At 37.8% G+C, this 72089-nt stretch overlaps 4 protein-coding genes across 8 annotated transcripts in view; 1 reads left to right on the plus strand and 3 right to left on the minus strand.

The window, feature by feature from the left end:
- Positions 1 to 11047: 11047 nt before the first annotated feature.
- Positions 11048 to 18429, minus strand: LOC131961853 (carbonic anhydrase 1). Its single transcript, XM_059326764.1, has 7 exons — positions 18271 to 18429; positions 17840 to 18037; positions 15992 to 16110; positions 14997 to 15089; positions 14818 to 14880; positions 14573 to 14728; positions 11048 to 12633 (listed from the first exon to the last, which is right to left on the minus strand). Exons 1-7 carry the CDS (start codon positions 18302 to 18304, stop codon positions 12514 to 12516), a joined length of 783 nt encoding a protein of 260 aa, XP_059182747.1. The 5' UTR covers positions 18305 to 18429; the 3' UTR covers positions 11048 to 12513.
- A 1593-nt stretch (positions 18430 to 20022) lies between these two features.
- Positions 20023 to 21889, minus strand: rad51b (RAD51 paralog B). The gene has a single exon (XM_059326763.1). It carries the CDS (start codon positions 21813 to 21815, stop codon positions 20682 to 20684), a length of 1134 nt encoding a protein of 377 aa, XP_059182746.1. The 5' UTR covers positions 21816 to 21889; the 3' UTR covers positions 20023 to 20681.
- Positions 21890 to 21947: 58 nt separating this feature from the next.
- rbis (ribosomal biogenesis factor) lies at positions 21948 to 25599 on the plus strand. Its single transcript, XM_059326765.1, has 4 exons — positions 21948 to 22081; positions 24272 to 24387; positions 24501 to 24617; positions 24995 to 25599. The coding sequence occupies exons 2-4, from the start codon at positions 24277 to 24279 to the stop codon at positions 25061 to 25063; spliced, it is 297 nt and encodes a 98-aa protein (XP_059182748.1). The 5' UTR covers positions 21948 to 22081; positions 24272 to 24276; the 3' UTR covers positions 25064 to 25599.
- A 40269-nt stretch (positions 25600 to 65868) lies between these two features.
- LOC131961781 (RNA-binding Raly-like protein) overlaps positions 65869 to 72089 on the minus strand; it is a 125002-nt gene continuing 118781 nt past the window's right edge. For all 5 annotated transcript variants that reach the window (XM_059326672.1, XM_059326670.1, XM_059326671.1 and 2 more), the window contains 2 exons: positions 70863 to 70901; positions 65869 to 67991 (listed from right to left, as the gene is read on the minus strand). In XM_059326672.1, the coding sequence (XP_059182655.1) occupies positions 70869 to 70901 (33 nt within the window). In that variant the 3' untranslated portion in view covers positions 65869 to 67991; positions 70863 to 70868. The remainder of the gene's footprint in view (positions 67992 to 70862; positions 70902 to 72089) is intronic.

Genomic DNA, 72089 nt, shown 5'->3' on the forward strand with positions numbered 1-72089 from the left:
GGTCAATGAAAGGCAATGTGATAAAAGTGAGTTTTAAGAAAATATTTAAAAGATGACATTGAGTTTGCCTGCCTGAGATCTCCAGGCATGTTGTTCCAAATAAGTAAATGTACAAAAGTAGCAGCATCAAAATGTAATTCAAATATCAAAAGTAAAAGTACTTTTTGAATGCATGCAAAATAAACTGGAAACTCTTGTTCAGTGTTGTGTAAGGTCGGACTTCACAAGAGCGAGGTCAAAGTTCACTTCACACTGATTAAAATGACCTTTTCAAATTTAAAATGATGAATTTCACAGTCCTAAAACATGAACTAGTTCCCATCCACTTCTTCTTTTCTTCCATTCTGTCAGACTGACTGCCTGGAAATGTGATGGCTGACCTGGATTTGGAGTTTTCCACTTGCTGCAGCATTTTTTTCAAATTCAAATAAATATTCACTTCTTCCACTGCACTGTCACTATTTTAGTTGGCTTTCATTTTTATTCTCTTGGCTCTTTAATAATGGTTTATTTGTATTTGTGCTGTGTTTCTTCGTCACTTTTTTTTAACGATTTATGTAAAGCATTTTGAATTGCCTTGTTGCTGGATATGCTTTATAATTAAACTTGTGCTGCTTTTAATGCTGGTGTACCTGATCTGTTGCTTCCAAGCTTCCAGTTTCCTCAGAATAAATGTGAAAAAGAACAGGGTAGTCAGTATGAGCAGCAATAGCCACTGTCGCTGAAAATATACAAAAGCACAAAAGAAATAGATTCAGCACTCTGGGGAAATGTGTGCATGCTGTGCAAAGTAATAACTGGCATCTCAGAGTCAGAACTGCTGTAGGTTTACCACATGAAACACTGCTGCATGGAAAAGTGTGCCCACTTACACTGCTTTCAGACTAAGCTCACAAAATGCTGTTGGAAAAAAACTAGATGAAGTCATCAAATGAATAAGCATTTCATGGATTATGGGTTTAAAACAGACACAGAAGTGCAGAGTCATCATTATCCAGCCCGTCCACGACTGAAATGTTTAATTAACAGAACATGAGCAGATGCTGGAAGTAGCGTGCCGTGTCTGTGATGACCCACAGTTTAACGGTCTCAGATAGTTTAGTTCAGCAGCAGCATGACCCTGCAGTTAACAGGGATTATCCCATGATCTCATTAAAGGCAGAGCTACAGTATGTGGACTTGTCACACGTAATGCAGAATCAAACTGATGGTCTCATACAGAGCTGCAGGAGGACAGACGTGTCAGGTCTCTTTAAACTCTACAGAACTGTGTGTGATCAATAGTGTTAAATGTTTTTTTTGCAGCAGTTGATATCTAGTCATTTTCTATGGTTTTCTTTATAATGATTTTGGTTATAAGAAAACCATGGAAAATCACTCGATATCAGCTCTTAAATTAAACTCTTATGAACTATTTTTGTTGTTATGATTGTATTTGTCCAAAAAAATTTACCTTTAGTTGTGCCAGGCATTAAAATGAACAAGAAATTGAAGAAAAAGGGTGTTGTAATGATTTTTTCCATGACTGTAGATTCATAAAAAGCTACTTTGACTGAAGGAATCACTTAACATGCTGTATTTTGTGTGTTATTGGTTTCAGTTTTAAAGATATGTTCAAATACACATTTTTATGTTTACAAGCAAAAGACCAAACAAAAATGTATACATAACAGACAGAGGACTAAAAACAAACAGCCAAAAATAAACGGAAAAAGAAAAGATTGCTCAACGGTTCAAAATGAAAAGGTTCATTGATGCGGCGTGTCCAAAAACAATGATTATGACTTTTGGTCTGCAAATTACATATCAGGATATTTAAAGCTTGGATTCAGCAAAGTCCATCTGTTAGCAGAACCACAAAGTATGAACAGGACTTTCTCTGGTGCTGTGTCACATTTCTAAACTGTAAAAGGGAACTGGGGAGTTGTGGATTTTTTAATAAACATTTTGGGCCTGTTAATAAAGCTATAACTGTCTGTCTCTGTCCAGGGTGAACCCTGCCTCTCGCACAATGTCAGCTGGGATCAGCTCCAGCTCCTAGTTCCAATAAGTCGTTAAGGATAATAAAAGAATGAGTAATAAAGGTATAAAGTTTGCAATCTTGAGAGCTGAATGTGGAGATCAAATGAACAGATTTTGTCACCTGCCAAAAAAGATATTTCAGGGTTTTGGAAAAGAAAAATTCCTGTCATTAGATAAATCAGGACAGACACAAAACATGTGCTGAGTAGCAGGAAGTTGCCTATAAAATAGAGTTTACACAGGAATTGTACACTGTCGCCCGTAAAGTGATTTCATTGTTATTGTGATATAATGTAGAACACTTTATTTAAACTCATAAGGCACTGAGGTTTCCCTCATTTACAGTTATAACAAGTACATTTACAAACAGTACAGAAATACAAATTCAAAATACAGATAATAGACATTAAAAAAAGAAATAAGTAAAATGCTATTTAAAATGACAAAGCTAAAAACAGTTGCACACAGTTGCGGGAAAGTTTGCAATCAAGCTACAAAATTTAAATATGTTTGGAAGGGATTGATCAATAAAGTTTTGAGAATATATAAACTTTATCTGTCAAGAATAAATCCTATTGGTACAATCACTTCATGAAAAGAATATAGTAAAAAATAAATATTTTGAGTTTTAGTTTCATCCCTGATGCATACTGATGTTGTGTTTAAGATACTACTTTTAACAAAACACTGGACCTACTTGACATTTGATATTAAAGTGCAAGACGAGAAATAAATAGGCCACAATGGGAAGATTATTAATATCCAAGTGGACAAGATGACAAGAAATGTTTGTGTTTATTTGCTTTCCTCTCATGGGAAACTAAATAAAGTGCCTCCACTTGAATGAATATTTGCATTTTTCACTTTGTTTATTGACATATTTGCTGGTTGCCAGCATCCTCATGGATTAACATGCAAAAACATTGTTGTTGATGTTTGAAGCAAATATCCTGTTGTCCCAAAGTGTCCTGGATGGAAGCATATCCATAGAACTTCACATTTATAGCATGCATTTTGGCATTTTTTATGAATTTATATCATTTTAAAAAGAATACACACAATATAAATGCAAAAATCATTTCCTTTCAACTTTAGCTTGACTGAGTGAGTGATTGAATTACACAGTGATTCTGCCTGGGGAGGTTTCAGAGTCACAGGGTCACTGTTTGTTAATACTCCCATGTCTGGGAAATAAAGTACACACGAGCATGTGATTTATACAAAGGCTCAGTCTGATGTAATACATTTGTTTGAATTAAATCCCAGCCTCATATTGCCAGGTTAAAGGCCAGAATGTGTTGAAATAAATATTTCCAAATCAAACAATAAGGGGGGAGTATAATGAATCACACCTTTTGTCACCGAGGATTTCACATATGTCAGAGAAACACTCTTCTTGAGAAGTGGATGTTTGTAATGAAGACTGAGGGCAGGAAATTACAGAGGAAATTAGCTGTCGAAATGTTTACGTGAGGCCATTCCTGCTCACAGCTTGAAAAATACTTAGCGCTAAGTGGAGGACTTCCTGAACACTATATTTGAACTGATGACTTCTAGATTCTGCACATGGAGTTGTGCTACAGACGCAGATATGACATGAATATGATCTTATAAAGAATGTTTTCTAGCAGTGAATAGCAGGAAGCAGCGCGGGTTGATAGCTGAAGCCAGAACGCCCACTGCATTCAGGTGAAGAAACACAACTCCTGTTTATCCACCTAACAATCTTCTTTCCATCCTGTTTAAACCAACTTAACAATCCCCTGCATCTCTTTTTTCTGACAATTGTCCTGGTTTAAAGACTCACTGGGTGAAAAACACACTCCTACGAGAAGTGAATCACCGGACCACACAGGAGCAGAAACCTCCTGCACACCGAGAGCTCCTGCTGCAAAAAAACGCTCCATCATCTCCACAATGAGTGATTTTTCAAACACAGAGTTCCTCATCAGGCCTATTTAACACACAAAGACCTCCTTAAGCTGCCACAGATGTTCTGTCACATGATTGATCAACACCATGTGACCCAATCACACACACACACACACACACACACACACACACACACACACACACACACACACACACACACACACTCAAAACATACATCCCTACCAGACGTGACAAAAACTTGGACAATAAAATACCATCATAATGGTTAAACTCTTCTCGTTGGCTTTTAACACCACGTAGAGTGTTGATTTAATGTTGATTTTATGATTTTTTGTTTTTATTTGTATTTATGCATTGTATAATGCATTTTACATTTTATTTTATTTATTTTTATCCTATTTTTAATTTATTTTGTCTTATTGCATTTTACTGTTCTATTGATTACTACATCTCTTTGTTTTGTGTTATCTATTTATTGTTTGTGCAGCACTTTGTAAACCTTGTGTTTGCTAAAATTGTGCTATATAAATAAAGTGGATTGGATTGGATAAACTGGTAAGAACCCGCTGAACAACGTATGTCCCAGTAGCTGGACACATACGTCTATACACATCTATAAGTGAAAAAGTGCCTGCAAAAAGAGCCATAAATCTCCACTTTAGTGGCACTTACATTCACCAAACTTTCCACATTTATTGCTATCTATATTCTGAAGGTTTGCACAGAGATATCTGTTCATATATCATTCATTACTTAGCCTTATTCACACATTTTATTCATAAATACATGATAACAAAATGATTTTTTGGCTGTCAGTACAGACAGTATTTTTGGATTTATGGAGTGAAAAAAAGAGATATCCAAAAGTAATAACATTTGACTCTAATATGTCAACAAATGCATATTTTGCAATTTGCATATATTTAATAAGATAGTGTCTGATTTGCATATCTCAACATACATTTTTTTATTTATTTCTTGATGTAAGTAATCAACTGGACAACTTTCATGGTGATATCTGACAGTTATTTGTCTTTAAACGTGTGAATTTGTCCTAATTTGTGCTGCCTTAGAGTCACAAATTGATGATTAATTTTAAAGTTAATTATTGACCCTGGGAACAGCAGGTGAGAAACAGTCACCACACCAGATCCATTTAGGATCTGTCGTTCATGAGAAGATGAGAAGTCCTTAAGTTACTCAGAAGAATGGAAAATAAAAAACAATTCCATGACGTCTGAAACTGCAGAATAACTACTCAATGTAAACTGTGGTGAGACCCTAAAAACAATACTATTTATGCCTCAAATGTTTGTTTGACTTTCTGTAAATACACAGAAACATAATTCTGAAAGTGTTCATTACCCTGCCTGAATGAGATGAAGCAACACTGCATCTCTACAGTAGGCGGCTGCATCCTTCCCTCTGTGGAAACAGACACCACTGTCCTTGACTAGAGGTTATATTTCACCCTGTGTGTCAATCACAGAAGTGCAACGTCAGACCTGCTGCCTGCACACTGCAGAGGTGTGCATTTAAAACTCCCTCGCTGCCTCTTCTCTCAGATTATAGATGTGTGTGTAGCTCCTGTCTCCTTAATACATGTCACCCGCCTGACACGCTTCATTATGCAACAAGCAGCAGCACCCCCGGTCAGAAGCCTGGGGCAAGATCGGGACATGCTGATAGTGACTAGTTATGCGCTGACCATGAAGAATTAGCCCTGATTCGTTGAGGGCAAACAAATATGTATGTTCAATAAAATCCATTAAAACAACAATCATCATCTCACGTATAGCATATGGGGCTCAGCACAGTGTGACTAACATAAATCTATTATGACATTGAAGTGTCTGACCTTGGTGCAGACCACAACGAGGCCTTGCGTTCTCGTATTCGCCATCAGTTTATGAGAGCATGTTTTCAGGGAGACAAAACATGCAAGTAAGCGTGTCCACATCTGTGTTACATGACGGTGCCCAGCAGGATCTTTCCTCTCACCCAGCTGTCACAACAACAAGTGAGATGAAAAGGATGCGACACAAAGGCAGCACTGGTGACATAATAGGACTGTGGGAATAGGAACCTGTATTGAGATGGCGTCGAGGGATAAAGGTGATCAAAACCAGTCATTGTGAAACAATCAAACATGGAGGATGCTAAAAGGACATTTTTTGTGTTATTAACCCCTTTAGAGAAGTTAGTTTTTGTTGAAAATGTCATCCTAAACAATTGGCCCCCTCCCCTCAACATGATGATGAAGCCTAGTCAAGCTTTTTGAAGTTTTATGGGGTTTTATAAGAGCAAAACAGTGCATTTAAAGGTTTTGGAGGGTCAGCCAGTAAAACGTCCAAACTCCTGCCTGACCAAATCTGTTGTTTGCTGTCTGATGCTACTGTCCCATTTTATAGTATCAACTAACGAATTAAGACATAACTTATCAACAAAGTAATAACTTGCACATTTGATTAAACTACCTACAGTTTATTTCATGTGTACTTTACATTTTTTAATTGCATCTGCTAATATAAAGGGGGTGATTGAGATTTTTTGGCTTCATTTATGGGGATTTCTTTAAATACAGTTTCTGGAGGCAACACAAGAACAATATTTTGTGCCTGGGATGTTAAGCTTTAGCCAGAATATCATGTATGTAGGCCCAAGTATACTGTATATTTAAAAAACTTTTTACGAGATTCTAGTTTTAAACTAATTGGCCCCTTGCACTATTTAGTGTGACGTATATCCGACACGTTAGCTTCTAGTGATGACATTACAGTGGTTATTAATCATAAGTTAGTTACTTCAGATATCAGTTAGATTTTTACTAATACAGGAGGCTGCAAAAGAAGATGTACAGTAAGGATTATTCAGTTATTACCAGAATTATAATAGTGGTGCAAGGATGTTCAAACAGTTTGAACCTTGGGATTGCTTTTAACAATGAAAAGTGCTTTACAAATAAAATGTATTATTATTATTATTATTATTATTTGAGGGATTAATATGTTGATTGATTGGTTTGTATAAGCAATAAAAATGTTTTGTGTGCATGTTTTGTTTTTCAGCACTGTATACCTACTTTTGCAGCCCCCTGTACTGTTTAATATAATGTGTTTGTAGCATTCTTTTAAATTATTTTTCATAGTCACCTCTGTGTCTTAAAATACTGGGGTTAGCCACTCAGCTAGCCTAGCTGGCTACTAAAACAGAAAAAAGCACAGTCAATTTATGAGGAGTGTGTGTTTAGCTCCAAGTTGTTCAGCTCAGTCCCTCCTTGCTGTTTACCGATTAGTTTGTGAATTCTCCTCTGTGAGCTTTCACTTCTTTCCCCAGCTTTTCCTAAGCTGTGAAAATCAGGCTTACGTTGGTGCCATAGCTACTAAGTGACTAGCTAACGGTTATCTAAGACACTGATGTGATTATGACAATGATCAAACACACTCTGTTTAAAACGAACGATAGATACTATGATCAATAGGCCTAGGTACACAGCGACATGTGAAAAGCAAAGAAACCAACTTCAAGTGGATGTAACAGAAAGTTATCAGAGAGGGAACAGAAACATGTACAGACAAAACTAACTTTAAAGGAATGGTTTGGAATTTTGGACATAGGACCTCATTTCCAACTTAGCCGGTGTGATATAGGTCGGTGGAGATCGTTTTCAGCACATTTTATGCAGTCCTTATAGTTGCACAAGTCACTGTTGCTAGCGCACGTCAATAGTAACATCCAGCCTGTCACTAAAAACAGCTTTACCTGCTCCGCAGAACACCCGAGACAAATGCATTATAACGTCGGACTATCGATGTACATGTCTGTGTTGATAGAATAATTTTAGAAATTAAACCAACCTTGCATTTTTAATGTTAAAACATTTTGAGGGACTAGTTTCTCAGCAGCAGCGGAGCCTAGCTGCTTCTGATAACTTTTGAGACTTGAGACTGAGATCGAGACTGTGTTTACATGTACCGGTGACGTTATGTGTGTTATAATCTGGCAGATTGTAATTAGTTGGAGCTCGCATGCACGTGGAATGAATCCCTGGCATAGAGCATGTGTTTGCTAACGTTATGTACTGCAATTTGCATTGGCAACAGAGGAGGCTATGTGCCTGGCGTACAGATAACCATTCTGGATGCAGCTGTTGATCATTATTGTCTCCGCTATGACAGCACCTAAATAAACTTGCATGATTGTCAGCGAAACCGAAACCGTCTTCCACTGTAGCCTCACTAGCCTGGAGATAATATCACTCCGCCGCTGCCGTAGCCTAAGCAACAACAGGGAACAAAGTATAAGCTATTCCAATGCTATGCAAGGTTGGTTTAATTTCTAAAATTATTCTATCAACACAGACATGTACATCGATAGTCCGACGTTATAATGCATTTGTCTCGGGTGTTCTGCGGAGCAGGTAAAGCTGTTTTTAGTGACAGGCTGGATGTTACTATTGACGTGCGCTAGCTCAACACCAGTTTAGCAACAGTGACTTGTGCAACTATAAGGACTGCATAAAATGTGCTGAAAACGGTCTCCACCGACCTATATCACACTGGCTAAGTTGGAAATGAGGTCCTATGTCCAAAATTCCGAACTATTCCTTTAAGGGGATCAGGGTTTAGGCTGAATTACAGGAAACAACCCCAGAAAGCTGCCATAAAAGGCAAACATACATCTGACAGGCAGAAGTTCTTCATACAAGCCTGAAATAACAAAATGGAATTTGAGAATACAGACACTGGTTTAATCTCCTGTTGTCTCCTGCCATCACCACCAACAGCACAGCTGGCCTTTTGGTTCAACTGGTTATAAAACCACTCACAATCACATTCCAATCGGGTCTTTATCTAACTTTTTTTTATTATTATACAATTTGGTATTGATTCTGACTGGGTTCATCAGACAGTTATCTCATCAGTCGATAGCTCTTATTTTTTATTGATATTTTGCTGATCCCATTCTGCATTGGGATGACAGAGGGCACACAGGGGACTGGGGGAGAACTGGGGACAAATCCAGCTCTATTTAGAGCTCTGTGTGGTCAAGCCAAATCTACCGTACACAAGGGACATACACATTCCTCCACAGAGCCTCAAGACCAGCTGAAAAAACGAGGTAACACCAACCCTCAAGCAGAGGAGGTTGAGAAGCTTGGTTGATTAAAATCAGTCTCGTCTTCCTGCTGAAGGGAGGTGAGAAGTCAAGTGTTGCTTTCATTTCACAGGAGGTGAAATTCCACCGATGATTAAAATCTTGAGTACTCTGAGGTGTTAGCAGCCTCACACATGATGACAGCAGATCATCAACACAACATCTGATCGGTGCTGTCGTAATTCTTCACCGTCTTATTATACATGTAAAAATATAATGAGGAAAAAGGTACAACCTATTGTGTTTTTTTGGAGGATTTTTTACACTAAACCCTGCCTGAGTCTGCAGCAGAACATTATTTATTACTACTTATACACAGTTTAGGATAAGGTAGCAGCTCGGGTGCAATGCTGAAGGTGCAATATTTTTCTATTCTTTGCAAGTATTTTCGCAAGTACTTACAAAATCCAAGAACTGGAGCTACTGTTTCTAAAATAGCTGTACATATGCCACTGGTAGAAATTCAGACGTATATGCATCAAAGAGCTGTACTAAAGTAGAAATTTTAGATACTTTTACTATAGTATTTGCATGTAATATTTATATTTCTACTTGAATAAACACCTTTTTCCTGTATATTGAAAAAAACATGTTTTTTTTCATCCAAGACATTTTCAGCTTATAAAATATAATGCATTATATATACCAGAGGGTTTTTCCCTGAAAATTATGCACAGCGGTGTTGCTACATTTATTTACTTTTACATTTGTCTGTTAAATATGAAGTTAATGCCAGGAGAGGTAAATGACTGGAGCAGTACAATGACAAATTCAACTTTTAAACTTACATCTGAGGCTCTGTTCAGACCTGGCAACATGCATCTGTATCATCTGACAACAAGTGAGATGTGATCACTAAGACCACAATGGAAGTGCCTGTTAATACCAGGTGTGAATGTTTCCTCTAACAATCAAGTGTTTATTAGTGAGCATTGAGTTGCTGGTGAATTGTGCATTATGTTACCTTTGGACAGAGCCAGGCTCTGTTTCCACCCGTTTCCAGTCTTTATGCTAAGCTAGCTTCATATGACAGTGACCTTCTCATCAGACCCCTGCAAGAAAGTGAAAGGATCAATACTCCCCCACCACTGCATATTGCACGCTTGCAGCCACATACATTGATGTGGATATTTGCAAAGCTGCACAGGAAGCTTGATAGCATCGTGATGCATAATGATGCAATCAGCATGATCACCACCACATGCACATGCAGTAAGTACAACCTACATGATTTTTTTTTTTAAATGTTTGAAGGTCCATTTCTCTACCTTTGTGATAAGATAATGTCACCAGTCAGCATAGCCTGTATTTTAAGCACAAGTGGAGACAAACAATGGAGTGTAAACTGGGTGTTTACCAGCTGTCTCTATGATATATTTCTTCATTTTTATAATGATGTGGGTTAACATGGTGCAGATGGAAGTAAAATATTCAGATATAGATTACATAAAGGACTCATTATAGTGTGTAGACCGTATATTGATTATGTTTATTATAATTGCATGTACATATTATACAAGTATTTTAATATGTACAGCTTATCCTTGCATTTCCCCCCTCAAATTTTCCTATATGAAGTATGTAGTTCCTATATATGCAGTACTGTGCAAAAGTCTTTTAAAGGCAGAGGGTGGTCACACCAAATATTGATTTCATTTAGATTTTTCTTCTGTTTACTCACTTTGCATTTTGTTAATTTATAAAAAATAAACTATTAACATTTATATTCTTGAAAGCATTCTTATTTAACAGCATTTTTCACACCTGTCTACATTTTTTTTGTTGCATATATTGTGCTTCTGTATTTCGTGCCTATGCAAATTGCTTCTGAGGACAAATAGAGTTTTGAATTTTAATTCAGGGGAATTTACATAAACAGCTGACAGTCTGCCACAGGAGACTTTGAAGTCTGATTATTATACAACAACTGACATGGAAGCTTTGCTGAATAGCATAGAAAGAAAACACATTACACTTGTTAGTCATAAAATATATTTATTTAACTAGTAAAACGTCCACTTCCAAAATAGAATGACAACACATAGTCGTGGGATGACCCTAACAATGATTGGCATAAGGCTGTTATCTTTTTTTATTTCACATTAATAACAATCTTTCTGGAAATACGTCGCCTTTGTCAAACTTCTTAGTTTCAATGCATACTAAAAGCAAGAGGACTTCAGGAACTCTCTTGGTCTTTTGTGAATTCTTGTCCTATAGAGGGCCTGACACCAGGCTGACACTATAATCTGATCTGTTGGCAGGTTCTTTTCTTCCTTGGCTTCTTGGCAGGGTAATTTATTCCTTGGCTTTGTGCATTAGCCACTATGGCTTCGCCCACAAGGCGACTGTGCGTTTTAAGCTTTAGCACTCGAACAATTGGGGTTTCAAAAACAAAACATTTTTTTCTTCTTTTTTTTTTAACACATCACATTTAAACTTGAAAAGGAGTATCAATTCTCTCTATTGCTATATTATCAGGGCATCAAAAAAAGAGCTTTTGGTTACAAAACATAATTTAGGAATCACTTAAGACTTATTTTGCATAAGCGGTCAGACAAAAAATAAAGACATAATCCAAAATACTAATAAAAAACCAACATGGGATGACAAACACATTTGAAGATTAGGCTGCAAAAACAGAGAAATAAGCCATTGTCACGATGTTGAGTATGTAGCACTAGCAGCAGCCTGTCCTCATGTGCTTTGTTGCCTTACGCTGAATGCAAATCAATAAGCAGGTCAGTGCCTATAGGCATCATGTCTGCATGAGACTGTGCGTGCCATGTTGAGTGTGTGTGTGTGCCAGAGGGGGATTTTCTGAGTCAATCGGTTGTGATGGAGGCGGCTGCAGCGTTTCATTAAGCTGCTGTGATGCAGAGGCTGGCAGTCAGTCAGAGATTACAGACAGACTGGCAACGGGAGTGTGTGTGTCCTGTGTGTGCGTCTTTTATCTGCACCTTACCCCCTCACAGATGGTGATGTAGTTTCATCCTCCCCCCTGCCTACTGCGACTAGCTCGTGCTCTGTGCTGGCTGGATCGAGAGCACCATTTTGACTATAACTCATCTTCATTTTTTGACACAAAGAAGACCTACACACACTGGTGTAATGTCTCTAAAAAACATTGGCACCAGATTCTAAATCCTAGTAAACGTGCCTCCGTGGAGTGTTTGTCTTCAAGAATAAATGAAAAGAGGGCATGTTTGCTGGCTTATTACATACACAAAAAACAGAGATGCAAATCCTGCAAGCGCCGTCTCACAGTTAGACAGCCCAGCCTTGAATGTGATGAGCCCACAGGAATTTCATTTCTTTTAAAAATTGGACGGAGAGAGATATGTGTGTTTTGTGGCTCACTGCGAGAGAGGTAATTCTCACTAAGGAAGGGGGAAGGGAGAGGGCAACAGGGCAGAAAGGGCAAAAAGGGGGGAAGGGGTATTATTGGAAGGAAGCACGGACAGCACGACCCTTGAGTGGCTGGGGAGGGCGGTAGTTGTCCACCATGCAGCACTCGGCCTCACCCTCAGCAGAGAAGAGCAGGCCGCGGAATTTGGCCATCTGTGAAAAGGGAGAAGACGGTTAGTTATTGCTGCTGACCTTCTGTGACTGTCACTCAGCAAACACATCTCTACTCTCACTGTTGAGTCACTGACTTCAATTCACAGTCTTGTACCAACACTTGGATTGTTGATGCTAAATGATGGATTTCCTGATTCTAATCCAATAGACATTTTGTTCATGTACACCCCTGGCTCTGTAAATGTAAATGAACCCAACTCTACTAATCTGTTCATGCTCGTGCACACAGAGCACGAGAAAGGCCATGGAGAGAAAGGCAGTAGGAGCGAGAGTGACAGAAAATCTGGCACATGTTTTGAAGGAGCTGTGAGGGGAGCTGTGTATTTGTTTGGGTTTTGAGTTCAAATATAAATAATCATGCTCCAAAATCTGTGACTCCACCTTTAAAGGGATAGTTAGATATTTTGGGACATGGACTTATTTATTTGCCGAGAGTTAGTTGAGAAGTTTGATACCACACATGATGGTACACCAAATATGAAGCTACAGCTAGCAGCCGGTTAGCTTAGCTTAGCTTAGCTTAGCATAAAGACTGTAATAAAGGAAGAAACAGCTTGCGTTCAAAGGTAATAAAATCCACCAAGCAGCTCCTCTTATGCCCCACACATCTAATTTTTATTCAAGATCAAGATGTCAGGGGTGTTGCTATCCTATGAGTCTTTCTGACAGAACCTGTCAGCATGCTAAAAGTTAGCTGTCATGCCCAGGGGAAAGTCAGTTTAAAAAAAAAAAAACACTTCGGAAGGCTAAGTCCTGGCATCCGTAGCTAAAATAATTGCTCCTATGCCAACAGTGCATGCATAAGTGCATATATTTGTGCATGCATGAATGGGTCCCGGTTTCAAAAATATGGTCACCTTAATTTTAGTATAGTATGAACACAGTACAGTGTATAAAATACAAGCTATTTTCTTATCTTAATACTGAGCTATGCTAACTGGCGGGAGTGGTACTGATCTTCTCACTTTGCTCTTGAAAGGAAAACAAATAAGCGACCTTTCCAAAGAGAGTTTCTCTAAGTCAGGTAGGGCAAGAAAAACAAGCCAGCTGCCACAGTGTCACATGACTTGTTTACAGGATTTATCATTAACCCTGGCTAATGAATTAGTCCCTGTTAATCACACAGCTTCAGCCACTTGAGTGTAATGTACACACTGGGTAACTATTCACATCACTGGGACAAAATAATTGTGTATAACCGGATTAGAAACCGTTGACCATGAATGACTTCTCTGTCATTATCTATTTACCGGCCTTATATGGCACCAAGTCTAAAGGTTGTGTCAACACATCTCACATGTTTACCCTTGAGACACCTACTCGCTGCCATGAAATAAACATTTGAGCAGGCAGTGTTAATTTTCACATGGCTTAAAGACTCCAACCACAAGGACAAACCAGCCATGAAGGGGTGTTAGCTCAGATTAATTGGCGGTTACAAGTTAAATATCCATTTCAGTGGTAGGACTAGGGGTTATTTAAGGAGTAGATACTTAGCAAAGGCAGCATCTGATGTCTGCTATGTTTACTAAGTTATGGTTTAAATGACCCACTAACTGAGCTGTCTTTTCACAGACAGTGCAGGATGTGATGCATGTGTGGGATTCTCATTTCCTTTTGACTCCCCACATACTAACACATAAATACTGCGGTAATGCAGAAGCATCTGTGTGAACTCTTGTTTTCCCCTGTTCTCTTGGGGTCTTTCTTTTCCATTTTGAAATAGACAGCTGCATTGCCTTTTCTACCACCACAGTGGCTTCTTCTATTCATTTCAGCCGTGCAGCTACCCTGAACAATTAAGCCCTTGATTAAGATCGTAGTGTAAGAGAGGATTTGCAGACAGGGCTATTCTAGACTGCGGGCAGGCAGCCAGTGCTCCTGTCGCTGCTGAATGGATGCTGTGAGAGAGCCATACCTGCTCGCAGCTGACAGTGATTGACTCTTTGCAGACAATCCAGGTAACGCTCTCCAGCAGGGGGGGTGTGGTCAGGGAGCCGTCATATGTCCAGTAATCCAGGCAACCAGGGAGCAAGGTTGAAGGGTCAAAGTCAGCGAAAGTGGTCTGCTTGCCCTAAAAAAACCATAAAGAAAGTGTCAGTGAAATTTGTAATCATGAATCAGTAAATGTAAGAGAATGGTTGTTTTTTTTTAGAAACATACTTTGGTCTTGATGGCATTGAAGGCGTCAAGAAGCTTCTGCAGAGCTGCATTTTCACCACCAATCTGAAAAAAGGTAAAGCAAAAGGTTAAAATATGTGATTATCAGAAAATATGACTGTCCATTACAGTAAAAGTATGCAGTCGGTTACTGATACTGAACAATATGTTTTGCCACTGACCTTCAGGAATACTCCAACAACAGCGAGCCCATCAGGCTTGCTGGCAGCCTCACCAAAACTTGGGTATTTGGTGTTCCAGTGCACCAGATGGAGCTGAAAATAAATGAAAGAGATAAGTATAAGGCTAGGCCGTTAAATGTTAACTTATTTGAGACTGTAATCCACTCACAAAAACAATCCCCACAGGTTTGTGGTAGTAAAAGGGGAAGTGAGACAACATACTATAAAGAGTGACATAGTCTGCACAGGGAGGTGGTTGGGTTGGACGGACAGAACAAACCAACACATGACTTTAGGATCGCGGTTTGTGCCTCATATTAAGTTTTTTTAATTAATGTATTTAAATTAGCTTACTTAACATACTTATGTCACACATATAATGTTGGTTAATTTACGTACCTAACTTAAGTTACATAATAAACACATGTAGTTTAACCCAAATCATGACATTTCCCTAAATTAACTAAATGGTGGGTGTTACACAACGTTGACCGTGTGTTTAAAACTGTGACTGTTATGTTTACGTCCTATTCTTATGATCCAGTTTCAGTGGAAATAATTTCTGATCTGGTAACTGGACCTTTAGTGCAATTAACTAACATAAATAAACTTCTCTTTTTTTTAAATAAAAAGGTTGATATTAAACTGAAAGTTTTTTTAATGATATTGTATTTATTATATACTTTGGAAAATGTTTTTAATAAAAATGAAACAAAACATATTTAATTAGAAAAACAAACTTACTCTATCTAAACCAATAATGCAATTTAATCTCAAACAAAAAACAAAAGATAACAAGCAAAAAAAATAACCCTCCTCTTTGCCAGTTCACTAACTTTCACTCAAACATAAAAGGCAAAGATAATTAGTTTCCTACTCTGGCCTAACTTTCAAGTCAGAAAATGATTATTCTCCCTCCATAATGGTCAAATTAAAAACCCAAATCTGCCTTTTTCTCCTTGTTACTGTATATTAGAAACTCAGAGCATCCTTACCTCAGCAGGATACTTGGTCCCGGCCACGGTATGTTCGGAGCCCTTGTCATCTGAACCTCCCCAGTGGAAATGAAACTGCTTGAGTCTGTAAGTCCCTGAGATGGGTCCATCTTTCAGAGCTGCAGGACAAAACACACATCAGTTCATCTCTCGCTGACTGAACGTGGGCGATGCTGCAGCCAGCCATGATGAGACTTTTTTTATAAAACGATACAGTGATGATTCATAGCCAAGTTTTAAACATCCTACTTGGAAGGAGATATAAAAACACAAGGAGCTGGTTAATAAGATGTGGGCATACACACAGACAGTACGCTGTGTCACAGTGGCAGACTTCCTTTTTTATGGAGGCAGACCCAGTTCCTGTTGTGTAAGCTTTGGTCAAGCTGAGGTTTACATTCAGTCTGAAATGATGTCCAGGTATTGTTAACAGCAAACCTCCTTCCAGTGTTACATAATGTTTTCTATTTGAGGGATTCAAAGTAGTCGATAATCCTTTATATTGTTCTATTTCTGGTGCTACTGGTGTTACGAAATGCTCACACACAAAGACACAGACACAGACACAGACACACACACACACACACACACACACACACACACACACACATTTCTCTCCAAACAGGATATTTGTTCCTCAGTTGTCGGCCTCAAATGATAAGAAGGTGAAAAAAACTGATCTTGAAGCAGTTTGAAGCTGTGTGGGTATTAAAAGGATTTTGGAAAAATAAAAATAGAGGCTTCATTTTTTCCACTGTGCACACACATGATGCATGACAAAGACGTGTAGACGTGTCCTTTATTTAGAAGGGCAGGGTGGAAAATAAGTGAGATATATTTAAAAAGAAAGAAAAAAGAGGCTTTAACTCTTAAAGCATATATTTTTTAAGCAAATGTGCTTTTGTTCTTTTTCCATCTTAACGTGTGTCCACAGAAATAATCCGTGATTGTGTTGGTTATGTAACCATATTCTTTGTTATCCTTTATCAGATCAGCTGAAGCACAACCAATCCAAAATCCTCCAAATCCTCAATCCCTCTTCTAGTGTCTTTCTGAGATAAAATAGAAATAGAAATGCAAGTAGACAAAAAACGACAACAATGCAATCATTTTAGGTGGGGAAAAAAATAAAAGCTCTTTTATATGGGAACTAACTCCCACGCACAATAAACGCATTAATAGCCAACCAGGCCAGGGTTTGTTCGCAGAGTAACCTCCGTTTTTTGCGCCTTCGACCTCTCTGGCAGCAGAAAAGAGTTGGCGTGGGAAAAGGTTTACCCCGGGTTGCGTTACCAATTCAATTAGTATCTCATCTGCATGCTTTGTGCGCGGCTCTTGAATGGAGCCCCTGCAGCCAATTCACAAAAAACATATATTTTGTATAAAAAATGCATGTAAAAAACGCTTTAAAAATCAAGAAAAAGCTGTGTTTGTCTGTTTGATGACTATATTCCTATAGGTGCTCGTGGAAACGGGGGCGCATTACGCATATATCCATGTAAATATTAATATTACATTAACGTGTCTGAGTACTATATAGTCTATAAAATGGAGACTGTAGTGGCTATTGTTAACACACAGGAGGAATTGATTAAACCTGAATGCAGCATTTTGCAGCATCCCATAAATCACCATCAGGACCTGGGCTGTCTTTGTTTGCAAAATCAATAATCTTACAGCGCCTCCTATATCTAAAAGCATTGCAATAATGACTGAAAATATGAGAACATTTTGTGTTTTCTCCTGGTTAGGGCGAAATATTACAATGCACATTATTAAATCAGATTGTGGAGCTTTGATACAAAGCCGTGCAGGTTTCACGTCATGCAATATTAATGTCACACTAACTTGAGCTGTCGTTGTCGTCTGCGAAGGTCACTTGGAAGGAATGTCCGTTGTTGAGGATCTCAAGGCAGGTGGAGGGGTCATACTTCAGGTTGAGCGGCTTCAGCCCTCCGTCGTATGATGCTGCACCAGGTACGATGTCAATGGGAGACTGGCGGGGTCCATTGGCAATAGGGAAGTTATCAGCCCATTTGTCGGGTCCTAAAAAAATGATAAAATTGTGATGATTAGAATATTGAAATATGCGTTTTAATGACACAAATTGCGCATTTTGGGGATGGCGATGTGCGCGTAAAAACACCCAAAATGTGCACAGGGAAAAATCTCTGCAGGGGCCATTCACTGCCCTTCCATTCATTCTCTCACTGCTGGTATGACTGGTTTTTAAACATAATGCCCCCCCATTCCATTATAACGTGCAATAAGCGCCTCACCGTTGTTCGCTGCGTATCCCCAAGCGTGAGACATTGTTACTGTGTGGATCTAAGAGTGTGTAGAGCTGTAATTCCCTAAAGCGAGTTGCTCCCCAGTGCAAAAGCAGCCAGTGTCCTCCACCTGACAGCTGCAGAGCTTATATAGGGTCCCCTGTGAGCGGTGTGTGTGTTGGGCTGGTGGTGAGCCACATGATGTCCGCGCAATGACCGGGAGGAGTTTCGATGCGCCGCAACGCTGCAACACTGTGGATCAATGAGATCTCTCCCACTCTCTCTCTTTCCCTCTACCTCTCAACCACTCTCTCTTTCTGTCTCGCTGTGCTGCGGTGGTTAAGGCTTCATTGACAAGCGAGCGACAGACGAGCTGGATAATATCCCTCGAACAACGTCCCGAGCGCATTCTCACCTCTCATATAACGGGGTTTAATTTACATGTCATGCCAGGACGTAACGGGAATACGCGACAGCATGCAGCATAATGTGTCACCTTCAAACTGAAAGTGGGCTGCAGCTGTGACATTAAGAAGCGCCGTGGAAATATAGGCTAATAACACCATGACGCAAAAAGAATGCGCAAGATAGATATGTCTCAAGTACTTTGTATGATAAAAGAGTTATTATTAATTCCTCTGGTGATCCAAGAAGCAACAATGATCAGTGCAAAATTCTAACCATTAATAACAATATAAGAATAAAACAATGTAAAATCAATGTAGGTGATTTTGATCCAACAATGCGTATTAAAATCTGCTGCTGCATGGACGCTGACGTTGTGTGAGGGTATTTGCAGAGCTTTAGTTGGATGTAGAAATATTATTTCCATTTGGCACATAATACACACCTTTATTTAAAAGCCACAAGTGTCTTTGGAGGAAGAATTTGCAGTTAGGGCTGGAAAGTTATCTAACTGGTTCTTGCACAGCCCAGATAAGAAAAACTGAAGGTCTACTGTACATGACTGGTCTATCTGTGATGGGCCTGCAGCAGGTACGGTTCACATAAGTAGGGCAACTCACTGTTTGCTGATAAAGGATTGACCCAAATGACTGGCACCTCACAATTGCACATTATTAACGTGTACATGCTTATTACATGCCATGATTTGCATGGAAAGTATCAGATATAAACAGAATCATTAAATCATTAACTGTCTTGAGCGCCTTCTATGGATGATTGGGCCTTAAAGCTCATGTATGTTTGAGTGCATTCTAGTGGCCACTACAGCTCAGTGTGCAATGTTAGCTCAGTTTATTAGAAACTCATACAGGCTGTGAAGTACACAGCTGTGATGTTATAGCGCCACCTGCTGGTGGTTAATGAGACTGCAGGGCTTTTGGTGCGTCTATTCATTTGTTTCATTTTTTGTGCAAATATACAACTAAAAGATGAAAATAATATAATGAAAATTTCAAATATTATATCTTTAAGAAAATGCTTTATTATAACTCAAACTAGAAATGGAAGTATATGTAAAAAGTCTCCCTTTTGAAAATAAATAATAGTTGATAAGTGTGACAGGCAGTCGAGCAGGAAGTGAGATAATCATGTGCAGGTGAGATTTTTTTTTTTTTACTGTAGGTAAGTTAATGCACATGGTGCAGAAGCGGCAACAATTAGCCCACTAATTGATTAGTAAATGAACAGAAAATAATCCAACTACTTTGATATTCGATTGATTGTAATTTTCCATGCAAGGCTACAGAAAATGCAGCTTTGCATCAGCATCTCAAAAGATTTTCTTCTTTTCTTTTCTCTGTTTTACATCATATTAAACTGAATGGCTTTGGGGTTTCTTTGGGTTTGGACTTACAAAACTATATAACTAAACCTCCACCTTGGACTTTGTTTACTTCATTAATTGACAACATATAATGAAAAATGTCCATCCCAGTTTCTCAATTACCATAACGTAATGTACATTTTACGAAATATTGTTTAAACATTGTAATAAATGGAATCTATATCTACACACAACACTTTTCCAAGTGTCCACAAGTGTCATGAATATTGGAAAAAAAGGTTTCTCCACATATTATACACAAACTATTTACATTTTTACAACCTCTCCTGTCCTCTCCCCTCTGTGAAAACAGCCTGCAGTTCTGTCTGATTTTCAGTGAAACTTTCAGCAAAATCAATCACAACTTCACCATGTCACTGAGGAGTGCAGAATTTAATGTTTTTAACAAGATCTGTTTAGTGCAAACAGTTTATTTTTGGAGAATAAAGTAATTTTGACAGAATTATCACAATTTTAAGCTTAATTTTTGTAACGGAAACTTTCTTTCTACAAGAAACAGTGTATTTTTGGTGATCTTTTGAAGAAAATTGGCAGTTTAGTTGCAGGTCTAATCATAAAGGTCAGTTTTCATACCGTGAAACTGATATGCAGCTGCAACCCTTGCAAGAAGTCAGTTGAAATTATGTGCTGGCTTTAAAAAGTTAACTGTGCCACTCTCTGGCCTCTCTCTGTCAGTACAGTCCACAGATGTGGTCAGGTTGTTGAATCCAGTCAGTACTCTGATGGGCTGGAGGCCTGGATCTGTGCCTTCATACAAAGTCTCCTGACTGTCATCTGTATCTATACAGATCCCCTGCTTCTCAATGGTATAGTTCAGCACAGCAAACGGAGCCACAGGTGACTTTGCTATTAGTATCTGTCTCTGGCGTGCGTCCACGTACTGGACAATAAGACGCGTGTTGACACTGTGGCTCCATGTGGTCCCCAGAGCTGCTGTCACCAACCCAGACTCCCCGTCAGACCCTTGACCCCCTACATGAGTGGTGATCTGGTTTGTGAGCACTACAGGTATGTTGAACTGGTGGGCCAGGTATTTGAGGGTGGAGGCCTCGTGGCCCAGCAGGTTGCTGCGGTGCATGAGGTTGCCTGGTAGCGTTGTGTCAAACTCCTTCCTCACCACAGAGGCCACAGAGTCCAGGATGATGAGGCTGGCCCCAGTTGCGATAATGTCCTCTTCTAGTCTGTCCAGTCTGTTGAGGACATCTTGACATGTGAGCTCCCTGAACAGGTGGACCCGTCCAGCCATCTGCAGGACTTTCTCCTTACTGCTGAAGTAGCCCGGAAACCGGCTTTTTGCGATTTCCACCAACCTCTCAGCAGAGAAAGCAGACTCTGTGTCTATATAGATGACACCACCATCCAGCCCACCCTCACTCTTTGGCAGAGTGGCCAACACACTGAGCATCAAACACACCTGAGTCTTCCCACAGCCAGAGGGCCCTGTCACCTCTGTGATGGTCCCACAGGGCAGGCCTCCCCTCAGAAGTTTATCCAGAGCAGGCAGCGACGTGGAGAAGCAGGAGTGTTGCTTCCACAGCTCCAGAGCCGTGGTGACTGGAGGGGCAACAGCTCTGCTGACTGTCCGCAGCAGCACCGAGGCTTTCTGGTAGCTCATCCCCGCAGCGTGCATCACCTCAACGGGAGACAGGGACAACAGGTCCTTACAACTTTCTATTTGATGCCGTTTGAGTTGCTCACATACGTCCATTGAAACGCCAGTTCGCTTTAGTAATCTTGTCGCCATGTTGGCTTCTTTACAGCTGTTTTTAGACGGCAACAAACACAAAAAATGTTTAACTTTGGGGCTTTTGTTTTCTTTTTCTTCCTGTTTGACGTTGGCGCCTTGTCCCGCCCTACTTTGCCGTGATTGGCTAGTATCTGTGAGCAATACTGCGCTGTGATTGGCTACTACATCTCACGTCGACGCGTTGACGTAGCAAGAGAGAAGGCACGTTTCATACGAGCTAGCACATGAGGATAACAACACAAGCCGACAACTCCTAAAATACGGTCTGTTTACATGTATTTTCTGTAAATTTTTAAACTCTATACGTCCTGTTTTTCCGCTCCCCTTTGTTAGAAATGATGCCATTTATTAAAAATAATCCAATTTATTACAAAATGGCAAAAATAGCATAGCTTAGCCTAGCCTCACATGTACAGTAAGGTAGCTACAACACCTGAGTTAATTTAGTTGATTTATGTTCATCCACAAGGATATGGATACAGTTTAAGAGTGATGTAAAAGTTTTTCTGACAGACAGGCTGCGTGCTTTATATTTGTTTACATCTAGCGATTCGTCGGACTCATATTTTCCTCTGTGGACATGAACAGGGTGACATGAACAACAATAAAATCAGTGTCAAGATAGATAGATAGATAGATAGATAGATAGATAGATATACTTTATTTATCCCAAGCTGGAAAATTACAGATAAATAGATGACACTGATGCATGCACTGTCAAATCACTATCAGGTTGTCTAGTTGCCTCAAAACTTGACCAGTGGTTGAAGAAGTTATTGTACTTAAGTAAAAGGTGCTATAGTGTAAGAATATCTTAATTGATTTGAAACCTTATTTAAGTAAAAGTGTGGAAGTGTTGTCAGAAGATTTTATTCAAACTATCAAAAGTGAAAATACTGTGTAGTAAAAATATTCCCTGTTTGTGTTTTGCTATTATAAATTATGTATTTGGATTAATATTACTCCTGCATTAATGTGTGTTTTGAATTTCACTGCTGTGGATGTTTATGGTTGCAGTTTTCAGCTGATTCAAGATTTGTTTTTTTAAGTTTATTTATTTATGAAGTAGAAGTCTTTTCTCAGCATCCTTTTAGTTCAGTTTATCACAAATATAAAACGTGTGTTTTTTAAAAGCTGGACAGGAATGATATGAAAGATTGTACTGTGAAAAGTAACTATACTTACACTACATTTATCCTATAGCATTAAAGTTGCATAAAAGTGAAATATTCATGTAAAGCACAAGTACCTTCAATTTGTACTTAAGTAAAATACTTTAGTAAAAGCTGTTAGAACTAAGAACTTTTACTAAAGTATTTTAGTATTTTTAGACTGTAACTTTACAGTCCACTACTGATAATACTACAGCATAAAGATATGCTGTTTCAATCCTGCATTCAGCATCTTATATAATATGTTTCATATCATGTTTTATTGCATTTACTGTTTCAGCTGGTATAATTAGAGTTTATATGCTGCAGGGTGATCCATAATAACATTAGAATTGATTTTTTAAATTAATAACCTGAATCTGCAAAGTAACTACAGTCCAAAGTTATGTTGACAAAAGTACAGTATTGGAGTGATGGAAATTATGGAAAAAAACTGTACTGGAGTAAAACATATAAAGCAGCATTCAATGGACATACTCAAGTAAAAATACAAGTACCTCCCATTTCTTATAAGTACAGTGCTTGAGTATTTAGTTATTATATTATTATTATGTATTATATAGTTTACCAAAGCACTTGACTTCAGGAATTTGGAAAGTTAACTTTGTTTCCTTTTTTAAATTTTACCTGGGAGACCAAATTCCTTTAATGTAAAGCACATTACACTGTATTTTACATGGATAAAACATTCTCTAAAGTTTATTATCACTATTACTATAGCTGCAGCTGTGGCTACTGCATTAGATCCATTTGAAATGTTCTCTTCTTTCTCAGCTTATTTTTTTATTTTTTCCCCACCAACCCTACGGGTAACTGTCAGACAACTGAGCCGAGGGTTTGTTTTGTTCATGCTGCAACTCTTGGTAAAAGTCTAGACACTGCTGTGCATGGAATTGCAAAGAGGTCAGCTGCAAAACTGTAAAATGCCCAAACTGGTGTGTTTGTCCACAATTTCTGCCACATTCAGAATAATTTAATCGGGCATATTCATACGTCATCTGAACCTCTTGACCTTGTTCAAGTTTCATGACTCACTGTCTTAAAGAGTAAGCTTTTGGCATGAACAGAGGTGTTGCTAATCAGGCGGCTGCTGAGTGTAGGAGGCATGAGGAGAAGCTGGAACAACAACATCTGTCCTTTTAAGATGGTGGTAAGCCTGCGTGATCAACGTGGAAAATATCAGTTTAGGGAAGGCAAACCAGTGAAGAAAAAACAAAGGATATGATACAGAAATGAAATCTCTCATTGGCCTGTCCGAGCTGATTGGTGTTCTCTCCACAGATAACATGGGGAAGAATAAGCAAAAGGGAAAAAAACAGAAGAATGTCTTTCAAGTGGCAAACAAGCACTTGAAGCACAAGAACAAAGCGAAACCTGTCACAACAACGCTCAAACACGTAAGATCTTTTTTTTTTAATCTCTTCCTTTTTTGCATATTTTTTGTGTTTTTTTTTTTGTATGTAGAGTTTGTTGAACCTGTTCTAACATCCTGTTAATTGTGGCTTCACAGATCAATGCAGTGAAAAATGAGAAGGTGGAGAACCTCAATCAGATCTTCACAGAAGTCCAGAGGGATGTAAAGAGCATTTCCAAGTCTGTTGCTCCTGAACCAAAGAAACAAACAAAGGTAGAGGTGTACTAAGTTGCAAGCATCATACAACATTTTTTTCCCATATATATCTTTATCGTTGTCAGGACATAATACATATTCAATCAGAAAAGGTACAATTCACCCATTTTCCCCCCTTTTAGAACCCCCCCCCCCGAACCAGAGAGTCACATTCACATAAAATAAGCAAAAAAACAATAAATAGTAATGAGAATGAGAAAATAGGACTCTCTCCCCCTCAAAGAAAAACAGGAGGGGGGAACAGTAGCCAAATAAACATTAATAAAAAACGGAAAAAAATAAATAAATGAAAATAAAATATACATATATATAGCATCATACAACATTTAAATCCTTTTGATATAACTAATACCTTTTTGTGTGTGTTTTTTTAGGTTGTCAGAGAGCCACCGAAGGAAACTGTAAACATGGATAATGCTGCAGAACTTTTCTCTCAGCTGTAATGGACAATGAGCGTGGAACTGTCAACCTCTGAGGACAAAAACACGGATGAACTGTTTCTCTCTCCATGTTGGACATATGAAATAATGTCAGTTTACTTCAAATGCAATTTGGCATTTCAGGCCAAAATGAGGACTGCAGATAAGGTCAAAATGAAAAGAGCTTACTGCATGATAGAAAAACCTTTTGTGTAATTTAAGCATTCTGTAAAGTCGATGCAAATATAATAATAAATTGACAGACTTGTGCTCTGTCAATTGTGATATTGTTTCAAGGAACAAAGGAAATGTTTATTTGTATTGATGAATATTCTTTTGTGTAGAAATGTTTTGTTTCTCTTGGCTGCAACTAATGGTTATATTTTCGTTAATTCATTGATGGCTTGTATTGTTCATAAAATATCTGACAATTGTGAAAAATGCCATTATAATAAATAATGATCACTTTAAATAGAAAAGAAAAAAATAATATTCTGTAAACTATGATATATCAATAAACAAAAACAGCAAAACTTTGAATTTCAGCAAATGGAACCAGATATTATTTGGCATTTTTGCTTGAAAAATGGCAGAAATTATTAATCAATTAACAAAGTAGTTGCTATGTTTGCAATTAACTATTATTGACCATTAATTTAACATGCAGATTGTTTTCTTGATTAATTGTTTGGTCTATAGAATGTCAGAAAATAGTGAAAAATGTCCATCAAGCCTGAGATCATGTCTTCTAAATTTATGTCTGAAAACAAAAAGATATTCAGTTTCATGTGATATAAAACAGAAAGAAAGCAGAACATTCTCATTTTAGTGGCTGTGAAGAACATCTTCTGCCTTTTTTTGCCTGAAAAACTGTAAACAATGAATTGATTATCAACATAGTCAGCAATTATTTTTCTGTTGACTGTCTAATGGTTTAGATGATTGATTGTCGCAGGTCTTGAAGTCGCTAAGTAATTATTTTTTAATGGACAGTCTATTAATCTACTAATTGTTTCAGTTCTACTTTCTTTACTAAGCTGGTATGGGTGCTTTGTTCTCCATCATTTTCAATCCGCACGCAATTAAAGGCAATTTATAAGGTTATTTTAAAAAAAGAACATGTTCAAAAGAACGATATCACCATGTGAACTAACAAGAGTTTTGTTTTGCACGTCAGTTGAAGGTTTTTACACTTTTTATTTTTATGCTTTTCATGCTCCGGATTTAGTTTTGAGTGAAGTCACAAAGGAGATCATTGTGACTGCTGTTTGAAGCAGCTCACTTTCATCATTACAAAGAATTTTTGTCCTTATGCAAATCATTAAAATTCCATGTAGAAGTTCACAGAACAAGATTTTAAACACATTCACACATGCAGCATCATTGAATAGTATAATGTTAATTCTTAGAGAGACTGAATGAACTCATTTTAGTTTGAAGACTTGCTATGGACTGAATCGTGTTGTCAGGCGTTTCTGATATTCCGTCCACCCCCGTATGTACAAGCTATTTCAGGGTTTCACACTGTCATTTCTATTAGGACTGCACCTGAAGATGAAGTATAGATTTTTCGGCTCCCTGTGCGAGCAGTGGGCTGTTATCAGTATGCTGCTGCTGCATCCTGTTGTAGCAACTTGACATTAGAGGTCATGGGTGTACCGGTGCCCGGCTGATTGCTTGTCTTCATGGCGACCTCTGGCTGAGTTAGTTGGCCAATAAACCCGGAGCAAGTCGAAAACATGAGTGAGGCTGGTAAATAAACCAATGCATACTGGCATAAATAAGCAAAAAAAGGAGATTTCCAAGGTGGAGATGTCTTGAATGTATATATATATTATTCTACAGGAGAGGTAATTGTAGTGAGAAGCTCAAACCTGCAACAAACACTGACTTTGACCACTTGGGGGCAGCAGAAACGAGCTGTAATCACATTTCTGACCTCACCTTTTGAGTCCATATAAGGAACTTGTTAGCAACAGTTGCCTATTTACACATCCCGCAAATACGGAACATTATCATTTATGTGGAGTCCTGTTTGTGTCGATCTGAAACATGTTGTCCTATATTTAATCTTTTAGCTCCGTTTTTGGTCACTACCAACTCCTAAGAAATATATCCGTCTATATATATATATATATATATATATATATATTACCTCTCTCTCCATCTTCAGCTCAAGACTCACTTGTTTAGATTAGCCTTTTCTTTGACCTTGCCATCCTAATTTCTGCTCTGTTTGTTGTTTTTATGTAGTTGTTTGTTTTTATGTAGCTGATTGTGTTTTGTTTTTATCTAGTGTTTTTTGCTCTGTTTGTAAGGTGACTTTGAATGACGTGAAAGGCGCCCATAAATAAAATGTATTATTATTATTATTATTATATTTATCCCAAGGAATTTTTAAGCGTCCAGCAGCATTCAAACATACATTGAACATACACTATATATACATTAAAAATAAACTCAACCTATAAATAATTAACCTCTGATAAATCTGGATTTCTATTAAAGCCTTTGCTAAAATATTTAAACATTTGCAGAGAAATTGGACATTACAGTGAAATTAAACATTTACAGGAATGTGCGGATAAATTAAATACTTGCAAAGATAACCGGAAAATAGTACAAAACAGAGAATGAAATTGTCCATTGTCTATTGTCCTCCCTGCCCTGACTGAGAGCTGTTGTACAGTCTGATGGCCAGGGGGACGAAATAGTTTTTGACTCTGTTGGTGGAGCTGGATATGGACAGGAGTCTGCCAGGAAACACACTCCTCTGCCTGGTGAAGGTGTTGTGTAGAGGGTGGTGGGCGTTTTCTAGTATGGACAGCAGTTTGTCCAGCAACTACCAAACTTTAAAGCATTTAGCAGCTAACATGTCTGCTATTTGATGTTGATAAAAGGTTCATTTTGTACCCGAGATCAAAGCTATGAGAGCTGTGAGAGGGAACCAAAACAATGAGCTGAAAGATGCTAAAAAGCTCTGTAAAGCTCTAGGTGACTTAATTTTCCACTAAGAGCGATCCTCTTTCACATTAAAAGAAGTAATTTGATCTTTTGTTCAAAGTATTTTATGTAATATTTCCACATAAGAATGGCTAATAATGACTGGACATACTGTATGTTATATAGTTTGCAAATTCATCAGCATTGTGGTTGTCTGTCAGAAGCGTACATAAATTTACTGTGTATCCAGTTTTAATCAGTAGGAATATGATACACTATATTTCAATCCCTTTATTTGAGCTATTTTTCACTACATTTAATAGAAAACGATAGATAGAAGGCTTACAGCTCCTCGGGACCGTCTTGCATCAGAGATACAAAGATTTTTGAGGTGAAAACACTTTATTCAGTGTTTTTACCAGTTTTAATAACCGGGTCAGTTTGTTCTAGACAGAAGACATCTTCAAATAAATCGGCTCTTGGTAAAAATCTCATGATCGCTGAACACTGAAGGCATCCTCACTGGGAGAGCAAGGACGGCTGTGGAGCTGAAGACAACAACTCCCATGATCTCACTTGTTATTGTTTTGATTGATAGAGTGCAGAAAATATGCATTTAATATAAAAAATATTGATTAAGCAGCATTTATACATTCATAACTGTATGAAGCAGGATGCTGCTGAAAAAGGGCAGAAAACCCCTTTTAGCATCAATAAAAGTTCCAAAAAAATGACTGCAGAATCACAGGAAATCTCAACAAATATGAATAGATTTGGTCTAAAACGGATTAGATCAACACCTCCAGGGCTTTAAAAACCTTTTTTTTCTTCTAGTAGAGAGGAAAAGGTTTTCATTTGGAATGATTGGCGAGGAGAGTGTAGCAGATGCAGTGTTAAGGTGTCAGGTGCTCCCCACTGTGATCCAGATGGCTGCACCACAGCACAGTCAGTGGGGTTGCACCGCTACGCACCCTGGGGAGACAGATATCATGCCAGTGCATGCACACACTGAATTTTGAATGTAATCTACATGAGCTGGTAGGAGGGGTGATGGTGTGTTTGTTTGTTTGTGAGCCAAAGAGCGGTGTTAGTCATTTGTGTCACTGTTAGTCATGCAAAAAACACCACAGAGTTCTGCTTGTTGCTTTATATTCCTTCGACCCAACTTCAAATTTAAGAACTATCAGTATGTTTCTCCCCGAGACAGAGACAGACAATGCTAATGACGCAATATTTTAAAACAGAGAATTGATTTTCATAAATTAGTTTCATGATTAAAATTGTGTCTCAAGAGGGAAGAAAAAACTCTGCTGCGCTTTTGATTGAACTTTATTAGTCAGCTGCGTAATTGGATGTAATCAAAAGTGACATTTTAGACAACCACCAGAGTTGGAAATGTCCACAAGATGGTGCTCTGGATGGGCTTATCAATATGCATGGTGACAAGCGAGGAAGTGGATCTGTGTGTGTGTGTGTGTGTGTGTGTGTGAGTGGATTGTGAGGCTCCCTGAATGCCAATAAGAAGCTGAAGGCCTATTTGCAGTATGTCATTCCCACCGCACAGCTGGGTTTTTCACTCTGACAGGAGTTGCAGCAAAAGGTTACAGCACCTGCACTTCTCCCTGTGACAGAAATGAGAATTGCTGTGTTTGTATGTGCAAGACAGACAGACACAGCAAGTGTGTGTTTGTGTGTGTCGCCTGCTTGTGTTTGCCTATGCAGATTTGCTTTTCACAGCCATTTCAGATCGCAGCAGTTGTCACAACACAGACGTCGGTGTTTTATAAAGCCGTGCTGGTGATATATTCCTTTCCCTGCTTCTTCATATTCCTCCTTTTTAAATAAAAATGAATGCCATTAATAGGCAAGGACATACTGTATCGGCTTTAATGTTCTAATGAAATATGCTTTCAATGGTTAATACTCTCTGACAGCTTTGCTTTGAATAGTTTTCCGTGCTCTCTTTTGACAGCAAAGCAACCTTGTCTTGGGTTTGGTGTCTTTATAAGTCATAATAAATGTGGAAAGCTATTTTAATATAACTATTAAACAACTCTAATGTCTCACTCTGCAGCACAAGATAAAAACCAATACATCTACCTGAAAAGCATATATGCTAATTAATATTTATGCATAAAAATCTCCTTACTGAAACACACTTTGTCATTGGCGTGTCATTGAAAGAAACTGTTCCCCTTCAGAAATGGATGGCTTTTCCTCCAGTAGTCGTTTGGATCTCCCTTTAATGTCTTTAGAGGCATCTTGCCAACAAGTTAGACAGCCAAAATTCAAATTATGATTAAAGTTTGCTCCTCAGACCAGAGTCCAGTTGAGCGAGGTCCAAAAATTCCTCTCACGCTCTCTCACGCCTGCAGACTTATCTCACAAGGATCTGTATGTTTTCCTCAATCTTCAGTGTTGAAGTCGGGGATTTTTTTGGCTGCTACTGTGCCCTCTGTGTGATTTGCTGTTTGATCGAAAGTCTGTCCCTCTGAAGGTCGGATCAAACCCAGGCCAGTGGTATTTTTCCACAGAAACACCAAAACATTCCTGACTGATGTGATGAGATGTATCAGCAAAGAGCTAGCTTTGTAGTTGTTTCATGTTGAAGGAGACATTTTATGTTCCATTTCCAGGTTCCTTCTTGTGTTTTTTGAACATGAAAGCATATAAGCATACTCATACATAATATAAGCTAAAAATACGTTATTTTTCTCATTCTGGCTTCTGAATAAACCTGTATTTACCATTTGTCTGAAAAGCTGTTTCATACCCCTTTTCGACTAAGGAAGTTCCAGGGCCGGTGCCTATCTCAAACCAGTTCCTCGCTTTGACAGCCACAGAACTGGTTCTCTGCCTGGGAAACTGGTTCCAGAGAGGCACCAACTCTTTCTTGCACACAAACCACTTACGTCATGGGCTGGTGGTGGGATTATCATGACCAACAAGACCAACTAAAACATGTATCTTTCATTTTATTTAATCTGTTTAACTGTAATGTGATAGATTGGTGTAAAAATGTTCAAACCAGTTATGAAACCAAACACTGGACCGGTATGCTGAATTTAGCCACTAGGTGTCGCACTTCACTCGGCAGCCATTTAGAATAAGAGCGTATCGACTCCAGTCCACTTGGTGGCGGTAATGCACTTCTAAGCTTGTTTGCCAACCACTAGTGAAGGGACAATGAAGCTTCGTGAACCATTTGCTTTATTTTTTGACCCCATTAGATGGTGGTCCTGACTTTAAAAAAAGGTTTTAGCAATGGTTAGTGAGAGGGTTTTCAGCCCTTTGTTGAACAAAGAGTGCCATGTAGTGGGCTCCGTAAATATAGCAAATGGGTCATAAAGCTTCGTTGTCCCTTAACTACCAACCACCAATGAACTGTTTAAGTGTTCTTAGCAACTAAAACTGTCATGTGTTAAATGCTGACTGCAAAGCATGTGTGATAAAGAGGGTATAACCAATAGCGGATGGTGTCGTTTTCCTGGATGGATTAAAAAAACCCACACACTAACAAACACTGCTACAATGGGCCGTCAGATATACTTTGATGGCCATTAATATACGTGGTGGCCTGCCCAGGTACAGTCTATGTGTGGGAAATACTGTAAATACAAGTTGGATTTAGTGCCATGACGCCGCTAGCACAGGTTGCTGATGTAGGCTACTTTTTTTAATTTGTCAACTCAGGTTTGGAGTGAATGCACGAGAGAAGATGAATTATTTGAGAATATTTTACAGATCTCAATCCTGATCCTCAAACCATATCATCTTGGAACTTCAGTCAGAGAAAATTGATTTGATAAATGTAACATTAATTCTCTAAAGACTAGTGTTTTGGAATAATTGTGAGTGGGCCTGTTGTTATTTCATTAAAGGTTTTATATGTAGGGAAGGTAATTTAAGGTAAAAAGTCTTGATTAAGAGGGCTACTTACTGAAGTTTTAGGTGCCAGCCACGATTAAAATAGTCTGACTTCCATTACTGCTGGCAAGTAAAGCTGATTTACTGTTCTCTCCTTGACTTCTTTATCCTTAGAAACACAGGAAGTTTGGCATCCTGCCAGGAATATATAGTCTTTGCATCAAGGTCAGGGAAGAAACAGAATTTTAAAGACTATACAGATCCAACCCCAGTGTCGGCTAGATCTTAGAAACTCATAGGACTTAGAGACTAGACCAGACTTTTAACTGGGCTAAAGTGGTTGAAAGGTTTTGATTCTTTCAGATGTCTAGCTTGTATTGTTTTGACTATTTAAACACGTAGCAGAAACTTGTGACAAAGACTTCCAAAACCTCCAAACTCCATCCACATAAAACAGACTTTATAAACTAAGTAGATGGAGCCTGCAGTGCAGAACTGATTTAAACTCGCATTCTTTTTAATAGCCAGCAGGGGGCGACTTCACTGGCTGCAAAAAGAAATCAGATTCTGTAAAATCTCTGGAAAAATGACCCTACTTCTCACTTTATTTATTACCACACTTTACAACAGGAAAATGTCAGATATTTCCTGGTTACAACTTTGTGTGAGGATTTTCTATTCTGTGTCAGACATAAAATGTTGGACACGACACAACACTTGAGGTTGTCATCTTATGCTCTCAGAATTTGGGCATGAGTGGATATTTTCACTTTATTTGACATTTTAATAGAATTTGAAAACATCAAAACATTTCTGACAGATTAAGTGAAAATAAATGTTTGCCCTTCAAACTACAGGTGTTGTTTTTCTGTTTTTCTATCTTTTTACCATTGTTTTAAAGTCTGTCAATGAAATTCCAAGATCTTTTGTATTCTAGAACAAATCAACCACAATTGATTTTGAAATGCTGTAAAAGACATTTTTTAACTGTTTTTCTTTATCTAAAATCGTTTTATGTCATGTTATCACAATTTGCTTTTTACCTACAAGAATTTCAAACTTGGAATTATGCCATGGAAAAGCCTGGGACTGACCACGAAGAGCTTATAGTGACGAGTCTCAGCCGAGTCAAGAAGTCCACGCAACAAACTGTATCTGGATCACAACCAAAATGCCAAAACAAACAAACCCAAGCCTCTGCAGCTCTATTTTCCATCTGCAACAAACCACCCGAGCGGCAAGCTACTGCAAGCTGTTTGGCTCGTAGGGAATGAAATAGGCTTTACACATGAGAGAACACAGCACACAGAGTTGCTTTTTTAATGGGATCTCGGGCACGTTGCTCGAGTCGCCGGTGAGGTCCCACCTGCGGGTACTGTGGGCCGATTTTGTGTCTGAGGGACGGGAGAGGGAGGAGAGCGGTGTACGGCTCAGAGGAGATCTGGAGGGGAGCGCATGCTTGCTTGTCAGTAAAGTGGAGAGGGGAGAGAGCTTTCTGGTACGCCTGTCAGACACATGAACAAAGTACATCTGCTCATTCCCTCCTCCTTCGTCAGATGTCACCCTTTAAAAACACAGCACACTTATTTCTGCCTGCCTCCGTGTCACTGTCTCTTTGTTTTTCACACGCATATGAACACAAACACACAAGCACTCATACGCACACAGACGAAAAGAAAGTATATATCGCAACTCACATATAGTCCGTATATAGCATTAGACAATTCATGTAGCTGTCAGAAGCTGGTCCCAGTTCTGTATCTACACAAAATGCACATCTGTGGCCGATTTGATCAGTGTCACACTATTAAATGGGTGTTTATCAGCACTTATCATCCAATAAGTATGGCTGATTTGGGGCCTATCTCTACCTTCAGAGAAAATTTTAATTGGCTGCTGTATTAACACGTATTGTTTGGTGGCGCCCTCTAGCGACCGTAGTAATTATGTACATTGTGAAGGTGGAAGTGAAGGAGGAAGAAAGGTTTATAAGTTGAAAAGTTGCTCTAAGGGCAGGTGGGTGATCAGGACAAACTCAGGACTTTCACCCAAGAGATCGAGGTTTGTGTCTCATGTGAAAACAAAAGTCCACAATGTGATTTGAAGTAACATGTTTTTATCAACATAGTCTCACAGGAATCTGTAAAATAGCCACGGATTTGCTTAACTCAAAATCCGTGGAATAGCCACGGAATCACTCAAATTTCCGTGAAACTGACACGGATTTCGCTACAATGCAAGTTAATGACAGTCATATCCCGTGGCTATTCCAACATACAAAGTGATTATGTACATTCACTGAGTGAATATTTTGAAAATAAAACATATATTTCTGGCTACAAATGTGATCAAAATCCATTTTTCAAAATATTGATTTTTTCACTAAAAATGAGAGAACTGTCCGCCATGTTTTTTGTTCTGACCGCCGGGACCTTGAAAGTCACGTGACTTGGAACAAACCAATAGGAAAAAATATCCATGGAATAGCCACGGGATATGACTGTCATTAACTTGCATTGTAGCGAAATCCGTGTCAGTTTCACGGAAATTTGACCATCTTTTATAACGCCTAACAAGGACGTTTTTTGCCCTTACCTCTCTACCTTGGAGAGGTATTTTTGTTTGTAATTGTAAGGAATCTGCGGCCTTTTAACTAAACCTAACCGCTTTGTTTTCAGCGAGGGGCCATTGTATAAGATGATAACAACCATCTCAACCTATAAGGAGGCGGAGAAGGCCCCTACTCGCCCATTGTTATGGGAATGATAACCGATGATAGTGGCCATTCCAGTGTGTGATAACGTTCAAAATGGGTGTTGATATCCAAGTCTTTTGTTCATAACTATGTCACTTCTGGAATTCACATCGTCCTCGTATCAACATCACTTTCTGCATTCAAATTAGTAATAATAATTATAATAATGCATTTTATTTGATAGGGCGCCTTTCAAGGCACTCAAGGTCGCCTTACAGCATAGATAAAACAAAACAGAACATCATACAAATTGTTAAATAAAGATGAAAATAAGAATAGAAATACATTAAACCAAATACAATAGGATACATTCAAATATCATAGAAAACATTTACAAATAGATTACAATAAAGGAGGGATAGTTTACTTTTTAAACTATCCAGGAACTTTTTTGCCCTATCTTTATAGAAGTATTTTTGTAGCGTAATCGTAAGGAAGCGGCAGCCTTTTAACTAAACATAATCACTTTATTTTCAGCGAGCTGCATCTGAATGGGATGATAACTATCTCAACCTGTAAAGAGGTGGAGAAGGCCTCTACTCGCCCATTCTGATGGGAATGATAACTGCATATAACACCCATTCACTAGTGTGACAACGCTTAAAGTCGGTGTTGATATCTAAGTCGACATTGATGTTTGAAAGTGGGTGTGTTTCTCCTTCTGGACAGGAATGTGGGTTTTTCTTCTGGACATGCATCTCTGCCCCAGCCCTGCAAACTGCTGGCTTGTTGGTTTGCAGAGCTGACCGTAAACAGGCAAAAGAATGTGTGTCACAAACTGCTGAAAAAAATCCAAATTGAGATCTATATTCATGTCAAAAAACGTTCCACAAACCTCAATAATATTGGTGTATCTCACTTAATCCAATTATCTATCTTAATTGGAAAATATTACGATTTGGAGTAAGGCTTATTTGGATTATCCATAAGGAATATGCTGTTTACATTACCCATATAAAGTTGGGAATATTGTCATATTTCAAATCATAGTGGAATATTATTCTGCATGTGAGATGCAGGGGAATGGGCAAAAAATAAACACAACTGATCCAACCATTATGACAGTTAAACTCTTAATAAATAATAACTTTTCCCCAAACTTTAACTTTAATTGTTGCTGTTTAGTAATCAATTTTTGATGGTGAAAAAAAGATTTAAAACCAAGTTTTTAGGGCCTTTAAAGTAAGTTTGTGATTTTCAAGACGTTGACACTTGAAAGTCTAAACATTGGAAGTATTTTCTCTTTGTGGTAGGTTATTTTGTTTATGCAAAACACAAGATCTTAGGATAAAATACTTGGCTGGACTTGCTTGATAAGATTTAAGTGAAATGTTATCTTATTGGTGTTTGTTTTTCTCACACGGCTTTCAATATGCACAGAGGAAAGTCGTTTCCTTTGCATAAAGTCGGTTGTGGTGTGTTTTGGCACGCTTAGTGCTGCAAACTTAGACCAGAGATGATTTTTTTTCAAAATTCAAATCTCATTATCTTTGCCAGTCACCCTGCTTAACTGATGTTTACAGTTTGGTCCAGGTTTGATGAGTTTCTGTCGTTGTTATACTGCTGAACGTCACTGTGTTGAATTCCTTGATTCTCTCAAATAATCTACAGCCAAGAAACTTTTGTCATGATGTTCCTGTTCTCCAAACAGCTGCTGTGGAAAGTCCCCTTGAGCACAGCCAGTCCCATTTGTTGGATCTGTTCAATGGCAGGCTGTGGATATCTATAGTGCTATGGGGAGTGTAGAAATGTAAATAACCGTGTGAGAGCGAAGGTGCTGAATAAGAGTATGCATGCTCAGCAAAACCGCCCTGAATGTTAAAAAAAAGAAAATAAATGATGCTCCTTATCTCTCAACAGCAATTTGTTCTAACAATCCATGACTCTGTTCCAGGTCTGCAGCCTGTGTTTGCATTGATATTTAGTTATAAAAAAAAAAACTTGTTTGTATTGTTCTTCACAGTGTCTAGCTTTGCACAGCATTTCAAGCATATTAAGTCTAACAGACCCGTTGTGTTTGGGGTAGAAATTGATAACTCACCTTATTATATTTGCATTCTAATTATTAATCAATGCCAAAGTAATAAGCAAACAGTAGCTGATAGAGAAGTTGTGCAAAAATGTTGTGCATGCGTTTTGGTAACAAGGAGGAACATTCTTTTAGCAGAGGAGAGCAGAGAGAGAGCGATGTCTGCGATTCAGGAGAGAAAAGCACGGACGTGAAGTGCTTTTTGATGAGAGGAAGTCGCAGTGGAAGAGAAGAAGACTCCGCTGTCCCGACCGGGGTGAGCAGGTCAGCAGACCGTCAGGGACCCAGGAGGTGGAGGAGCTGAGGCTCTTCAGGAGCAGTGGGGAGGTTGCTGCAGGGAGAGTGAGGAGCTGGGCAGGAAGACAAGGCTGGACTGCAGCCTGGAGGGGAGGTAGTGCAGCTCCCTCGGTAGGTAGCAGTGCCAGGGCCTGGATTCCACATTTTTTAGTTAGTATTATGGTGCATTTTAGGTTCCAACATTCTGAAACAATGTGCGATCAAATATTCAATACAATAATTGCTGAGATTTTGGAACTGTTAAATGTGTGTAGTCACCACTAGGATGTTTAAAAAGAAGCAAACTAACAGTAGGCACAAACTTTCCTTCAGATAAACAGATTTACAACTTGGGTTTTATGTTTTTAACGCCACTGGTTTTTATCAATTGACCATTTGCAAAACTCCCCCCTCAAACAGTTCTCGTCCAATCCTACCTTAGCTACCATTACTATATATATATATATTCATTCATTACCATTTCTCATTCACACCTATGGGCAACTTAGAGTCACCCTTGAGCAAGATACTGAACCCCAAATTTCTCCCGATGCTGCGTTCATCGGTGTGAGAATGAATTCCCAATGGTGGCAGATGGCACTGTTTGCCACCAGTATAAATGTGTGTATGAACGGGTGAATGAGCGCAGTCTGTAGTGTAAAGCGCTTTGAGTGGTCGCAAAGCGAGTTGTTTTTTCCCATTTCTAAAACCCCAAAAGAGGGCTGTGGATTAAACAATTGGGAGATCTCGTCTTAATATCTCAGAGATCAAAAGACACATGACATGTCTGCTCCAAGGTAAGCTGTTAGCTAGCTAACATGAGCCAACTAATGATTGTCCAGCTATGTTAGGTAAGATAACCTAAACTAAATTTAACAAATATGGTTCCACTATTATTACCGCTACTCTTGCATAACTAGTCCAACAAACTTGCGAATGGTCAATTATGATGACATCGTACCCAACATCGTTTGAAGTGAACACATTGACTTTTACTTACATATATAATTGACTTACAATACGTATCAAACTAAATTTTTTAACTTATGGCAATCCAAACCACAATCACTTCCAAAGCCTTACCAAGGAGTTTTGATTCAGTTCCCATTAACCATGTTTAAAACAGACTATTTCACAACATGCAGGTTGGTGCAGTTTGCCTCATGTGAAGCATTATAATTGTAACAAGTGATAACAGACATTCAGTTTGCTGATAACAACAATTACTTTGAAAAGTATCCTAACGGAAAGAACCGATGGCCAGAGCTATGAAAATTAAACATTATATTAAACAGACTGTAATTAACCTTTAGTGATAATTTATGTTGTTGGTCAGTTTTCAGAGTGGTATAGCTTTCCTTTAAGCAAACCTCCACACTTTTCACAAATACAATAAAATAAGCCTTTATGATAATCACCATCAAACCATCACAATCAATCCGAATAAGAAATGTCAGCCCATGGAAGCTTGTATCTTTGCTGTCAGGTGGGTCTTTCCTGGGACATGTCCTCTGGTGCACAGGAAATGTTTATTCTCGTGTTACCAGAAGCAGCAGCATTGTTTGTAACTGCTTGTGCTCCTCTTCTATTTATTCCACACAGCCATCTACAGAAACTCAGCTCTCATCAACACAGAAAGTGAGGAGAGATTGCACGATATTGCACACAGCGTTCGACTGACAGGAGGTACTTGTGTGTGAAAGCTTGGCTGCTTTGCAACCAGGTTGTCACCAAAATATATTTTAAAAATATGATTTTTTTTTCTCTTTTAAGGGTTTATAGTTAAGAACTTAAAAAAAACATGTTTTTATCACTGTTTTACAGAAGAGCCAGATTAAGGCACTGAGTGGAAAGGCTCTGTTGGATGATGTTTGCCTCGATGAACGAGATTTCAAATCCCATCTTTCTGACTGGTGTTTAGGCCTCTTCAGACCCTGCAGATAAGAGAGGGAAATTTTCAACCCGCAGACAAGCAGAGAGAAGATGATGACAGCAGGGCTCACCTCACCCCGGGGAGGTGAGGAGCCCAGAGGTGTTGTGAAGAAATGGATTTCGGCTACGTGGCTGTGCACTGAGACGACTAAAATGGAGGGAAAAGTGAAGGTGCACGCAGGTAGACGTCAAAGACAAAATGGAGCGGATGAAGACAGCAGAAAGATTCAGAACAATAGTCGTTATGAACAGGAAAGATAAAGAAGACGAGATACACCAGCGAAGATAGGAGACACATTCAGATTGACTGTACAGAAATCCATACGTCTGCTATTTCTAAAATTATAAATTTAACTGTCTCATCTACATGAATAAAAAAAGATTTTGCAGGATCCAAAACACATTTCACATTCTGTTTTTCATTTTTTGGCCACTTGGGGGCAGCGCAACGAAATGTAAGACAACAAAGTTAAAATGGTGACACGGAGCGTCACATTCATTTAAAATCACGTTTGTGTCCACCTGATAGGTTCGCTCTTTCGTCTCACCAACTTCTGAGGGAAATACAGTATTAAGGCTCTCAACAGCCAGTCTGCTGCTAAGCAGGTAGTGTACAGTACTTAAGCAATTTTTTGCAGCTGCTGGGGGCGAAAGTTGCCCTGAGGAGAGCCGCTTAAATGAACCAGACATTAAAATTGCAGTAAAGCCAAAACAGTGAACAGTGAGCTAAAAGACACAAAAGGCCTAGCCAAAACACACCCAGAGAATTTTTAGAAATGCTGTTTCTTTCTATGATTTTGGCCTTTAGAACACATGCAATCTGCATTTCAGATCACTAAAATCTGAGCTTTTATAAAACTCCTTCCAAATATTATGAATATGAACATTTTTGAACAGCTGCAACCCAAGATGACCGCTGCTTTAAGCATGACACATAGAGACAGACAATCATGCTCTCATTCACACCTACAGGCAATTTAGAGTCACCAATTAAACCTAAGTGCATGTTTTTGGACTGTGGGAGGAAGTTCCCGGTGAGAAGGCTGTGAGGCAGGAGTGCCACCGTGTTGCAACGTGACAATACAACACATTGTAACTCTTATGAACCCTGACTTAAACACTTTAAAAGGTGAGGCACCAAAGCCACTTTATGAAGGTGAAAAAGTACTAATCCCAAACACAACCTCCAGCAATAGGACACAAAAACATTACTCTGGCATCCTTGTTTAAAGTCCTGGTTTGGATGATCCCACCCACTTGGTGCCAGACTTGTGCGACTTCTGAGATGATACTGTTTTGTCAACAGACAAAACAGTATCATCTCATCAAAAAAATCATCTCTGTGATTTGCAAAAATTTACAATGGCAACATTTGTTGCTGGCAACTGGGCTGAGGAAAGCGGAAGGAGTTTGGTGCGTTGTTATCTCCTTTATGAGGCGTCACAAATTACTTTTTACTCGCTTACATAAAAGGTACAGCTACTAATTCACTTTGAGAATAAGATGCGTCAGAATGCACTACTACTATTAACAATCGATGCACCACTGCAGCCAGCTGGCCTTCCAGTTATTACGTATTATTTCAGGTTTCAGAGTTGTATCACCACCTGGTGCTTTGGCTCGCTTATGACGGCACCTCAACAATTTTGTTTTTTTGCATTTTCCTTTTGAAGTCTATTTAAAAAAGAGTGCTTGGGTGGATGTTTTTCTACTGGGAGATCGGAGAAGGACAAACCCTGGTTTCAAAGATGCACTTGCATTTGTGGACGAGGCCTAAAATGCTCTATAGAGCTGGAAGCAAATGTTATCAGCATGTTCAAAATACGAGTGACTCCTTTTGAAATCTCAGTAACCATTTGAGTAGTTCATAAAACATATTATCTGCAGCTTTTACTAATCTAACTTTTATGTATATTTAGCAAAAGGCCAAAGAAGCTATTTTACAGCTCAAACTTCAATGAATGTTCCTTTGATGAATAATCAGTTGCTCTCAGGGCTCTTTTTAACAGCAGGCTATTGAATCTAAATATTTTGTGAGCTTGCTGAAGGGCAGTATTCAGTGAATATCAGAGAACCTGCATTTAATCAGCTCTAAATAAGGTAAGGCGGTAGGAATATCTTTTCTCTTTTTACTGGAAATTTTTAGATTCATGTTCAGGACATTGTGCACAAGTTTGATTAGCAGAACGACATACACCTGTGTCAGCTTCAGAGTGAGAAAGCCTCTCAATCCAAAATATAACTTGTAGCTAGATTTTTATGCTGATTCTCACAAGCGATCTTAATGATAGATAATGTGTGTGCACTGTTAAAATTAAGGGAGAATCTCTGAGTGAGAAGTAGCTTTAGTTTCAACTCTTTTCATCAATTTAGAATCAAAGCTCCAAAGCTGTAGCTCTTTAGATTTTAACATGTTGGGAAATGGGGACTTGTGGGAACATTTTGATGTATAATAAAGTGTACGAAGAGTGAAAACTGTGGGACTGACAGCATTTCTTTTGCTTCATGTCGTAACATCAGATCAAAATATTGTACCAGTAGAATTCTGAAAGCTTTGCGGTTTCTTAAAGATGCATTAAAAAAACAACATAAAATATGAAATCTACTGTGTGAAATTACCAAACAACCTTTGAAGTGTTCACATCACTGTGCATATCATATCAACCTTTTCTCTTTTTCATAGTTAACTTCAATAAACTAGAATCTTTAACTCACAGCAGGGTATTTTATGAGAAACTGAAACTTCTTTATAGTCTCCAAATGGAAGCTGACATTCATTCAGATCGGGGTCAGAAGATTTTAAAGGTAAAACTTAGAGGGAATTCAGACATTTTTCGCACTTTTCTTGCACATTTTATGTGGCAGTCTTATGCTTGTTGAACTGGTCTGAATAAGGTTTTCTCTCGTCAGTTCGGCCTGTCACTGACACCTATATAGCCAGGTGTGTGTACCTTTTTCTGAATCACGTCTAATCAGATGAACTGACCGCATGTGCTGAGTCATTTCAAAGACAATCAAGAGAAATATGAGGCCCCTGAGGCAAGTTTCACAGCAAAGGATCTGAATACTTATGTCGATGTTATATTGGATTTTTTCTTTTTTTTTTTACATTTGAACAAAAAAAACAGAAATTAAAAAAAAAAAAAAAATAAAGTAAAAAAAAATAAAAAATAAAAAATAAAAAATAATAATAATAATAATATATATATATATATATATATATATATATATATATATATATATATATAATAAATAATAATATAATTATAATAAATTCAATAATTGAATAAAAAATAAAATACAATAAAATAAAATAAAATAAAACATAAATCATTGAAAACTTTTTTGGATATATTTTGTTTGGTTGCTTGTTTGTCTGTTTTTCAGGAGAATTACAGTAAAACTAGTAAGAAATACTGGCCCAATTCTCAATAAACTTGACGGAAGAGTGAAACATGGGTCAAGGAACAACCGATTACATTTTGAAACTGAGATTATTTTCCCATTTTGTGCGGTACGACATGGCCTTGGTGGAGTGCCCTACGTTTTTAATTTTGTTTGCTCTAAATTTCATATCAGGCAGGTATTTCCCAGAAAAAAAACAACAATTTGTACTTGCACACTGCAGCTGCCACATGACAATGGGAGAGGAGGCGCAGAGCCAAGACACTGCCAGAAACATTGTTTTGGCGTTTAAGTATAAGACACACATAACTGAGCTCAGCAAGATCACTTTTGAAGTGTTCCAAAAGTAATCCAGAATATTTAGAATACGTTCCTTATAACAACATAACAATATCTGAAAAAAGATATTTGAATATTTCACATTTAAGACCATGTTCATGTTGTTAAATACCAAAATGTTAGGGTCAATCCAAATAAAGCTATCAGAACTTGTGGAAGACTTCTGTTTTCAATGTTTTCTGTCAATAATGCACAACTCACTGGACAATATTATTGAGTTATGAAGCCAAAAACCTCTGCTTGAAAATACAATAACTGTTTTTTTTTCTCCAGTTTAGTTTTATAACTGAAATACTGATATTGATGTTCTTCTGCAGCCTGTAAGTATCGATCAACGCTCCAATTAAAAATAAGGATCAACAGGACATCTAATGCTGAATCTACAGACTGCAGAGCACCAATGATTCATTACTTAACTGTGTACACATGCAACAGTAAGAGAAAGAGCTCTGAATGATGTTACACTCCGGGCAGCAGCACTGTCTGTCTGCTTCACAGCGGTGCATCAGGTCTTCAGAGCCACAGCAGACAGTTGTTGTTGCCCATACAGTGCATGACTCATCTATGTGCACATACTGGATTTTTACAATTGTGTTCTCAAAAGGCAATCTAAGTAATGAACTGTGCAGAAACCCATCTGTGCTCCATTTTCAATTTGGCATGCATTTGCGATGCTATTAATGATCTTGCAGACACATTTGTATGTGATGTGATTTGTATTGGAGCATCTTTTTCCACCACACAACATATTGATGTGATTGGATTTGGAATAAAGTTGACTGTGCTGTGATATCTTCATAAACAGGATATTTAAAAGCCATTTTCCAACACAATGAATCATTTGAAAAACAATGAAATAGTTATGAAATCAATAATGGATTCTGAATATAGGGACATTCATTTATGGAGAGAACTGAATATAGAGGATCCAGCGTGTGAAAGTGTTAGAAATCTGAATGATTGGTAACATATACTCACTGGAAATGAGCCCTTTTGTGTCTAAAGAAGCACTAACACTGGTTTATTTGGGATAGTGAAGAATTGTGTAGTTTATGGGTAATTTTTGTTTGTTTGACATGAGCAGCAACAGCTACGCTACTGAGCTGACAAGCAGTGTGTATATTCTCAACGATAAAGCCAAAGAAAAAATAGAGCTGGGCACACTGGGATAGAGAGCAGAGGTGTACCGACGTCATTATCTGTCTCTGTTTGACCAACAATATTATCTTTCTCTTTCTGTCAGTCAACAAAATTATCTGTATCTGTTCAACTGACAAAATTATCTGTATCTCTATCTGTTCAACTGACAAAATTATCTGTATCTGAAACTGTTCATCTGACAAAATAATCTGTCTCTGTATCTGTTCAACAAATTTTTTTATCTGTATCTATATATGTTCGACTGACAAAATGATCTGTATCTGAAACTGTTCAACCAACAAAATGATCTGTATCTGTTTCACCAACAAAATTATCTGTATCTGTATCTGTACAACTGACAAAATGATCTGTATCTGTACAACTGACAAAATTAAATGTATCTGTATCTGTTCAACCAACCAAATTATCTGTATCTGAACAACTGACAAAATTATCTGTATCTGTATCTGTTCAACCAACAAAATTATCTGTATCTATTCAACCAACAAAATGATCTTTCTCTATCCGTTCAACCTACAAAATTATCTGTATCTGTTCGACCAACAAAACTATCCTTCTCTATGTCTTCGACTGACATAATTATCTGTATCTGTATCTATTCAACAAACAAACTTATCTGTATCTGTATCTGTACAACTGACAAAATGATCTGTATCTCTATCTGTTTGACTGACAAAAATTTCTGTATCTGTTCAACTGCAGATAGAAGACGAGAAATAAGCATGGTTTATACCAGAAGTCATGTTAAATCCAGCAAATGTTGTATTTATTATCCTTGTATTCATTAGTAGTTGTAGTAATACAACGTCTGTGCCTTCAAAGCACCGACTTGATTTAATTTTGCCATATGATTAATTATACAGTTTATTTCCACATCCTTATACCTTTTAATATTTAAAAATGTTGGTGTTCGTCACATTTGTGCGTTTCTAAATGATGTATTGGGATTCAGGTTCATCCCTAATATGGAGTGTAAATAAACAAATGTCTGCATAAAAGACCTTAATAACACAACATATCAAACGTGGCTGTGGGTCTGTTTCTTCATCAACTGTTGCTCAAAATGATCCAAAGTCGACGGCCTGACATTGATTTGTTTATGTCCAGCTGGTGCATCAAGTGGGGCAATACTTTATCTATAATGATGACAGAAAATCAATTCTTCATGCTTTAAAAAAAAAAATCATCACAAAAACATTTTTATTTATCCCACACAGAGCAGCAGCTGCAGAGCTAGTTTCTACTTACATTTGGAGGAAAAATGATTAAAAATGAATTAAAGGTCATCCAAACTGCTTGTATAAACATCCAAGGTACAGATATTCCCACCCTTAAACAGAAGAACTTGAAAGTAGAAATATTCTTTAGTAGCTTAATACTTTTTGTATGATTTGGGGGTAGCACATGAAATAACAGTAACGCCTTAGGTCAGATCAGAAAGGGAGATTTTTGCAGGTTACAAAACGCAAACGAACACTGTAATTAAAAAAAGAGAAAAAGAAAGAAAGAGCAGCTTGCTGAGCCAAATCACTTGACCTCTCAATTCATCCCGTTAACAAAAAAAATGCAATTGCCGTTGAGTGCTTTTCAACTCACCCTTAACTTGTCAGATACCGACAGTGGGCATGACTCTTGCCGTCTGATTCTGACACAAAAGGCACCTCTTAGTGTTTTTATGGGACTCAGCAGGCTTTCCATTAACGGTAATATAAATCCCTCTGCAGCAACAGGAGATGCTTAGAGTAACAGTAATGTAATATCAAGAGCACAAAGGTCCGTTTAGGACCAGTGGGAGGGCCAATTGACCCCAAATTTGCCCCAGGAGACCAACTTTCAAGTCAACCTTCGTAACATTGTCCGGTAGTTGAGTGGAGGAATGGTTGATTTTAAGCATAATCCTGTTCATTTATTCAAAGAACCGACATAGTTGTATTGCCTACAGTTAACTGTTTCCTGAAAAGTTTATTTTTGAAAAGCCATTATGCATGTAACTGGCAGAAAATGACACACTGTCCCTGACACGCCCAAAACTGACGCAAAAGGGTGCCCTGTGCGTCGGTATTGGACGTGTCAAATGTGTTGGCCGTTCAGGGTGCTGCTGCAAAAATCAGAAGCTCCCAGAAATGCAAAAAATCAACAAGCAAAAAGTTTAGAGAAGTTGCCTGTTGAAACTGGAATCATGATTAGAGTCAGTGGTGGAAGAAGTACTCAGGCCCATTACTTAAGTATAAGTACGAATACCACATACTCCACTACAAGTACAAGTCCTGTATAAAAAAAATTGCAAAATGACCCCACGCAGATTGTAGAATATATTCCAAATATATTATTGTAATTTTTGTACTGATGCATTTATATAAGCAGCATTTTCATTTTCTCAAGATAGGGCTCATTTTAACTACTTTATATACTTTTAAGAGGTTTCATTTATAAAAATAGCTAATCACTTAAAATGTATCATGTTAAGTCTTTAGTGGAACAAAAAAGTACAACATTTCCCTCAAAATGTCGTGGAGTAGGTATAAAGTTAAGTATAAATTAAGTTTAAGTATAAAGTTACTTAAAATGGAAATACTCAAGTAAAGTACAAGTACCTCAAAACTGTAGTAAAGTACAGTACGTGAGTAAATGTACTTAGTTACATTTCACCACTGATTAGCGTAAAACATACAGTGTGCCATAAAACCAAAACAACAGGCTGAAAGTTGCTAAAACGCTCCATAGCAGTTAACATAAAATATTAATTAGTGCAGCTTTACAGTTGTTGTTTTTAAAGGACAGAAAAATCAAATAAGTTTTCAACTCATTTTTGTAAGAGCACATACAAACATCTCATCTGAGAACTCATCAATTGATTTTTCCACAAGATGCTTTGCAAACATGACACCACAGTGTTGGAGGTTGAACACAAACCTCATTATCCCCCCCGTGACACCGCAAAGCAATCGCAGCTGTGTTTGTTTTGAAATGGGATAGGGCTAATGTGAGTATTTGACTTGCAGTATTCAGTAATTCCGACTACACCGGTTTAATCCCACCTCATTTAAAACAGCAGCTTCTTCCCACATAGACGGGCTTGAATCGATCACGCCACATCCTTTAATTTAAAAAGTCATTAAAGTGGACCAGTATTCCAGACATCCTCGTCGAGCTGTAGGCCATCTCTCGGCTCCCTCCTCCCTCGTTGGATTCTGCGTAGCTCACTCCATCACCTTCCCATAAAGCCCTCCACATTACCCTGAGCAGCTGTTTGGGAAAATCAAATTATGCATGGAGATAAAATTTAAATTCAGCAGCCACCCTCAGTGTAACTCATGATTTATTGATACTCTGGAGCAGACATTAATATTGTCGTTACGATTAAGACTCATCTGACTCAATTTATGATCGGCTTGCGTTCTGATGTCTTTATTATCTTTCCGTCACTTTCCACCGAGGTTAATCTTGTGTTGGGGGCCATGCTGATTGTCAGGCGGTGGGCTTTGTACAGTAGGGCTTCCCTTGTTATGCCTAACCTTTCTAAAGGTTGCTGCGTTTCGTTTGACATTTCAGAAACAGCCCATTTGCTTCGACAGGCACGCCATCACCGGATGACACAACCTCTTTCTTAGAAGTGCTGAAAAACCTTGAGCAAGAGAAACATTTTGTGATGTGGTGCCGTTCAAGGCACTACCTTCTTTGTAAGTATTTCTGGAGATCAGTGTCCTTTAATGATGAAATACCGTAGTTCAAAAATCTACTAGATGCTTAAGGTAAGTGAAGAAATTTGAATCCCAAAGTGACAAAATATGTTTTTCTCAATACTAATTTAACACCTTTCCGCCTTGCTTGAGGCTTCAAGGCGACATTGCAAAGACAGTTTTTGCATTGCACTTTTTTTAAAAGGTGTTTTTGTTTTGCACAGTCTGGTTAGTAAAAAAACACTTTTGTAAATATGAAACGAGGACAAGATGTGGTAAAATCCCTGAAAACTTCACAAACACAAAACCTAAAACTTATGCACAGCTGCACTTATAAATATTTTAATATTAACAAGGGATACAATGCTTCTTATGTTTGTGGGTGATGAACCTGCAGATAAATGTCACAAGACTCTGCAGTTCCCTTCAGCTCTGTAAAGCATTTTAGCATGTTTGAGCTACAACGCCGATCCTTAAAACCCCCCACATTAATATATCTAGTGTATATTTACAACAACAAATCCTTATCAATTTGAGCAATTAACATACTGTCTTAACACAGTTTTTTAAAATTCAATATAGATTACCAGTCAAAAGCTTGGGAACACCTTCTCATTTGATGTTTTTTCTTTATTTTCATCATATTTTTCTACGTTGTAGATTCATATTAAAAGCATCAAAACTATAAAGGAACACATATGTTATGTAGTAAACAAAAAGTGTTAAACAAACCAGAATATGTTTCTTCAAAGAATGTGTGTTCTTTCATTTTTCATTGTTAATCTACAAATGTTGAAAATAAATAGTTGTGTCCAAACTTTTGTATGTCACCAAGAATTAGCAAATTATCTGTTTTTATTTCAGACATCACCACAACTTTTTTTTGAATCTGGGTTGCAATTGTTGTGTAATTGGTTGGTTTTAAAGCAGTACTTCACCCATAAAATGAACATTTGTATATCAGTTATTCATCACATGTTACTAAAGATGCCCATTATTCTGAGGTCCCAAAAAATCTGAAAAGTCTCCATTGGAGCAAAATCCCACTATAATCAGATTTCTGCTTATTATGCAAACAAAATTGCTCTAAAAGCTTGAAAATACAAGCTTGAAATGTTGATCTCCACTGACTGCTGGCCTCCATACTTTCCAACTCTATTAACTTATTCATGAATTTATTGAATTGTCAAACCTGGTCTCCATTTACAGTTCTGTGCAAAAGTCTTAGGCATGATTTAGATTTTTCTTCTGTTCACTCACTTTGCATTTTCTTAATTGATAAAAAATAAAATATTAACATTTCTATTTTTCAAAGCATTCTTATTTCACACCATTTTGTCACACTTGCCTAAAACTTTTGCACTGTACTGTATATCAAGACTGGTCTTCCCTCAATAACATCAATATAATATAAGACGTTTGTACATGCTCACAGTTTGTGACTTACGTTTTTACGTAAATTCCATGGTTCATGTAACTATTTCGCTTTCAGCATTTATGTACATTTATTTCCTGTTTAAACTGACTTTTAAAACGCCTTACCAGGCAGTTTTTGCCCTACACCTAGGTCAGTGGTTTTGTAGCCTAAACTCACCAAAACTGCAGCCGTTTTACAACCGTGAACCTAAAGTGTATGCATAATATGTGTGTTATTCTAAGAACGATCCACCGTACCACAAAATGCTCATTCTGACAAACGGTTATATGTGTCGTTGGGTGGTATTGATTCCTATTCGGTTGTTTATATTGGAAATCTTGTTGAATATATGGAACATAGCTCTGGCCAAAGACTTTGGCTAAAAACATTGATTTGATTTATATTTTCCTCCTGTTCACTCACTTCACATTTTGTTAATTGATAAAAAAAAAAAACTATTAACATTTTCGTTTTTGAAAGCATTCTCATTTTACCTGCCTGAGACTTTTGCACAGTACTGTAAATTAAATTCATTAAGAATTTACTATATTTTTTGGCCGTTTACTGAGTCAATTATATAGATATGGTGGAGCAATTACGTCCTGACCAGAGAATGAACTCACTCTTCTTTTGTGTGTGTTTTATTCTGAGCTCCTCTGCTCTTTGTTGTGGTCCTCAGTCTGGCATGTTAGTGTATTGAGCGGCGGAAGGCTACACAGTGTGCAACACCCAGGGGTCACGGTCAAGCATCAACGTCACTAATGTGTCATATGTGAGAAGTTGTGAATGATGATAAACAATAGATGTGCTCTGAATTTCCTCCAGTACTGTTGTAGTGGAGTGAATGTAGTGCACTTAAAGGTAGAACATTTTCCTGTAGTGAAGTCTGAAGTATCTTAAAAGGAACAAATAACTCAACTACACACTTTCCTCAAAGGACTTCTCAATTAATAATGTTGCATTAACCAGCCAGACAAAAACACATTACACATTAATGGGATGAAAATGAAATTGATGTTATTATTCAATTGGTGTGTCTATGAAGCACACAATCTAATTCCACTCCACGTCTCTCTATCTGGGAAATTAATAAAACAACAACCACAAATCTGGATGAGATTAGATTTCTGCTATTTAACATTAATCAGGAATTTGTTGTTGTAACTTCTGCGAGTGTAGCTTCACCTTAAATGACCAGGAGGCGTGCTACTTTCAGAAATCCATTTGTTGTGTAAAAAATAAAAAAAAAAGTGAAAACTACTTTGGAAAAAAAATCTCTATTCTTGAAATTACACGCCCAAACTTGTCCAATAGTTGGATTTGAACAGGGGGGGAAAAAACAGCATTAAGTTCAGGGGGATTTTTTGAAAATCAATCAAGTCTCATTCAAACCAGTGAAAGCCACAAGGCACAGTTGAAAACTCTTTCAGAGAAAAGAGCAATCACTGTGTCTGTTGTTCTCTCACTGGGTCACAGTGGGGGGATTTTGCTTTCTTCTGCTTCCTTATACAAAGCCACAGTCTAAAGTCTTCGCACTGCTCCATCATTCCACTCTGCCGGTATTGATTGCATCAAGCCCCTCCAATCGGATGAATAGAATAACCTTCCTCTCTGTGTCCGTTTCCTTTTTCAGCTGATGGCAGAAACACAGAGGGTGTGGGTATATCGTTGAGGCAAAAAGGATCGGCCCGCGTGGATTCCTGCTCTACTGATCATGTGCATCGACTGCCGGGCTGACAGCAACCTCAGACAATCATCCTCATCCCCTCTCCCATCAACCTTGGTTTGGCCCGGCCGACCACAGCCTGCACAGAATCAATCAGCATTGAGATATGGGCAGCCGTCACGGCGGTGACCGATTTTGGCATGCAAGACTCCCCCTTAATAGACAAAGAGACGGAGATCAATAGCCAATTTGGCCTTGGAATGAGGCTGGAATGGATCAGGGAAAATTCATTTTATTCTCCTCATCTGGGCTCGGAGAAGTCAGGAAAAGTATGATGAACTCTCCCGACTACTACAGTAAAGAAGTGAATCATTCATCCGCAGTATGGGGCTAACCTTGGGGGGTGCAGATAAAATAGTAAGATTACTTTTTTTGTGACCTGCAGTTTTGTTTTGTAGGATATACAGAGGTGGCTTAATTTCACTTTAGGCCTTGGAGCTTTAACTGTTTGAGGCCCTTCCCTCGAATCACAACATTAATTCAGAAGCTCCGTCAATGCACAGTGACAAACAGTAAACAGAGTCTCAATAAACAGAATATGGTACATTAAACATTAAGACTTGTTTTTATGGACTTGCTCGTCCTCGTCCCATTTTAAACACTATAAGAATAAATACAAATAAATGTGTTTATTGTTTTTCACCTGACTTCTTTTCATCAATGTTTGCATTCTTGTCCTCTTGCTATAATTATACCTAAAATTTTATTTGCTTTTGTATGCCTTTTATTGCTGGATTGCCTTCAGGGTATCTTGCTCCTGGTCTGCTTTGTCACTTTCTGTTAAGGTGCTAAATGAATAAAGGTATTCTTATTATTACACATAAACAATAGGCCAAGACAATGCTAATTTATCATCCAAGTAGGTCTGTGTGCAACATCAGAGGTCAAACATCAGTCTTTTTTAATGAAAAACGTGCAAATATCACATGCAATTTCATATCATTTTTGTGCAAGTTGTTGCACTGAATTGTCTTCCATCTTTCAGTTGATTTAAAACATCAGAACTGAATGGCAAATATCGAGTAACAGATGTCTGAAAAAGTAGAATAAAATGCACCTTGAGCTGTACGCTGTCCTGGTCTCTCTTGTCTGATGTGCAGCGCTGTCCATGGTGCTGATCATTCCACCGTCACAATGTTGCTGTTTTAGTGGCTTTATTTTGGACGAATTTCTGACTCAGGCCTCAGACTGTTTGTGTAGGTTTAATAGTGAGGTAAGACCACATGATTCTGCTGCATTATAGGGTCACAATTAATCCATGCGGCTGAGCTATGTCAACATAAAAATGCACAGTATGTAAGCATATCATTTCATGGTAATGTTTTTAAATATACACGAAGATAAATTACCCGCCCATAAAAAAACCATAATGCCATGTTTATCCTGCTTGAAAAAAACAACAAAAAACTTGCATGTGTCACTCAGTGCTATGTCTCACACTTTGTTGCTTGGTTGATGAACTGAAACCTTCATGAGAAAAAAGTCAATATTATCAATACAAATTGTGACAAATAATCTCACGAACCCTCAGATTTGTCTTGTGACTCCTTGGATGGGACCCACCCCAGAGGTTGGTAACCTCTGGACTACACTGCCCTACTTCTGCATAATGACTACTTTAACCCTCCTTTCATAAGAATAAAAAAAATGTAAAATAATATTTTAAAAAACCCTCAATGTCATGTAAAACTATTGTACTTTATATGTAGGTATTTCCAATGTACATAAAAAAGTTTTAACATGCATTCTTTATGAAAAAATAGTGAATTATCCTCATTGAACCATGATATGTGAGAGGTAAAGAACACCATTGCACTGAATATTTAAATGGTTGGTAATTAAAGAGTTATTAATGAAATATAAACAATGTTTATTGGGATTTTTAAGTTTCTGACACTTTTGGATAATAAACATGCACCGGGTCAAATTGACCCATTAACATTATTGCTGTTCCTGAGAAACGAACATAATAGGAGGGTTTAACTTACAATACAGGTGCATCTCAATATAATTTATTGAATATCATAGAAAAGTTTATTTATGTCAGTAATTCAATTCAAAAAGTGGAAATAACACATTATATAGATCCATTACACACAGAATGAAACATTTCATGTCATGTCATAATTTATTCAATATCTTCTAATTATAATGATTATGGCTTACATTTAATGAAGACCTCAAATTCAGTGTCTCAGAAAAATTTTAATATAACAAAAGACAAAAGAGTTTGTTTAATATGAAAATGTTGACCTCTGAAAAGTATGTCCATCTATATGCACTCTACGTGTACTTGGTTGGAGCTATTTGACTTGAACTACTGAAAATGGACTTTTCCATGATTTTCCTATTTATTCAGATGCACCTGTACTTTGAGTACATTTTGCTGATAACACATGCTTACATTTACCGGAGTAGGCCTTTGAATGAATGGGGTGTTTTAACACTATTAATGGAAAACAAAATCCACATTCTATATGGTATACAAACACAATCATTACGTGCTGCAGTCAGTTATTCCTCCCTTTTCAAACACCTATATTACCCTTCTAACCTCATATTAAAGGCTTGTCACAATATGAATGATAATTATGACAGTCGGGACCAAAACAACGATAATTTGTGGCTGTGCGTGAATGGACGGCGGCCTCTCCAGAATGTAATTGGAGCAGGAGCGGATTCAGTCACCAAACCTGAAGGGTTCCTTTCCTACCCATTCACTGCTCATAATTATAATGTGACAATTCTCTGTAATATGTTATCATTTCCCTTTTGAGATGCATAATAACTTTTTTTTTTTTTTTCCATTAGGAGTCTGTCTCCATGGAGAGTTATCAGGAGGTGATACAGCTCACACACACTGTTATCAGCAGGGGAAAACCGCGGCCTGCGGGCCACGGACGTGCTCACGTCGCCGTCCTTAGGTTGTCCTCGAGCCTCCTCGGCCTCACAGCGGCACAAAGGAAGGGATTCAATTATGAAGTGACACCGTGAGGCATGTAGCAAAGCCACACTGCTTCAAAAGAGATCACTCAAAATGTATCCTCTGCCTTTATCTCTTTCTGTCTGCCCGCCTGTCTCACCCTCGCTCTCTCAAGTCACTGATTCCTGATGTGTTGCTCCTGAAAGCATAAAGCACAGATAAATGTGTCTCCTCTCCCCATATGTAAGATGCTCCCAATGTCATGATGCCCTGGATGTGACTCTGAACTTTTCCTTTGGATTAAACAGTTTTATTGATTCTGAGCAATTAGTGCAGAACTGAGGGGATAACTCAGCCCACACAGCTGCATAGATAATGAGGATTACTCCCTTCTTGTTTCCAGCAGTCAGATCTTCCACTGCATGGGGAGATGTGTTTCATCCTCTTTCCAGTTTTTCTTTGGGCTGTTTGTCATTTTATTTGAGTTGTTTTTGATAACATACATTTAGTTTTATATAATAATGACACTATAGAAATAAATATGGATACAGTAAAATATTCTGTATTTTTATTCTGCTTTGTTTAGAGCTGCTCAGATTAATGTTTTTTCTATCAACAATGACCATCCTCAGCCAAAAATCAGCTGTATAGGTAATTTGTGCAAGCAGCTTATTACGCTTCATTTTTACATTTGTAGCCAGCAGCCTCTAGTGGCCGTAGGAATTATGATGAGAGTGAAACGGTAGGTCAGGTATAAAGGGCGACAAATTCCGTTTTGGGAGGGTGCACAATGGAAACACAGAAGATACAAAATATGGACATAATGTCTGTGATAAAGAGCCAAAATTAATCTCAAAGTGCAACAAGTTCTCCAACATAAACGGCAGAAGAGGTCGTTTGTCAGTAACATAAATTCAGCATTTTTGTACGTATCTCGGCTTGCGGTACAACAGCACGTTCTAAAAATAGCACACACGTGCAGTCCGCGGTTGTAAAAAAAGATCAAAAACAAAAGTAAACCATTTTTAACCTGAGAACAGGCTGCAAAGTTTGGCTTTGTACCAGGCTTGAAACAAGTTTATTTCTGCTCTAAAGTTGGACATTTTAACATGGGGGTTGACCTGCTTTTGGAGCCAGCCTCAAGTGGTAGTAAAGGAATTTCAATTTTTGGTGCTTTCAAATTGGCTTCACATTTTAGCCATGGAGGTTGCAGCTTGAGTTAAAATCAACATTTTTTTTTGCAAAATCCTCCGAACAATACGACCACATATGTTGTTTGTTGCTACCCTCAAATACATCCCACAGAAGCGTTTCTACAATAATGGTGACCTTAATGGTGTAACAGTCAAATAATAATTAATGTGTTGAAACAACCTCAGTTACGTTTAGGCTACAAAACTACTTTTGTAAGGTTAAAGCAAAAAACTACACGGTTAGGCGTTAAAAAGATAAACTTAAAAGTTAAATGCGTGATACTGCTGGAAGTGAGGTATTTATGTAACTGATGTAACTATCAAAGGAGTAATATTGTTACATACAATATGGTGAATAATATTACATTTGCAATATCAGTAAAATTGCAATTAGATTTTTTCCCCTAAATCGTGCAGCCTTAATGGGAGGTGGACAAACAAGACTTTGACCAAGGAGACGACTGTTCATGTCCATGTTGAGTTATTAACGTAACTTACATGGATATGTGACGTTGTTCTGTTTTGTGATGTCATGCAACCTTATAACATCAACGTCACAGCATCTTTTCCTATAGTTTTGATGCTGAAACATAACCCCTAGTTTTGTTTCACAACTGTAACAACATGACCAAGAAACGTCTCATTACTGTAAAAGTCAAACTGTATTATATTGTACGGTAATATGAACTGTATATAATTACAGTAGCCATGCGGTAAACACCAATTTGTTTTTTTTTTCATTTACTTTATGATATTGATTCAGAGTGACAGTGAGTTCATTTCTCAGGCTTTAGCTTTAATTTATGATGAGCAAATATCCCTGAAGTGTCTTTTCATTTCTGTGCTGCTTTTTGGCAGCATTCATGGTGCTATTAAGAATGTTTCAATGCCACACTGCCTAATCTTGCAGAACTCACAAGACAGACACCGACTAAATAAAAAAAGAAAAATGAAATTACAAAGTGCTTCATATAAGGATGAATAACCAATTCGAAGTTTGTATCTGCTTTAATACAGGTTTAAAGATCGAGTATGTGAGAGAAACTTATAGAAGTACAGAGAGACCAGATAGTCTCAGATAGAAGTACTCTACTGTATAAAATTCTAATTACACTGGAAAACTACAAGCAAACCTAAAGGCACCATGTGGAGAATTTGGTGCTCCTGCTTTTGGTTCCATGCTATTCTACTGATTGGTAGCCATAATATAGCAATGCATCAACAAACACAGAGAAAAAACAATTGCTAGCAGGTAAATATTGATGAAAAATTTCCATATCATATATCTATATATACAATTTTTGATCCATTATGAAAAATATTGTCCTCCCCACTTATGGGGTGAACAAACTACCCCATAAGTCATCTGTGCAAGCAGCTTAACAGCTTATTACAACCTATATTTATGTTTACTGTTGGGCAGTGACATCTAGTGGCCGGAGATATTATGACAGAAATGAAGGAGGAAGTGAGCTTATGTTGTATAAAAAGCAACAAAGATGGAGGTCATGGTGTGAGGACGAATCAAACAAACACAGGACATTGACCCATAGTTTGTGTCCAATGTGAAACCAAAAGTTAGCGTCAAGTTATTTTAACCTATGTATGTATGTTAACTTGTGTAGCATACTTAATGTAATGTACGTAATGTAAGTAATGTAGATTAAATCATGTAAATTACTTGAATTACATAACAAACGTAAACATTTTGACCTAAACCAAAACCAAAAGCCAAGTAGTTTTGTTGCCTTAAACAAACTGTACGTTATTCATAATAAAAAGTGGAATTACAAAAATTTTATGAGGAACAAAATAAACACGTTTGCTCGACCTCAAGGATACATACAATGTGAATATAATTTGTTTGTTTACAAGAAAACTCCATAGACAATTTTAAAATAATGCCATGTTTGCATCACAAAACTACAATATAAAAAAAAGGTAATTTTGGGATTAACACCAAGACATAAAGCTCCACAAAAAACAACAATCTATAATCAAATACAGGCTTTAAAAAGGGAGTTTTTCATAAGTGGGTCCCAAATTTGTTTGCCTGAATGTAAACAAAACTTTCATTTGTTTACAAGGTGACTCATCTGCACACCTTTAACTACAAGTCAATAATTAGTACTTTCTACTAACTAATGTTTCAGAGTACCGGTAAAAAAGTAACATAAGATAATAAAAAGTTCATATTGTTAAGGTGGGATTTTATTCTATTTTCATAAAGTTTCCAACTCCCCCTCCCTTCACTCACCAATTTCTGCATAAGGATCAATAAACTTCCACCTTTTCGTCTTCTCTTTTTGATTTTCAGTTTTGTGACATTTCTTTTCTGCTGAAACTGCAAATCGGCCCCACACATACAGTCTGGCTGTCTGTTTCTGACTGAGATTTAACAGCATTAACCTTTACGATCATCCGGCTCTGCGCTCCATCTTCTATACATCCTATACATCACCGTGACATGTTTTCAATCTTAAATTACCCAGTGATGGATGTCATATGAAAAACCTGATGACTTTCGCAGCTCGGGATGGGAGAACTGATTGTTCTTCCTCGCTCCTGAATCAATGTAATATCATCCAATAGGCATAAAATTGCACCGGCAATATAATAATGTGGAAAGATGTACTGTAGCATTCAAGTGCTTTCATTCACTGCATGTACATGCTGCATGTAGATGTCTGTTCATGTACGCTTAGCAGAATCGTTATGACCTTTTGACTTTTTAATCATCCCAAAAAATATTAATCTGACATTGATAAATCAACCGTATTATTCACATTATCTAAAAAAGGCTGATATTATCCACCATGAGACGCTAAGGGCTAACGTTATCCGATTGGCCTCCAACCGAACTTAATGACTTTGCAACACCTCATCCTTCACTGCAATCGCATATTTGACTGATTCCATTAAAGCTTCTGCAGAGATGAAAATCGCGACTCTTTATTCTAATTTTGCAACTTGACACTCAGATTATTGGCAACACATGTAGATTCATTTAAATATTTTTCAAATCAGACGTGGAAAATATGCTCATCATGCACCCCTGAGCTAATATAATATAAATGTTAATTAAGATTTGTGCAGCGAGCTGGGGAAATGAATACTTGCAATAAAGCAAATAAAGCACATGCTCTCCAACTTTTGAAATGGAATACAGTATTAGGGTTTGTTTATACTGTAGACTACATATATATTTTTAACTTTATTTGAGATTATTTATATAATCACATTAAATAATATATTAATCACAATAGCTTCATTACTTTGCCATTTTGATGCAGGGTTGATAACAGTTTGGTCTCCCTTCAGTTTACAAGCCTCTTAATGCAGAGGCTGCAGGTGGGGGAAGCTTGTCAGCATCTATGAAAAGAGGAGAGATGCAACTCCCACTAAAAAAAACGTATTTAAATGTTGGCCTACATTCAGGATTCAGCTGGTTTTGTGCAGATTTGGAGGCTGTGTGAACAATGCAGCTTCACTGTGGGGACAGGACTTCTGATTTGCTGCATGTACTCACTGCAGCTGTAGCATTAAGTTAGATTTTGGTGGTCAACAAATAGCTATAAAACATTATATGCTCACAGTACATTATTATAGTATATAAGTCATGTCAATACATTCTCACTCCCAACATCAGAAACCGACATGGGTTTTGGACATATGGGACACTGTGTCAGTTTCCATCAAGATGCAATGAGTGGAAAATAGTGTTTTTTCAAAATAAACACCTGTGTTCACAGGAAACGGTTCAGTTTAGGGAACAAAACCACTTGCTTAAGTTAGGGATAAAAACAGGGCTGGGGTAAAACACCAGCTACTGCCAAACTTTACTACATGACGCAGTAACGTTGGTGACATAATACCTGACATGGAAAGTAATGTAAATAAGTATGGAAGCAATTTACAGGTTAACTTAATTAACAACATTGACTCTTGGTTTCACAAAGGACACAAACTCCGGCCTCCTGGGTCTAAGTTTGAAGATTGTGAGGCCCATCACCACCCCCCTGCATGGCCTAAATGGATCTTTGCACAGGAAAACTGGGACAAGGCTGTTTTTCCAAAATAAAAGCCCAACAAAGTAACTTTATCTCTAGTGTTAAATAGAGTAAAAGCCTGAGAGGTAACTGTGGATTTACAGGAAACCCAGGACAAACCTGTTTTTCAAAATACAAGCCCCAAACGCTAACCATATCTTCAAAGTTTATTAAAATAAAAGCCTGTGAGGTAGCTGTGGCATAACAGGAAACCCAGGACAAGGCTGGTTTCAAAGTAAAAGCCCCACAAATCACCTATATATCAGTAGTTTAGTGGAATAAAAGCCTTAGAAGTAACTGTGCCTTAACAGGAAACCCAGGGCAAGGCTGTTTCTTTTTAAAAGCCCCAAAATAACTATATCGTCATAGTTTATTAGAATAAAAGATTGAGATAACTATGGCTTTAGAGGAAACCCAGGACAAAGCTGTTTTTTTAATACAAGCCCCAAAAACTAACTATATCTTTGAGGTTTATTAAAATAAAAGCCCAGGAGGTAATTGTGGCTTAACAGGAAACCCTGCACATGGCTGTTTTTCAAAGTAAAAGCAATTATATCATAATAGAAAGTTGTGGATGTACTTGTATCGTAAAACTTTTAAAGCAATTTCTAAGTAACTTGCCCAACACTGATACAAATTGAAATTTATGGTTAAGTTGGATCATGAGTCATTACCCAAATTCTACTTCTAAATATGAATTAAATGTGCCTCCAAATTATGTTTATTTTCCATATCAGTAATCCATGTGGTTTCCATAGTGGAAAAAATATTCAGAGATGGAAATCTATATGTAAACACTAACTGATGAGAGGATATATTTCCCAAATGCAGCAAGCAAAAGTGAGGCAATTGAAACCGTCAGATAATATAAACACATGGGAGCTGATGGTTGTGGGCCAGACTGAGTAATAAATTAGTTTAAATTAAAAATATACATACACACATTTTCCAGAGATGACCAACTGGCCAGCAGCAACAGCAGTAGCAGCAATAATTTCAATCAAGTTTTTATTTCCACAGCTGTGAAAGTAAAAAATTCAATATTGCAGAAGCTTAACAGCTCGGGTGGAATTAAAATCATGTAGCCGTTTTCATCCTGAGGCTCAGCTATCACGGCTGAATATCTTCACTTCAGAAGCTTCAGTCATTTCTGTGTATATGAAATAAACCGCGGTGCGTTAAGCAGGGGGTGAGACGTGTTCTCATATATAGGTTAAACAGGAGCAGCTGTGTGCAATCATGCCAGCCACTGGTGCTGCAGACTTGATACAGCGGGCTAATTGTGTGTGGCATTGTAGTTGGCCCTCATTAACCTGACTGCATTACCTTTTACTGTGGATAAATGTGTGGGGCTTTAAATCAGCCATCTGTTGCCGCCCAGCTTCCTTTACAGAGTCGCTAACAGAGTGGAAGTGACATCGTGAAACCTTTCAAGGACATTAACGTTCTACTCTCTAATACCACCTACAAAAACCCTGCAGAGCTCAAAGTGGTTGAACTTTTTCTACAGTTACTACAAACGCTCATTTATGAAAGGTTTCACTTTAATCTCAGGAGCTTTTTTGGCGCTTTTGGCTTCATGTCTTTTAATAGTTATTGCTTTTATTACAGCAGCTGCTGATTTTATGATTTTATGTTTTTAGATCCTCTGCAAAGCACCTTATGTTTGAAAAAAAATTCCAGCATAAATCATTTTTTTATTAACTTTAATGTGATATTTTTTTTTACCCGACCTTGAAATAAAAGGAGTGCCAGCGCAGAAAATGATGATTTTTAGGAGTAGACAATATCAAAACTAGACTAAAAAGGCCTATCCTAGTGTGAAAAGGCTGTATGTCACACATTAAACTGCTATTTACCAGCACAAACTAAAGAAAATGATTGGTCCAAGCTCTAAGTTTCACAGTTCTGAGGACGGGACAATGTCGGCTGATAGTCCAAACTCTCCAGTCTTTAAAATCAAGGCCGAATCAGGGTCATAATCAGCCTTTAACTCACGTTGTGTGGTCCCAAGTGAAGCACAGGAACTGGACTGTTTGTTAATCTGACTGAGAGCAAGTGTAATGAGTTTGGAGACGGCTGCTCGACCAGAGGACAAAAGCACAAGTCCCATATGTCCTGCTTAAGTGTCCTTAAGCATGACAGTGATTCTCCAGCAGCTCTGGCTGCTCTCACTTTCTCGTAAAGGTGGCATCACAAACATTATTTCTCCACACGGATCGATAAAAGTCTCAGCTTATTTTCTCTAGCGCTGTCAAATCTTTCCGCATGTTGGTTTAACTGTCAAAACATGTGGATGGCTTTCCATTAGGGCTGAGTGTCAAATTTTAATCAATTTGTGGTTTCATATCTTCCCCATTTACATGTTTACACTATTATAATTTTTTTTTATAGCTGTACTGACTTTCAAGAGACATGAATACAAAATGCATGCAAATTGTTGCATTCAGGCATCAAACCATTCAAAAACACATAAATGCAAAAAAGATTTACATGTTTTGAGATTCATTCCTGCAACACTCTGATGATGGAAACGAGTGTCAGGAGTTGACAATTCTGTCTGATCTCAGGCATCAGATTCGAATGCTGCTAAATCCTGCAAAGATGTATCAAAACATCTACTTTTTCCCGGCTGAACCCTGCCCTCTCTAAATCATTGAGAGGACTGGAGAGAAAAACAAGAAATACAGAAATGTCCCAATGTTAATAAAATAATACAAACTGTTCTCACTTTGACAGAAAAATAATATGTTCACGTAGGTTCCTCTAACAGTAACAGCAAGCTGAGTAATAAAGTCAGTCTTCAGGACATTTGAAATTGACAATTTTTCCGTAAAGATCTGGTCAAAATATACATTTAGAATTTAAGAGTGATGTGTTATTGTTTAACAACAACATGAAGATGAAGAAGAAGAATGAAGATCTTCCCTTCATAAATCCAGTGTCTTCATCGTTTATTCATTCATGATCCTTAAGTGATTGTTCACCAGACTATTAGAGGGCTGACACATAGAAACGGACAACTATTCACGCTCTCATTAGCTTTGTTTCCATTAAAGTCGAAGGGAATTTTGAAGCAAAATTTTTAAATGTTGCATTAAAGAAAAAAAGAATCAGAGAATTAGGCACATTTCCATCAACTGGTTTAAAGCGAATAAACAAATCTGCATAAATGTACTTTGGGCAGAAGATGGCAGTGTAATGTGTTGCTGTAGGCTAATCCGTCAGTAAACAGTAGAAGAAGAAGAGAAAAAACACCAACAAAAAATTGGACAACTTTGGCCACCCGCAAGACAAAATGGAGGGAAGTCTTCAGGGATTGGATTCAATTCGGCAACTTATAATTGTTCTTTTATGTCGGAGGAAACAGCTGATCAGTCATGTGAGTTAAATGTTTGGCTACGTCAGAACTTATTTCAAAAAAAGAGTAATCATCTCCCGTTTAGTGCAATAAATATTTTTCGAAAAGGACAAGAACACCATAAATGAGGGTAAAAACATTTATGCGCATTTTTGAAAGTTTTATCAAATTTGGGTGTTTCCATCAAGCTTTTCTCATGCAAATCTTCAAAATGCATTGACCAATTTGTTGATGGAAACACGACTATGCGGTCCTACAAGAAATTTAGAGTCACCTAAGCTTTATGTCTTTGGAGGAAGAGAGAACCGACGCTGACACAGGAAGAACATGCAAACTCTACACAGAAGAGCCGCAAGCTGGATTCAAACCCACAACCCTCCTTATGTGCTCCTATGGTTCATAACGCACAAATGTATACACTGGGAAAAATTCCCTCTTAGACTCTTCTAAATATATTCCTTTAAATATGAAGGACACACATTAATTGAATCAGTGTAATTTTCGTGTCAGAGGCTAATTTCCGGCTGACAGGATGAAGCTCTGCCATTATGGAGTATTTGTGACACTGACTGATTTGATTAGCTTCGTGCATTCTTATTCTGTCATCAGCCAGGTGTAGAACGACCTGCCACCGGTGGCGTGTTGCTTTGGTCGGTTCATATCAGAGAAAGCCTCACAGTTGAAGGTACACAGTGATATCAGCTGGCAGCCAGTGATACTGCTGCTATTAGTGAAATACATGATGACAAGCCGGCGTTATGGTGTCCACTTCTCTGCTGACTGATGTTAATTTGACATGTATTCAAACACGGCGCTGCAGAACTTGTTAAAGTGTCATTCTGATGGCAACCATGACACACGCGCTGCATAATCAGCTATATAAATCATGATTAAATGAGCAGTCTGCATTGAAGGAAGATGCATTATAATGAACGGAGGGAATGGGTTTTTAAGTGGCACGCCTTGATGATGCAAATATTTACATACGTCTGCAAGTAATTATCACGTCTGTGTTTGTGCACGGCACTTTACAATAAAGCCAAAAGGTTTCTTTGTCCTTCAGTTCATATTTATTTGTAAAATAAAGTGTTGATCATTGAAACATTTGACAAGTTAAATATATGACACAAACATTTTATTGACTGATAAGAACACAAATAGTTATCTACAGTGACAATGAGTTTTCTAGCCTTACAACAGTTGGAATATACTGTTTTTATACATGAACTGAAAATACAAAGTTACAGTAAACATGCCTTTTGATAAAAATATCTTTACAAAAAAATGTACATTTCTATACAACAGTTGTCAGTTACACTATCTCTACAAGCCCCACGATTCTCGTTAAAACCTGCAACGACTCCAACAAACTGTCAGTATATTAATTCAGTGATTTTTTTCTTTTAAACTTAATAAAATGTCTCCTTCAGTTTATTGGTATTTGAAATAAACATGAGAAGGTCTATTTACAGGGCAAACTAAAAGCGAGTGTTGAGCCAGAAATGTTTTAAAGTGAACCAGATAAATTACAACAGTTAAAAGCAATGATTTTTTTCTTCCTCTTTTTTTTTTGCAAAATATTTGACACATCACCATACTGCTCATTAAATTACAGGCTACCAGCAAAAAAGATAAACATGTAGCAGAGCCATTTCCCTTAGACATGTTTTTGGATACAAAAATAGTGCTAAATATTACACATTATCATCATTCAACAGACACTTATTTTGAAAGAGCTGCAGGACAGACATTTTTATTTTATGTATTTTTTCAGGCAGCACTGCCAGGTTCAACTGTTGTGTTCATGAAATTGTGCAAGGCGGCTTTTCCTTCACATTTAATTAATTCTCTATTTAAAGGGCCGGGACAACCAAATCACAATACTTTATTTTCTTACTTTCCCCGGGTGGTATTGATTTTATTTTCTCAGGTTTTGTGCTAATAAGATACAATAGGGGTGAATGGAGTTTTGTTTATGTTACATATATACAAAACACCATTATTCCGCTATTATTATAATCCAGAATTTAATGGGAAGTGTTTTCTACCCAAGGTCTAATAAAATGTCTGCAGAGACGTTTGGATTTTCCCCGAGTAATTAGGATATTGTGCCTGAAAGGTTTTTTTTTAAATGCCAATTTTAATGCTTCAAGCACGGCAAATAAAATTTATTCCACCTTTTATTGCACCTGGGTGGTCTCAATCTCAAAACCTGTGCAAATAAAACCAAAAATATCTGCTTGACTTGACTAGAAACCAATTTTATTTTTATAGTAATTTGGGTGAAACAACTCATTAAACTAATAACAGTTCCGAATCACGATTCAACTTTTATTGATATTCAGTATGTATAAAGTTATTCCAATGACAAAAGGCTTTAAAAACACCCTCGGGGGGGGGGAGTGATGCTGCAGTTTGAAGCAAAACAGCAACAGCACGGTGCGCAGCAGTGAAGGTGAGCTGTTACTTTGCTGCGGTGAGTGAAAGGACAATGACAGAGGTTAATGAGCTTAATTAAGTGTTTGATAAGAAGCTGCATAATTTACAGCTATGATGACTGCTGTTAGCCCACTCGCCTTTCCAGCTCCTGCAGTTTATCCTGACAACCTGAACTCCAGCTGATTTATACCAGGTGTGCCAGCTGCAACATGGTCTCACAGGAATCCGTGAAATAGCCACAGGTTTGCTTAACTCAAAATCCGTGGAATAGCCACGGAATCACTCAAATTGAAGTGAAACTGACATGAATTTCGCTACAATGCAAGTTAATGACAGTCATATCCCGTGGCTATTCCAACATACAAAGTGATTCTGTACATTCACTGAGTGAATATTTAGAAAATAAAACATATATTTCTCGCTAGAAATGTGATCAAAATCCATTTTTATGCAGAAACGAAGTCAAAATATAGATTTTTTTCACTAAAAATGAGAGAATTGTCCGCCATGTTTTTGTTCTGACTGCCGGGACCTTGAAAGTCATGTGACTTGGAACAAACCAATAGGAAAAAATATCCATGGAATAGCCACGGGATATGACTGTCATTAACTTGCATTGTAGCGAAATCCGTATCAGTTTCACGGAAATTTGAGTTAAGCGAATCCGTGGCTATTTCACGGATTTTGAGTTAAGCGAATCCGTGACTATTTCACGGTTTCCTGTGAGACCAGGTGTGCCAGCTGATACACATCAGCCTGATTGCTGCAACTGACCAAATCAGCTGTCACACACACCTGGTGCACGTTAGCTGTAGTTCCCAACACCTACCTGCTGCTGAAAATATCTCTAAGGGAAGCTTGAGACAACAAACATAACCAGTGTCATTGACTTAAGTTTACATGCACGCTAATATTCCACTGTCATCCTGAATAGACAATATTTCAAATTTGATACAGGTGATGTTTACAGTATATTCATATTGGATATTTTGTAATTAGGCCTTATTCTTAATACATATTTTCTGATTAAGATGTGGGATTATTTATTTTGTAGGAGCATTCTTTGGACATAGTCATGGAAAAAATGATTTTATTGCCTGGTACAACTAAAGGTACATTTGTTTGGACAAATCTAATAACAAAAATAGCTCATAAGAGTTTAATTTAAGAGCTGATATCTCGCCATTTTCCATGGTTTTCTTGATAATAAACAAAATCATTATCAAGCAAAGCATGGAAAATGGCGAGATATCAGCTCTTAAATTAAACTCTTATGAGCTATTTTTGTTGTCATCGTAATATTTGTCCAAACAAATGTACCTTTAGTTGTACCAGGCATTAAAATGAACAAGATATTGAAGAAAACAAGGGTGGTCTAATATGTTTTTCCATGACTGTATTTACAGAACATTTGGAACGTGCATCAATTGAGGTTTTTACTACAGTTCTGACACTTTATGGCCTGGTGCCTGTTTACGGTCATCTCTGTGCGTTGTTGTTGTTGTTGTACACAAACCAACAAGCCAACAGTTTGCAGGATTGGGGTAGAGGTGCATACCCAAAAGAAAAGCCCACATCTCTGGTCAGAAGGAAAAACCTAAACAAAATTATGAAGGACTTTGATATCAACAGTTTTTTTGCATAAATATCGCAACGCTGACCTTTTTAAGAAGGTGGTTGCAGGAATGAAAGAGGTCCACCACTGGTGAAAAAAAAAAAAAAAAAAATCCTATTTCACATGGCTGTATGTAAACAAGAGTTAATGGAATATTAATTATTTTATTAGCCATGTAAACAATTTAGTAAGCCTGGAAAACAGTGGAATCTGCCAAGCTCATATTTATTTGCTCTGGTCCCATGAGCCCATGTTATTTTTTTTCCAACTTGCACATGTTGCTCAAAGCTTCGTTGCTCTGATAGGTTCTATGTTTGTTCAGAGGCATTTTGAGCTGCACTTCTTGATTAAGCCCCATGGAAATCAAAAAACAAACCGATAGGTCCTAGAATTATACGCATTTGCCAATTAGTTCTTACAGTTTAGTAGGAATATTGTCTTTTCAGAATAAGGGCAAAAAACTGAATATTTTGTGCATGTAAGCGTAGTGTTTGTCTGGAATAAATATACACTGTTCCATATTGGGAAAAAAAAAAGAGCAAACACGATGCAAATAATTAACAGTAGAACATGGTGACATCCAGTCACTGGTGTCACAATTCCCTTTGCAGCAATTTATTTATAATCAGGTTAATTAAAATCGCTAAGCTGAAGCTCAAGCTGCATCTGAGGTTTTTGCATGTTGGCAGCTCCACATGGCAGCACTGTAAACACACTGAAACTGGTAGAAATCATGTACATCATCATGTTAGTAAACGGCACCAAATGAGTTGAAAAATCGTCCAGTTGTGGCCAGTTCGGCTTCATCTGACCACAGTTTAAAATTCTTTTTAAATTCTTATTAAAAGAGTAACAGAGTTTGTTACCATTTATTATGGTTGTTCTCAGGCAGCTTTAGCCATTGTATCATGTTTGAATATTCCATCTGAATCACAGATCACACACTTCCATAATATAAAGGCATCCCAATCTATAATTTAAGAAAAACCTTGCCTTGCTCTCCTGCCTACATGAGACAGAATGGCTGCAGAATGCAGAAGGAGATGGGAGAGCAGAAGGAGAAGGAGAAAGGGCGTTGGCTCCTGAACAGCAGCAGTCCATGTTGGGATGCACAGACTGAGCAGGGAGGAGTGCATTGAGACGTTAGGGCATTGCTCCCTGGCAGGAGGCCTGTGCCAGCGTTGGCTCTCTACCACAGGAAGCCCTTTCTGCTTCTGCAACTTGGCAGGAGTTGGAATATATGATGGAACAGCCCCACAGGGCATTTGTGTGATAAATGGATAAAGCTGGATAAAGTTATGCTCGCAGCTATTGGCTTATGCATGAGTCAAATCCGAACTAGACGGCACCGATGTTTCATTCATTTTGTGAATATTGTACTGCAGAATGCTCCGACTGTCCTTCATTCATTTGGGCTTTTGAGAAACAACAGAAGTGAAATTACAGCGCAAACACATTTCATAAAAGCAGCAGTGGTTCAACAATGTCACGTACCCTCCTTTCGACCTAATTCAATGTATAAATCTGAGCAAAAGCCTTTTCTTCCCTTTATGTTTTTTTTTTTTCAGCCTTTTTTGCAATGAAATATAAGTAGCACAGAATATCCATGAGGTGAACTCAGGCCAATGCATTAAAATGGGTCTTGAATACATTTTCTTTAGAGAGCACATCACGTTGGGTTTGTGCTGTGCAGTTGGGCATCTAAATGTGATTTAGGCATCTCTTGAACACAACTTACAGTCCAGAATGAGAGTCTTGATCCCTCCGAGATCCTTTTCTGTCTCTGGAAGGTGATGATGAATTCTAATACCTCCGACCGGAGGGGGTGTCTGCTGCCTCACCCTGAAGTGATAAAGGAGAAAACTGATGAAAACACATTGTAAGGACTGTGTCTCCTCCTCAAACATGGTGGCTATTTATAATGCTGTAAATCTGATGAGGATTAGGCTGAGTTTTAAAGCTTGTCCGTTTTGAATGGCCTCAGAAATATCTTGGGAAGTGCAGAAATATTCGCTGGTAGCCGGAGCTGCCTCTCTAATCCTTCCGGACATGACTTATTGAGGTTCTTCTCGCTGTGATTTTCTATCCTTGGTAGGCCTGCGAGCGGAAAACATTCATATATTCTTCACAAGCGCGAGTGGGATTTTCAGGTTTTTAAATGTATGTGCTGTGAGGAGGTTTTGTGAATCGGCTACTGATAGAATTTTAAAAAGGCAGACATGCGGAAAGGAAATGGGAAAACTGAAGTGTAGCGTGTTTTTTTAAGAGGTTGGATAGAACTGGGACACAAGTTGGGGAAAAAGGTGTGAGGTGAGGTTAGCTGTGGACATTTTTGCGAGTGCAGCTGACAGTTCTTTGAAGCAACAGTGCAACTAATTTCATGCAACTCTGATACAATAACAGTCAGGCCAGCATGCTAACCTGTAGGAAAAGATAATGTAACATATGTGATGTTGACTATACTTTCAGTTGGGTTTCTTTCATGTTTATAGGTTATTGACATGTGCCATTAATCTCAATCTTATAATTCACTAAAGGATTTTAGCATTTCATCTTAACCCATCAAGCAGTTTCAGGGCGTTTTTGCTTTTTTTTACATTTGACGCACTGGCATTGTATTTCACTGCAATATATAAGTCCTGCACCTCTATGGAATCAGCACAATCATGACTAGAAGTGGGAATAAAATATGTTTTGTGCAGAATAACACAATTATAATGACATAAATCATTACAAAATAAAAAAGTTGAAGTTGAATTTCTCTGATAAATAATTTTTAAAAATTGGAATCAATTTATACAGACAACACCTTTCCAAGTGCCCACAAGTGGCATGAATATATAAAAAAAAAAATGGGTCTGCACATGCTATACATATTGAACTATTTGCATTTTTACAATCTCGATTTACAGCCTCTCCTGTCCTCTCCTCTCAGCTCTGTGTAAACAGCCTGAAGCTCTGTCCGATTTCCAGTGAATATTTATCATGTGACCATTTGTCTTAGCAAAATCAGTCATGGTTTAATGTTTTTAACAGGATCTAGTTATACCCAATGGTTTCATTTTGGCAAAGTTTTAACTGAGACGTGAAAATAAAGTTCAAGGTATGTTGGAAAGTTCAAATTTCAGAGTTTCTTTCCATGGTAAATGGTGGATTTAATTTGATTTATTTTAAAATAATATACTTTTTAGGTGGGGTTTTGGAAAATGACCCTACTGGTTTTCTTTCCGAGAGTTACATTAGAAGAACTAGTTGCAGCTTGTAGTTGTAGATGCAGCAAAATCTCTTTCGATTTTGCTTCCTAATGGTAGATTGATGTGACAGTTCACCCTAAATCAAAATACATATTTTTTCTCTCACCTGTCATGCTATTTATCAATACAGATTGTTTTGGCGTGAGTTGCAGAGTGTTGGAGATATCAGACATCCGCCCTCTCTCCATTATAATGGACTCAGCTCAGTTAAGTAGCCTCTCGTCCATGAGCAGTGAAATGTTTGGTGTGTGTAGTTCGGTAAAAAGAAAACTGAAACTGGTCACAAGGTCTTTTGATTATCTTGAGTAACTGGGTCATGGTTTCTAGAAACAGACTGTTTTTTGAATGTACTATTTTTACTACATTGAGCAGCAAAAGAAGAGTGTTCAATTATATTCAAGAGAAGGTGATATCTCCAAAACTGCAACTCACACCAAAACAATCTAGATTGATAGAACTGCAGGTAAGAGGAAAAATATGCATCATGATTTTGGGGTGAATTGTCATGTTAATCTACCATTTGGAAGCAAAATCTAAAGACATGTTGCTGTCACTAAAACTACAACCTGCAACCATTTCATCTAATCTAACTCTCAGAAAAAAAGCCAATAGGCTAATTTTCCAAAACCCCACCAAAAAATAAATAAATTTGAACTTTCCGACAGTCCTTGAATGGATCATAGGTTATGAAGATTGGAAAAAGTAACCAAAACAATGTGTAAAATGTCGATATTTCTGTAAAAATCACTTTGTTCCACATGTACGACTTAAAACTTCACCAAAAAATAAACCGTTTGGAAAAATTAGAGCCAATTTTTATTTTTTTTTACATTTTTATTCTTAATAATAACAATAAAATGACAAAATGGGTCTAAAACTGCCAAACATTTGTGTCAAAAGACTGAAAGTAGATCAAAACCAGGTGCTAAAATGTACACCGCCACTGTTTGGATGTCCTTTGCTCGCCCAGAAGCAAAAGAAGACAGTGAAACATCAACAGTGTGCGACTCATAAACACAGCGAAGCACTCGCGCTACAAAGAGGCAGCCAGCAGCGAGCCAACTGATGATGTGGCCGCATCATTACCCACACCCTGAGAGGCGGGAGGCAGGAAACTCTTTACCTTAGGCCTCGCCGTTCGTACCCCCTTCCACACAATTCAATTAGATGAATGTTGTTTATGGGCAGTTCTGGCCCATTGCAATGCCATTATTGCTCCCTCTGTTGAATTCGGCATTAGCTGCCCTTCAGTGGAGCTGGTCTTCTAAATGTCACGGAGCTTATGACTTAGGAGATGATTAACGAATATTTAGAGATGCTCAGGACACAGTTCAGTGGCTGAGGCTTTTAATGGGGACTGAATTAGAGGCTTTTAATGAAGACTGGGTGCGAGAGGCTGCAGGACCTTTAACAGTCTGCTAGAACAAACTCACAGATGCTGTAATGGATTAAAACTTACCTGGTCTCAGTTGTCAATATCCGATACGTGGTTCTCTATCTGGAAAGGAGAAAGAGAGGGAAGTTGAAATCACCGATGTGATGTCGCGTCTCAACACACAGGTTGTATTTAATCTTTTCTAAAGGTCAAAGCTGATATACGCTCAACGAGAGCAGCCACGCCAACCTGCGGGAACGGTCTTTGTGGTACATTATCACGATGTGTGATCAATGTGACCTTCAGGAAACAAATAAATCTCCTCCGCCATGTCTCTGAAAAATAATGTCTTCCATTAGCGGGGGCACCAAGCTTTCATCAAGGATAGCAAGCCCATGCTCACCTGCTTAATGGCTAATAAATATAGCATAATAAAAAAAGGCATGGTCAGAAGCATGGCCACACTGCACAGCTGAGCCCACATGAAACCTAGGATAATTACTTTGATGCTTGAACTTGAAAAACTGTGCAGAGTGAGACAAAACTAAGTGGCCCTATGTTTTTTTCTTGCATACTTCTCAATATATATATATATATATATATATATATATATACATACATGGGAAATAATATTTGAAGTGCTGTATAATATGAAGCCACCAGAATACAGGTTACTGTTAAAACATTGCTCCATAAAGTTTAAAGGCCAGACATTTGAATTCATTTAAATGCATTAAAAAGCTTTAGTGTTTGTGTGACATTTTCATTTGAAAGTTGTACAAAGACAAGGTCCTCTGCTTCTTTTTAAAGTAAAGAAAAAACTTATAATAAAGTACGTGTGAATTAAACTTGTGACTGAAAAATATATTTCAAACTAATTTTGTTAAGGTGACAAAATCCATCGTCAACATTTGGCAAATAAACTTTAAATCAGCAACCCGAACAGTATGACTCATTTTAGTGTTTTCACACCAAGACTGTGGCAAGAATTAATGTAGAAATAGTTAATATATTAATAATAAAAATGTGATGCTGCATCCAACATTTTATACATTTTTAATTATTAGTGTAGGGGTATCTGGTTACAGATACCAAATTGCCTCTCACACGGGCTCCAAAAGATGTAAGGAATTAAAAGCTTATATAGATCAATCTTCCTATCAGAAATTGTCTAAAGTAATATTAATACTTTGAAAAAGTTCCTCGTGGAACCGTCCCTTTTCTTAGAAATATAGCAACATCACGGTAAATCTGTCTCATAAAGTTACTTAACTATCAATTTGGAACACTGATTAATAATGAAATAAATAG

The sequence above is a fragment of the Centropristis striata genome, chromosome 23, assembly GCF_030273125.1.
Source record: "Centropristis striata isolate RG_2023a ecotype Rhode Island chromosome 23, C.striata_1.0, whole genome shotgun sequence".
Classification (NCBI taxonomy): Eukaryota; Metazoa; Chordata; class Actinopteri; order Perciformes; family Serranidae; genus Centropristis; species Centropristis striata.

Excerpts from the sequence above, each read along its gene's own strand:
- LOC131961853 (XM_059326764.1), bottom strand. The coding sequence starts at position 18,304 with ATGTCTCACGCTTGGGGATACGCAGCGAACAACG. Across the intron at positions 18,038-18,270 it reads GGGATACGCAGCGAACAACG|GACCCGACAAATGGGCTGAT; the intron begins GTGAGGCGCTTA and ends TCATTTTTTTAG. Across the intron at positions 14,729-14,817 it reads TCAATGCCATCAAGACCAAA|GGCAAGCAGACCACTTTCGC; the intron begins GTATGTTTCTAA and ends TGGTTTTTTTAG.
- rad51b (XM_059326763.1), bottom strand. The coding sequence starts at position 21,815 with ATGGCGACAAGATTACTAAAGCGAACTGGCGTTTCAATGGACGTATGT.
- rbis (XM_059326765.1), top strand. The coding sequence starts at position 24,277 with ATGGGGAAGAATAAGCAAAAGGGAAAAAAACAGAAGAATGTCTTTCAA. Across the intron at positions 24,388-24,500 it reads TCACAACAACGCTCAAACAC|ATCAATGCAGTGAAAAATGA; the intron begins GTAAGATCTTTT and ends GTGGCTTCACAG. Across the intron at positions 24,618-24,994 it reads AACCAAAGAAACAAACAAAG|GTTGTCAGAGAGCCACCGAA; the intron begins GTAGAGGTGTAC and ends GTGTTTTTTTAG.